The sequence below is a fragment of the Bos taurus genome, chromosome 18 (assembly GCF_002263795.3).
Source record: "Bos taurus isolate L1 Dominette 01449 registration number 42190680 breed Hereford chromosome 18, ARS-UCD2.0, whole genome shotgun sequence".
In the NCBI taxonomy this organism is placed as follows: Eukaryota; Metazoa; Chordata; class Mammalia; order Artiodactyla; family Bovidae; genus Bos; species Bos taurus.
Genome location: NC_037345.1, coordinates 45936112 through 45997059, shown reverse-complemented (window position 1 = coordinate 45997059; position 60948 = coordinate 45936112). Strand labels below are relative to the sequence as shown.

Sequence of the window (60948 nt, the reverse complement as noted above, 5' to 3'; positions counted from 1 at the left end):
GCTGCGCTGGTTCTTCGTTGCTACGAGTGAGCTTTCTCTACTTGCAGCCAGCGGGGGCTACTCTGTAGTTGTGATGTGCAGGCTTCTCATTGCCGTGGCTTCTCTTCTTGTGGAGCCTGGGCTTAGTTGCCCCACAGCATGTGGGATCCCAGTTCCTGTAGTAAGGATCGAGCCCGAGACTCCCAGATTGGTGGGCAGACTCTTAACCACTGTATCACCAGGGAAGTCCCAAAACTGGGACATTTTTAAAGCACAAGACACAGAGCACACCATCAGCTAGCTGTCAGAAGGATAAGATCAACACATGTCATGGAGCCTCTGGAGAGCTCCACAGTCTCTTCTCAAGAGAATGAGTGTGAGAAAGATAGGTAGCATCTTTAGTTGTCTCCACTTTGTGGGGCCCTGGAGGAGTCCCCAGATCTTGCTCTGAGAACCCTTGCTAGGGATCTGAATTTACCCGTTTTTAAGAAGATTCCAAAGAGGAAACTTGAACTTTCACTCCCTGCTGTTGCAAAGTAAATTCAAGGTCTTTTGAAGTAGGGGAAGAAGAGAAAACATATCCTTCACCAAGCTTCCTTGCGACCTCCCAGTACACACAGACCCTGCACACCCCACCGAGGAGGACTGGCCCTCCGAGACAGGGCCCAAGACAAGCCTCTGGCCTAGACCTGGGCAGGGAGCAAAGACAACAGAGACTCTGGTTTGGAAAACAGGAGCTGGAACCAGCCATTTTATTTCAAGACTATTCATCGAGTGTTGGAGGGCAGCAGGAATAAATAAGGGAGGAGGGCACGGAGGGCGGGGGTTTGGGGGGGTGGTCTATGTCCTGCAGCACATCCCACATGTGCCTTTACGACAGCAGCCACAGCAGAAGATGCAGATGGGAAAGTGGGTGTCTCGTCTCCGTCTCTGGAGCACGGGCTGTGGGAAGGAAGGGCAGTGAGCTGGGCGTAGGGGGCGCAGGCACGGGAAGGCGGGCGAGGCTCAGAGGGGAGTCCCAGGGGCTCTCACCGTCAAGCCAGCTGCCGCTCCAGCTGTGTCCTTGGTTTGGAGGTCTGTGAGCTGTCGTGTCTGTGAAAAGCAAAAGGGGGTACTGAGGATGGCAGGGCACTGGCAGAGCTCTCAGTCTAGCTCCCCGGAGCAGTGACTCCCCAGGGGTTGGCATCTCCTGGCCCAGCTGGAGTCCCAGGAGTGGCCTCTCGTTCGGACCTTTCCTCTCCTTCCCACAGGCGGTTCTCCTGTCTGCAAACATCCCAGATCTGTCTCCTCCCCTCTCTGCAGCTGCTCACTCTTCTATAGGACCCTCCATGGCCTGGAGGCCTGTCCCCACCCTGTATCTTGCCCCTCACAACCCATTCCCCACGTGTTATCAGTCAGATCTCAGCTTTCTCCTTTTCCCAAGCCTGCAGGGCTTCCTCTGCACTTGCCTGTAAGACTTGGCACGGCCACCCCTTGGTCTCATCCCCAATTACCATCTCCTTCACTCACCCAGCCCTCTGCTCCTCGGGTCCACCGTGCTTGCCCCCACCTCGGTCTCTGCTGGCTGCCCCCTTCTCTTATCCTCCCAAATAGGTCAAATAACACTTTCTCACAAAATAGCCAACCCCACCATTACTCTCCCACCATCTTTTACGTTATTCATGGAATAGCATTTCCTAAACACAAATATTTCCTTGTTTTAAGTTCATTGGCTGGTTTCCTGCCCTGGATGTATGAGAATATTCATGAGAATATTCAAGCTCCATGAGACTATTACAGCTTGGTCACCGCTGTCTAGAACAGGACTTACTGCTGAGCAGGCACTCAGTAAATCACTGTGGAATTAGATCAGGGCTCCCAGACCCTGCCGCTTAGTACCCCATCTCTGTGCTCTGAACAGCTGTCTGTCCCCCCTTCCCTTGCCCTGAGCTCTGCCCACATGCTGGGGGTCTCCCTCTGCCCTCTGCAGTCGTCTCCCAGGGGCCGTAGCGATTCCGGCTGCCCTCCGGGGCCCCAGGCCCTGTGGGCTCTCACCTGGGGAGGGAGAACGGAGCCGCTGGTCAGGCTGAGCAGGACAAGGAGCAGAAGGCAGGTGGCCCGGATCTGTGTGTTCAGTGCCATTGTGCCGTCTGTCTGGCCGTCCTGCCGTTAGGTCTAGGACCTGCTCTGGTGTCTGGGAGCCCAGTTACAGTTGCTTTTATGGGTCCTCCTGGGGGAGGCGGGGATGCGAAGCCCTCTCCCCTTTGGCCCAACTCATTTCCAAGAAGGTGGTGGCGCCGAAAAGGCGGGAGAGATAAGCGGGAACAGAGGTGACAGGGAACAGGGTTGTGTCACCCTCAGCCGACAGAGGTGTGTCCAGGAGGTGGGGCAGACACGACCACGGACACACGCCTCTAGTCAGCCACCTGGGAGACACTTTCCCTGACATGACATCACCTTGTTGATTTCAGGAAAAACATTCCCTTTTGCCCCTGCAGTAGAACGGATCGAAGAGCAGGAGTAAGGTTTCTTCCACCTCACACGGTTCCTGACCTCCTCATTCATAAGCAGTATGGCTGTCACTTCCCGGGCCCCTCATCACTCTCCCACCATCTTTTATGTTATTCATGAACAGCCTTTCCTAAACACAAGTGTTTCCTTGTTTTTAAGTTCACTAATTCCGACCAGGATGTCAGCTCCATGAGAATATTCTTCTGTCAACTACCTTGTTCACAGCTTGGTCACCACTCTCTAGGATAGGACTTAATGCAGAGCAGGCACTCAGTAAACCACAGTGGCACTGGATTGAGGTTGGCTCCTGGGAGGGAACACCGTGATGCCCATGTGCAGGAGCTCATGTCCACAGGAGCCCCCAGCACACGTGTGGGGTTTCTCAAGGGTCAGAACCTTAAGACGTGGCCCTGTGGATCTGGGAAATGTTCCTGTGAAGTTTTGGCCAAAAAGGACAGTGGTGACGGTAACAGCGAACACCCGATGACTGCACCTCACAAGCCAACAGATACACTGACTCATTTCTGTGTTAACTCAGCCCGTGCGACCTTGCCTCTGAGCAGCTCCTGCCTGCCCCATCCCGGGCTCTGTTCTGCTTTCAGGGCCCTAGCTGCCTTCTCAGCCACCGACCCCCCAGCTTCCCAAACCCTGCTCCTGGGAGAGGAGCCCACCATGCCCACCTAAGACTTTTTAACTAAAGATTTATTATTTATTTATTTATGGCTGCCCTGGGGTCTTTCATTGCTGCACACGGGCTACTCTTCCTTGCAGTGCCTGGGCTTCTCGTTGCGGTGGCTTCTCTTGTCACACAGCAGGGGCTCTGGAGTGTGTGCGCTTCCGTAGTTGCAGCGCACAGGCTCAGTAGTCATGGAGCATGGGCTAAGTCACCCCGTGGTTTGTGGATTCTTCCCAGACTGGGGATCAAACCCACGTCCCCTGCATTGGCAGTTGGATTCTTAACCACTGGACTCCCATCAGGGAGGTCCAGAGACTCATCTTTTTCACTGTTTAGGGAGAGGAGCTGAAGGCAAAGATTTAAGACACTGCCAAAGCTTGGTCATCCAGAGGCAGAGCTGGGCCTCCAGCCTGGGTCCTGTGTCCTCAGCACCAGGCTTTCCTGCTTCCAGAAAACACAGGAGGGCACGGTGGGTCTGCTAGACCACGCTTGTACTGGCTCAATGAGCACACTGTGTGCATCCCAACTCAAGTCGGGAACATCATGTTGGCACCTTGAAACCCCCACTGGTGGGTGTACTTACACCACAGACATTGGCAAACACTACAAATCAGGCTTTTCTTTGGAGGGCTGGCTTCCTGCATACGATGGAAGAGGAGCTGAACCAAGGATGCCTGGCTGTGGCAATCTCATTGCCACGTATGACCTGAACCATCTTAGGGTGCTCACGGCCCAGGGGAACAGCAGATCGTGACTTCAGAGATAGGTCCTTGGCTGTCTTCTCTCTGTCACTCCTGGGCCACCCAGTGACAACCCTACGAGCCTGGGGATGGTGCTGCCAAGGAATGAACTCTTCTTCCTGGCCCTGAACTGCTGCCAAGGCCCACTCGAAAAGCATGAAAACATGGGACCCTGGGAAGTAACAGTTTCCTGCCATCTGTTAGGCTCCCCCAGCTGTACACAGTCTCACTCTCCAAAAGAGAAATGGCCAGGACAGGAGACAGGGCTCTCAGAGGGAAGGAAGAAAGCAGCCGGGGATATCTGGGATGGGTGTGGGGTGGCAAGCTCAGCAAGGTGACCAGACCTAGATTCTGGGAGTGGCTGGAGTTGCATGGGGGCTGCATGCTCACCCACAGGGAGACACAGCAGCACCCCCCAGGCATCACTGCATCATCTCAGCTCAGGCCAGGTTTCATCATCAACCAGGGGCAGGGGTCACAGCACAGGCGCCAGAGTCGCGGTGCAAGGCGACAGGCTGACGGGCCAAGCCTGGCTTCCTGGCCATCTGCCCTCCCTGAGGGTGGGGGGCTCAAGGCCAGGCCCCACCATTGGCTAGTGCAGAGGGGAGGGCGTTAGCCCAGAAGGGCAGAGTCAGGAGATAGTCCTGTTTTTAGGAACTGGTGACATGAAAGACCCCAGCCTCTCCTCCAAAAACATGTGGCATATCCTTGACCCTGGCTCCCCCTGCCCCCCACACCACATATGCACCACCTGGGGCCTCAAAGACACTATTCATCCCTTAATTCCTCCATCTGTACAACCAACAGACTGGGTCCCGGGCGGCGCGGGATGGCCGGGACTGGTACTCAGCCACGAACAGAAGAGCGAGGTCCTGTCCCCGGGAGCCCTGCGTAGACCCCAGACCCCCTCCCCACATCTGAGATGGACAAATACACAGACAGACAAGGCGGGGCCACATGGGGCCAGTTTATTGCAGTTAAATACCTCTCTCTCTCTATTTTTTTGTCCATTTTTTCCATAAAGAAAATTAGAACACACTCACACACCCAGAGGGGAGCAGGGTTCCAGAAACAAGAGGTGGGGTGGGACGTGGCCTCCCTGCTTGGGTCCAGGCCCCCCGCAGGACCCCCTCCTCCCCATAAGCACCCTGGTCTCAGTACCTCGGGAGTCCGAGGAGGCAGCGGGGTGTGGCAGGGGCTCTGTCCTCCTCCCTCTGGCCTCCAGGTGAGACCACCAGAAGTGCCGGGTTGAGTGGGGGCCGGGAGAAGGGAGACAGACAAATGGGGGACGGGATATGGTTTCCAAGTTGAGGAGGGCGGTGGGCGCTTATCCACAGAAATGCATTATTTCTCCCCATTTTTTTGTTAAAAATCTACTATAAAAAACGCAGCTGGGGGAGGGGCGTCTGTCCCTCTCTGTGCTAAGGGCTGGGGAAGGGGACGGTGGGGGCCCGGAGGCGGCCCCCGCCGCATGGTAGGTGGTGTCACTGCCGGGCGCTCTCGCCCACCATCTCCAGGTTGTGCTGCTGCAGCTGGGCGCGGAGCACGGCGTTCTCGTTCTTCAGCTCCTCGATCTGCCAGACACGACGGGGGACAAGCAGCCAGAGCTGGCTCCCCGCGTCCTGGGGTTCCTGGGCGCCCCCCGTCCCTGCCCTCCCAGCCCTGTGGCTCACCTGTTGCCGCAGGAGCTCATTGTCCATCTGCAGCCGCTCGGCCTCCTTGAAGGTCTCCTGCATGCGCTGGTTGGTCTGGCGCAGCTCCCGGATGTAGTCGCAGGCCTTTGACAGGATCCCTCCTTTACTCTGGGGAGTGGTGGGCATGAGCATCAGTGAGCACTGCCTGGCAGCCAATGCCCACCAGTCGTCTCAGCCCGAGACAACTCCCACGCCCAGCACTCAAGACGGATTCTCTGCAAGGGGGCTGGGGGACCAGGGGGACACTCACCGCTCCCGTCTTGCTATTATCTGCATTACAATCTGGAATGATTTTTGAAAGCTGGACGATCCAGTTGTTGATCTTGTCCCTCCGCCTCCGCTCCACTGCGGCGAAAAGAGTAGGAACAAGGCTGTGTCCAGTGTGCTCCCTCTATGCCCGGGCAAGTTACCTCCCGAGGCAGATGCCACGAGAGCCGAGGCTGCCGAGGCACAGCTGGGCCCGCCCGAGGTCACATGGCCAGCAAGTGCAGGGGCCCGACCTGAACCCAGGCAGCTGGCTCTAGCCCGCTCCACATGGTTCCTCAATAGGAACCGAGAAATTCAAGTGCCACCCTCAAGTGCCACATATACCCTCAGCGCAGCATCGACAGCTGAGGGGCTGCAGGGTTTGTTCTGTTGGTTGGCCCAGCAGGTTTTGAAAAATTTGAGTCAACATTTAAAAATTAGAAAAGTTCACATAACAACTGGCCTCTTTTGAAAAAAGGAGTTGTGGCACAGTGGGCACGTGTCCCTGGGAGGCAAGAAGGGGCCAGAGCCCCTTTACACAGGACCCGGATGACCCTTTCTGGTCCCCACAGCCCCTGAACTTGATTCTCCATGGCGGTACTCATGTATCCCGAGTTCTGGACCCCACAGTCCTGTTTTTCTCTTCATCATTAAAATCCCAGTCTGACCACATCTCACTCCACTTACAATCCTTCTCCATGGCCCCGGCAGCAAGTCTCAGCTTCCCCAGCTGGCACTGCAGTTCTCAGGGGCCTGGCCCATCATCAGGGCACTGGGTCACCCAGAAACACCACGAACCCTATCTTGAAGGCCAGGTTTGACAAGCTACTGGCAGATTTTACTTGGAAAGTCCAGATGTGTGATTTATAACACTCTGTCTGCTCTGTCTCACTCTGTCTGCTGAGTTGAGTGGCAGCTGCCCCCTGCAGACAGGGCTCGTATGCATCTCTGCTGTGGCCTGTCACGACTTGCCTGGGGGCTGCCTGCACTGCAGCCTGAGACCCCTGGTTTGGGGCTCACTGAGAAAGCTGTCCCAGCCTTTCCTCACCTTCTAAGCACAGTACGAGGCACTGCTAGGGGCACACAAGAAAGCCCAGTTGGCCCCACAGTCTCACCCTCCTGCCAAGGCAGTCCATGGACAGATGCAGGTGGTCACTATAGGAAGGGGAGACTGTGGGTGGGATTTGGAAAGGAGGGTAAAGGAGAGTATTTTCTCAGGCTTGGGCGACTGGCGGAGAGGGTCGGGATGCGAGTGAGAAAAGTGGGGTGGGCCAGAAGGCTGCCCTTGACCCCCTCTCCTCCTGAGGCCAGCACTGCCCCTCAACCCAGCTGTTCCCTCAAAGGACGTGCCTGGCCACTAGAAGAAAACCCGACTGTCTTCCCCTGGCACTTGCTTTTGTCCTCTCACTGCTGACCGGTCCTTCCAAGTGCCCCTACTCTGGCCTGGGTGACAACACCCTCCCACATGGACTTGCTTCCTCCCTCATTCTCCTCTCTTGCTGCCCACAACCTCCCTTTACCACAGGGATAAGAATACTGCCCGGTATCGAGCTTCGCCTGACCCTGGCCCTGGGGTCAGTGAGTACACAGCCATGTGCCCCATCACTACCCTGGTGAGTGAACCTTCCCAGTCAGGGCGGTCATGTCTTACGGTCCTTGGGGACTCTGTGGCCCCGAACAGCAGCTGAGCTAAGAGTCCGGCCCAGCCTCCACATCCATTCTGAGGTGCCACCTGAGGAGCTCGCGAGCAGACAGCTGCCCTTCGCTACCCTCCTGCAGTCTGACATCCTTGAGCCTGGGTCCCATGCTGCAGCCGCATCCCATGCCCACTCCTCCCTTCCTCACTGGGGGCCGGGCAGGGGGTAAGGGACACCTCTGGCTCGTATTCACTTCTTCAAAACTTACTGCTTGCCCTACTGTGTGCAGGGCACTCTGCAGGGCCAGTCCATGGTGGACTCAACCGCTGTCGTGCCAGCACTCACAGCACCAACGTGAAATTCACGTGAATGGTAGACACTGACACCACAGACTGGGGGTTACAACTGAAGACAGTGCCCAGTGCCTGGGGAATGCCCGGGCGGAGTACTGCTTTCAGCGTGGAGTGGGGTGGACTGTCTCTTCAGAGAAAGGTTTAGAACGGAAAGATGGGGCTGGTTTCTGAGAGGAAGGACAGTGGGCAGACAGGCATCATGAACCCAGAAAAGGCGACATGGAAACATTCTGGTGGGCGAAGGAGTTGGGGCAGGGGGATCGGAAAGGGTGGCAGAAATAGGTTGTGAAGGCCCTGAATGCCCTGTCAGTGGGTCTGGACCTTGTGTTCTCTTCCCCGAGGGGTCTAGGCCCTCGAGTCTGGGGCCCTTCTTGGCATGTAGTCAGGCCTGTGGCTTGGGGAGACCACTTCAGCACAAGTGAAATGGAGGAAGACCAGTCAAAACCAAGGCCATGTCTGTTCTTCAGAAGGCTTAAGTCGTAGCCATACAACATTTAAAACACAATTTAGAGCAAAATCTGCCAGGACTGATGGGAGAAATGGGCAAATCCACAAATATAACTAGAGATATCAACACTCCTCAGTAACCGACAAAACAAGTAGACAAAAAAATGAAGACAGAAAATCTGAACACTGTCAGCCAACTTGACCTAGTTACCACTGATGGAACACTCCACACACATCAGCAGATATGCCTTTTCAAGCACACACAGAAGCTTTCACCAAGATAGACTGTATTTAGGGCCATAAAATAAAGTCTCAATAAATTCCAAAGGACTTAAGTTATATACAGAGTATGTTCTCCGATCACAACAAAACTCATTTACAAATCAGTAACAAGAAGATACCAGGGGACTTCCCTGGTGGCCCAGTGGTTAAGAATCCGCCTGGCAAATCCAGGCGAGGTGGGTTCAACCCCTGCTTGGGGAGCTAAGACCCCACATGCTGTGGAGCAACTAAGCCCTCACGCCACAACTAGAGAGTCTGGGCACCGCAACTAAAGATCCCACATGATGCAACAAAGGCCCAAAGCAGCCAAATAGATAAATGTTCAAAAAAAAAAAAAGATAATCCAGAAAACCCATAAACATTCATAAGTTAAACAACACATTTCTAAATAATCCCATGGGTCAGTGAAAAAATAATCAGGAAAACAAGAAACATTCCAAATTGAATAACAAGAGAACACAACCTGTCCAAATGGGATAACGCTAAAGCAGTATAAGACTGAAATCTGCAACTATAAAGGCCTGTATTGAGAAAAAAGAAAGGTTTAAAAATCGTCTTAAAAAGCTGGGGGAAGACACCCAGCAAACCAAACCCCAGTTAAGCAAAACACATAAATTGGTCACAGTATGAGTAGGAACCAAGAAATAGAAAAAGCAACTGAGCAATCAGTTTTCACGTAAAGATCTGGATTTCTGGCTTCTTCAGAGGTTGAGTAGTGAGCCCAAATTCTGACACAACAGCAACGGCGGGCACTGTGAGACCACCCTTCAGGCAGGACAGACACACTGGCCCCCAGTCACTGCTGGGGACCACCACTCCCCTTTCTGCTACACCAGGTATACTGACTTCCTTGGGGCCCTGAAGACATCTGCCTGCGGCCCAGAGATGGGCCCCTGTGGTATCAAGAAACATGGCAAAGAGGGAAAAGCAGAAAAGGTCGATTGGAGGTCCACTTTGGCACAGTGTCTCGGGTCCTGTGGCTGTGAGGGACAAAGAGGGCAGAGTTGAAGTGGCCTGGCTCTCAGGTCTGGCTTGAGTAATCATGACAGGGATCCCTCTTGCTGCTCTGGAAGAAGGAGGCTTTGGGAAGGAGGGACAACGGCAGGTTCTGGTTTGGACAAGTTGAGTGTGAGATGCTTCAAGGACAACCAGCAATAGAAATTTGGAACAAGCACCCCAAAATATGGGTCCGGAGGAGCATGAGAGAGATGGAGCAGAAAGACAGCTGTTGGCAGTGCACGGGGTTGGGGAGCCCTGGGAGGACATCAGGGAACAGTCTCATCTTTTTGGAGTCACATACTTTTCTGGACAAAGCCCGCAGACTCTCTCCTGGGAGAAATGACACACACCAACATCTGGAGACAGGGACTAGGGGAGACTGACCGTCCCCAGGCCTGATGTTTCACTCTCCTGACCACTGGAAGAAGGGGCTGGACCCCAAGAGATACTAACAGCCAAAGCAGCTTCCCAACTTTACCCATCATGAAGAGTCACCTGGGGAACTTGTTTTAGCGCAGACTCCCAGACACCCTCGGACCTACCCATTCAGCATCTCGTGAGGACGACCTAGAGATGGTGATTATTAACAAGCTTTCCAGGTGACCAGGAAGCCCTGCCCTCAGGAACAGGCTCGGAAGGAGAACCAGGGCAAGGAGAGCAGAAAGGAACGTTCCCGAGAAGAGGGGAATGGGCAGGGCCAGATGCTTGGAGTGCAGGCAGGAAAGGAAGCCAGTGAATTTGGCAATGAGGTCATCACGGGTGACCTTAAATGGCGCCGTTTTGGTAGAGAAATGAGCCAGATTGCCAAGGGTACAGGGAGGCTGCCGGGCAGAGGGTGGGTCAAACGTTCTGCAGGTTAGGACAGAGTGGGCTGGCTGCAGCTGGTCAGAAAGGGCAAGGTCATGAGCAGGACTGACTTTTATAGGATGAGGAAGAGTCAAGACTTTGGAGCTGGATTAACCCAGTGAGAGGCACAGTGACAGCAGGGTGGAGAGTGACTGGCTCATCTTCCAAGAGTTGTTTGCTGTGGTCTTAGCAGGTAGCACAATAGCCTGGGGGTAGCTGAGGGCTCACGTCTCAACGCGCTGCACCCTCACTATGAGCCTCTGGGGTAGTCATGTTAACACATTCGTACACAGGACTAAACAGGCACAGAGATGAAGAGCCAGTCCAAGGTCACACGACTGGTATGTAGCAGAGCTGGGACTGCCTGGGAGCCAATAGGAGACCCCTCAAACCCACCACACCCCAAAACCAAGCTCATGCTCACTGCTTCCCTTTAAATGAACCTGACCCCATCATAAAATCCTGATTCTTCAGCCTTGGCCTCTTCTCCCCTACAGCTTGTCCCCTCCCCTGACCCCCTTTCATGCCCTGTCCTGTCTGAGGCCCACAGGTGCAGTCACCTCCTATTTTCCTAGCTTCTGGCATCCCGTCACCCTTAGTATCCAGTCTCCATAAACAACCCCTCTGTTGACTTCCCCTCGAACCAGCACAAAGATCCAGGAGTGGGGGCCCTGGGAGGGCCTGTGACAAGACCCATGTGATCTGGCCCTGGCCAGTCCTCCCATGACTCTGCCAACTTCCTCTTTCCTTTCCTGAATTCTGCTCTTCTTCAATCACACCGAGTCTGTTCCAGCTCGGGCTGGGTGTTTGTACTTGCTTATCCCTCACTGTCTGGGACTCTTCCTCAGGCTTGTGGGCAGCCCATTCAGGCGCCTGCTCAAGCGTCACTTCTAGAGAGGCCCACAAAGCTCCCTGCCACCATAACCCTCCAAGTCCTTACCAGCCTTATCTTCCTTCACATGACACATGACTTACGTTCCCTGACGTCTTATTGCACCTTTGTGTAGTTTCTGTCTCTCCCACCAGAATGAACACCCTCTGAGAGCCAAGGTGCCTGTTCCATTATCTGGGTGTATCTGAGGCCTAGAACAGGGGCTGGCACCTAGCACATATGTGCTGAGTAAAGGTCTGAACTCACCGAGCCGCTCAGAGCATAGCTGCGTCAGCCACCCCCCATCAAACACAGTGAGGACTCTCAAGGCCTCACCCTGACATTCAAGGCCCTCCTTGGCCCTCCCAAGCACTCCACAAGGAACCTCTGCTACAACCAAACCAGCACCCCCGGAGCAACCCTTCTCCACCCTGACTTCCTGTGCTTCCCTCTGCTGGACAGGCACTCCCAAAGGCCACCTCCCTGGGGAAATATCACCTGCTCCTCCAGTCAGTGTTCAGTCACACACTACCTTGAGCCAACCCGAGTTTCCTAAACACTCCACGCTAGGTTCCATACCTAGCACAGGGCACATACTGCCCAGCCTAGAATCCTCCTTCAGGAAGTATCTGCCAAATGACAGCTATTTGGGTGGAAGTGTTCCCTGGACATGTTCATGCGCCGGCCTGAGCCAGAGACACAGACTGCCTGCAATTTCATTTCAGATGTACTTTCTCTCAGATCTGAGCTACTTCTGGAAGCCAGGCAAGCAGTGGGGTGGGGGGCTTGAGCAAACCAGCTGCCACATGGGAAGGCAGGTCCAGCTGCACCAGAGCAGCCCAACTTTCCCAGAGGAGCAGAAAATCCACACATGAATGTGAAACTCGCCATTTAAACTGCTGGTCATTACTTTAGAGTCACCAGCCAGGAAGACAAATATACCACAGCTCATGCCTCCTGCCTATATCTGCTGCTGACAAGTAGCCTCTCTGCTTCTGCCTTCCCAGCATTCAACCAACACCTCTCGAGTACTTGGATCAATAACCCGGCCACTGATCTGTGACTCCAAACACCCAGCTGGGGTTGAGCCCATGAGGCCTAGCAGCTCCTGCCTGACCTTACCTTCATTATGCTGAGCTCTCCTTCTCTCATCCCGTGGCGTTCTCGTCCCGTCGATTTTCCTAGAAGAGTATGAAAAAAAATGGGTACATGTTACCTCCAGCCTGTGTGTCCAAACATTTATTAAGGAGTCAGACTTAAAAATGATCTCTGCAAGACAAATCGATATGCAGAGACAAAGAGAGGGAGAAAATGTTATTTTCTTTACTTAAACTAGAAAAGCAAAAGCTGACCAAAAAATACACCAACTGCCTGCTGTGTATTCAACTGCCTGGTTCCCATCCCGGGAAAACCTCCTCTTTTTGGGTGCCCACGACAGGCCCTCCCAGCGTCCCCTATTCCTGGGACCAGGTCTCCTGCACATACGGGGAGTAGGGGTGTGTCCGAGGTGCAATTGTCCTCTGCGTTCCTGTCTGAAGCACGTCCTGGGGCGTCATCATGACATAGAACTGGCCTGCAGGGAAAGTGGGGGTTAGCACTAAAACTGGGGGCAGAGTCAGAACTGGCTAGGGGTTGGGGGGGAGCTTCCCTCCCTGCTAGGCCTGTTGCCTCCCCTGCCTTCCGCCCTGGCCCCTTCCTTCCTTTACCTCCAGCCTGCAAGCTCTGGTCTGTGGTCTGTACGGACACAGCCGTGGTATCTCCCACACTGGACGCTGGGAAATAGGCAAACCGGGCCTCCCCACTGACAGCCTCAGCAGCCGGGCTGCCACCATTGCTGAAGGGATTTTGGATAACAGCCTAGGGAGCAGGAGGACAGAGGCCACCCTTAGCCATCTTTGCTTCCCAATCCATCCCCTAGCCACCATATTTGATGTTTACTGCATTCTCTACAGAGAGTGGGGAACCCCTGTGTCCCACTCTGCCCTGTGTCTCACAGCCCTGGAACTTGACAGATACTAAGCAATCACTTGGGGAGCTGACCCACTTTTAACTCTAAGAGAGTGCCCTGTGACCATGATTCCCATTTCACAAAACAAACAAAAAAAGATGTTCCGAAGGTCTTGCCCCAGGTTTCACCGTGCAAAACAAGAGATCTGACCTGAGGGCCTGAAGGCAGCATCTTAGTCCCACGTGCCCCACCCCCTTGGCGCTCCCCAAGAACAAAGTCAGTGTCCAGTGCCCCTTCTCCATCCCCCCAGAGGATGCTGGGCACCTACCAGTGGGAAGGGCGCTGCGGGACCTGGGGGCACAGAGGCAGCAGCGGGGCCGGGGCGCTGGGTGGCCCCATCCACACCCACCTGGGTCACAGCCTGCTGCCCCCCTGCGAAGGCAGCCGTAGACACGACGCTGACGGCGCCTGCTGTGTCGCCCTGGCCGTCCAGCTGACCATCAGTCACCTGGACTACGCGGTACGTCACCTGCAGGGGGCGGCAGAGCAGAGAGACCCGCGCTGGGGCCCGGGCAGGGGCCAGGTCCGAGCCCCTCCCAGCCCGCCCGCCTGCCCGCCCGTCCGGGACTCAGCCCTCCACTTGCCCGCCGGGCTCTGGGCCCTTAGCCTCACCTGTCCTCCATTATTCTCTGTGCGGAACTGGTACTGGATGTTGTGGTCGCCGAACGCCGCCTGCTGGACGCTGGCGATGGCCACCGCCGTCTGCTCCTCCGCCCCAGGCCCGTCCCCGCCTGCGGTCGGAGGGTCGCGGGGATGGTCAGAGGTGGCGCGAACCAGGGCGCCCCCAGTGCCTTCCCGGGCGCAGGTCGCGGCCCTGGTGGGCCCCGCGAGCACTCACCTTCCTGCAGTTCGACACCCTCCTCTGCCTCGGGTCCCTTGTCGTGACTGCGAGAAGCACAGGAAGAAGAGGGGATCAGGGCTGCCCGCGCCCCCGCCCCTTCGCCCAGGTGCAGGGCCCCCATCCCGCCCAGCCCAGTCTGCGACGGCGGCCCCTTGGGGACCGGGGACCGGGGGTATACGTGCCGGTTCCCCCTCCCTAGCGGCCTCCATTTTGAGCTGGGCCGGGCGGTCGCTCGGGATCATGGCGGCCCGGTCGCCAGGCCGAAGGGCCGGGACCAGGGCGCGCGGGGGCACGGGCCGGCCGGGCTCCCTTACCTGGCGGCGGCAGCAGCGGTGGCCGAGGCAGCGGGATCCAGACCCGGGTCCAGCATGTCCATGGGGGGGGTGGGGGCGGGGGGGGCGCCGGGCCCGGGGGGGAGGGGAGGGGAGGGGAGGGGAGGGAGGGGAGGGGCGGGCGGCCGGGGGGGCCCCGAGCCCGGCGCTCACGCCGCGCGGCAGGAGGGGACGGAGGAGACACGGGAGCCGCTCGCGCTGATCACGGGGACAAACAGTGGGGTCATGTGAGGAGGAGATGCCGCCGCCGCCGCCGCCGCCGCTGCTCCAGCAGCCGCCTCCGCCTGCTCGCCCGCCGGCCGGCTCCCGGCGGCTCTAGGCTCCGGGACGCAGCGCAGCCGCCCCCCGCCCGCTGCACGCGGCCCTCGGGCCTCCTTCCCTGAGTAGCCGCCGCCGCGACTTTTTTTTTAAACCCGGCCCGCCCAGGATGGCCTCCGCCTCTCCCCCGGATCGCCGGCTTGCGTGTCCGCCGCCCGGCCTGGCCCAGTACGGCGGCGGATCGCTGCTGCAGCCGCCGCCGCTTTCTATTTTTTCCCCCTTTTTTTTTTCCTCCTTTACTTGAGCTGCGCGCGCGCGGCGGCAGCGGCGGCGCGAGCCCGGGGCCGACGCGCGCGAGGGGGGAGGGCAGCCCCTGGGGAGCGCGCGCGCTGTCTGTCTCCGACGGAGGGCGGGCGCGCGGGCCCAGGTCTCGGCTGGGAGCGAGGTCGCTGCCGCTGTCTCCCGGCACCCGCCGGCGGGCCGCCCGAGTGGAACGTGGGCCCGGATGGAACTCCGGGGGACCTGGAAGAAGGCCTCTGGTCGCCGGGGACGAGGCAGGCGGCTGGGTTTGGAGACAGTAAAGTAGGTCGGGGGGGTGGGGCGGGGGAGGGGGGCGTTGGGTGGATGGAGGGGAGCGCGCACGCGCGCCCTCGTCGACCGGACTGAAGTGCGCGAAAGCGGATACCCCGGGCGCATGCGCACGTCTGGGCGGGGCCGGAGCGCGCACGCAGGGCGGGGCGGAGCTAGCGTGGGGCACGTACTCCGGCCGGTGGAGGGTCGGAGAAGGCAGAGCCGGTCCTTTCCTCCTGGCTCGGGACACAGGTCCCATGAGAGAACTGGACATGCGGCCTTTTGCAGACACACACAGCAGCTGTCCGGGCTCCCCACCTCGCGCGACAAAACAAATGCTTTCCTCCGGACTCAAGACTTGTGATCAGAAGTTTTATTAGTTTTACAAAGAGAAGATCATCAATGATCCCTCCAATTAAAAAAAAAAAAAGTACAAAAACTACATACAAAATGTTGGGATCAAACGACTAAACTTTCCCGACTCAGGGCCAAGTTCTGCAAAGGAAAAAGAAAGATGGATGTGAGCCAGGGAGGACTGGAGAAGAGAGTCCAGGAAGGCTTTCAGGGCCTTATCACTCACCTTCTTAAGCCTCCGCTCCCGTGAAGCCTGGGAGTCAGTCTCAGAGTAAGGGGGAGGCGCTGGAGGGTAGTAAGCCTCTTCTTCCTCTTCCTCCCTGTAAGGCCTCCTCTCCGCTGGCCCCTTTTTCCTCAAGGCCTCTTCTAGTAGCCGCCCGTCATAGGGGGGGTCCCTGGATCTGGAGCCATCATCCCTAGGGTCCCGGGAGCGCTGGTAGCGGGCCCGAGGGTCACCATGAGGTTGGTCCCTAGACCTGAAGTCATCGTAGTGAGGATCCCGGGAGTGTGGAAAGTGCCTGGAGTCGTCTTGGTCTTGGTCATAGAGGTCATCGCGGCTGCGACTTCGCGGCGGTGCATAGGCCCGGCCTCTCCTCCCACTGCTTGGGGGAGATCTCCTCCCTGATTCAGCAGAGCCTGGCCGGGTAAAGTCATCCAGAGCATCCACAGAGCGGGCTCGGGGCCGCCCCGCACCCCGGCTGTTCCCTGGCCGCTCCATGGGGGCCTCTTGCTCCCACCGCCTGGAACTCCGGGGGGAGTGGTGACCCCATTCCTCATCCCTGATGGGGGTGAGGGCAGGGCCCCGTGAAGGCCGGGATCTCCAGTCGTCTTCGTGGAGAGAGGTGACTTCACTCATGGCTGTAGGGAAGGAAGGTGTCTCTTACTGGTGGGAGGTGGTCAGGACCTAATGTCAGGGGCCCAGCAGTGTCACTCATTTGGCTCATACATTCTTCTCAAGGGAGCCCCAGGCTTCTCACCTATTTAGTGACGATCTGCAGGGTTCTGTACACTTCACTGTGGCCATGGTAGGGAATGAGGGATTGTGTTCAGGATGTGCAGCAAGCGTCCCTGGGCAATTATCAGGGAGACCTGCTTCCCCCAGCCCCCTCAAGAATCCCTCAGATCCTAAGGCTCACCTCGTTCTACACGGCCATTGGGGGGCCCGGGTCGAGAAGGGTCGAAGTTGGCCAGCTCCTTCTCCATGTAGTATAGGACCCGCATGGAGTCGTCCTGCTGGTTGGCCTGAATCCTGTAGCCACTGCGGATCTCTAGGGATAGGAGTTGGAGGTGATCAGTTCCAGAGGTTGGATGCTGACCACCCCACCTCCCCTATAGGCATGTTCAACTTTGTAAGGATTGGTTCTCACCAGAGGTCACGCTGCTGTCTGTGTCACGAAGCAGGGGTACCCGGGAGCTGTGGCCGCCAACTGGGGGAGATTGGCTGTCAGGAGCAAAACCGTGCATTCCCAGCCCCCTGCCCTCTGCCCCCAATTCCCTCTTCCAACTCCAGACCCCTTAATAGCCATATGCCCAGCCTCCCTGCATCCCTCCACCTCCCACCAGCTACTCCTGGCTGTCCCCAGGGCCTCACCTGAGCTATTCCTGTCGAAGTCTCCAGAGTACCCATTGTAGAGAGGGCCCATGGGGATCATGGCTGGCGGGGGTGGGGTCTTGGCAGGGGAGAGGTGGGCGTAGGTGCTGGGGGCGTAAATGCTTGGAACGCCCGAAGTGGCAGCTTTGCCTGCAGCGTATACTGGGGAGAACACACACAGCATGAGAAGAGCCCCAGGGGCCACAGGCCTTCTCCCCAGTCCCCTGTTGAAGAGCTTCCCTGTGTGCTTGGTTGGTTGCTATAGGGTCCCTGAGGTCAGAGGACATGAGCTGCGTTGAGTCCACACCTCCTGAGCCGTTCCCCACAAGAGTTTTAGGATGGGAGGGTGTACACCGGCGGCCCCAATCAGGAATGCCAGTTTGTTTGACAGTACAGTGGTTTCCCAGCATCTGACAAGGTTTTACGTCAAACTCTGCTGCCAACTTATCATAGGACACGGCCACTCTGGACCTGCGTTCTTACAGAGCAACAGGGACAGAGGTGTCTTGTAGACAAACACCAATGTGTTGGACCCACAAGCCAGAAATAAGTGTTCCCTTTGACATCCGAGCCCTTGCATTAGAAAAATGGATCATCTGGGGGCGGGGATCCCATGCCTGCTCCCCTTTCCTGCCTGCTTGGTCCTCCCTGCAGACTCTTCCAGACCCCGAGGTGATGGGAAGCCGTCTTGGGAACCTCAGCATTCACTTCCTCAGCCAACCAGCAAAGCATCTCCTCTAGTGTTTCCACCTTGGGGGCCACACCCATCCCGCCCCCGCCCGGTTCTAGGCTTGACAACTCAAGGGCACATCCTCCCCAGCACCCTCCTCCCCGGGCAAGAGGCTGGGGTCTGGTGGCTGCTCTGAGGCAGTCATGGGCCTAGGCAAGTTGCTTTCGTCCTGGAACTCCAAAGATGATGGAACGCTCTGTGTAGGCCAAACCCCACTGGGAAGATGGAGTGGGGCATCAGGCTCAGAAAGCTCCCTTCACCCAATTCAGCTGGGCAGCAGAAGGCTCAGTGCTTACCGCACCCCCCCGCCACACACACACACCGAAGAAGCCCCTCAGCAGTTGGCGGACGTGCTGTTTTATAATTAGCTCTGGGAGTTGCTGCTCTAGGACGGCTCAGGAGGGCTGTGGCTGTGGCAGAAATAACAGGGCCTCTGGCGGGGAGTTAATGGGATCTCAGTTTGGGGGAGCAGGGTCTCAGGGTGGAGGAAATTGAGCCCTGGGACTGGCATTCACAGTCCTGGTCCCTGCCTTAATTAGCGGGGTTAACTGCAAACTTGTTTGCACCCCTGGGGGGAATCCTACCCCACCTGTGAAATGGACTAACACCCACCCCCGCAAGTAATAGGCAAGACACCCACAACTAAAAATGTTGAGAGGGAGGAGATGGCCAGTGTGGGCCTCCAGAGAGCAGTGGATTTGATTTCTCCAGGCGGTGGTGAAACAGGTTGCCCACTGCTGAGTTCAGTCAGTGACCAGAAAATTAGCCAGCATGGTCTGAGCCGTGGCCCTGTGCTGGGCCCTGACACACAGCATTTCCCTTAATGCTCATGACACCCCGTGATGGCAGGACCCTGCAGAGAAGGAAACCAGCTGCTCACCTGAGGTCACATGGTGTGAGTGGCAGGGGCTCTAATTTGCATCCTGGCCCTCGGTCATTACCAATGCTGACGGCAGCAATGTCTGGCAGCTGTGGGCGTGGAACGCTCTGTGTAGGCCAAGCCCCACTCTAAATGCGGGACACACCAGTTCACGGGATCCTGACTCATGCTGTACAGCAGGCTCTGCTGTGGCCCCATTTTACAGAGGAGGAAACTGAGGTTGAGAGGGGAAGTCCTTCAGTGGACTTCCCAACAGGTAAAGAGGTCTAGCCAGGCCTCAAACCTCCACCTGCCCAAGCTTGCGATGACTGCCTATGATTTTAACCTGGACTGTGTTAATTACACTGGAGTCACGGCGCGTGGAAACCTTAAATGTCAGGATGCTAACACACATCCATCTGAGCCACCGGGGTAATTCTTTCTACCACGTGTTCACTCTTGGCCTAGAAATGAGCAGGTGCCATGAGAGGGGGCAGGTCTGTCCCTCTGTTGGTCTCTCCTAGTCTAGGTGCTCCTAACATGTAAAGTTATTTCTTTCTAGCCGCCAGGGTCATCTGTCTGTCAACCAAAGATATGGTGAACTTGACAGTGACAAAGGAAAAGGTGAGGCGCCCTCACTGAGAACTAGTAGAGAAGTATGTTTTCACGGCCTACTTTTAGTACAAGGAACAAGAGAGCAGGTGTCTGGGTCTAGAACTTCCATGTCAGAGTTGATGGAAACTTCCCAATAACTGAGTACAGAGGTGCTCTCGGGAAGGTAACCAGGGAACTGGAAGCACTGATGTCCCCAAGGGGGGAAGTGGGGCGGCAGGAGGGAGGCACCTCTCTCTTCCTTTCCCACCTCTCCTGTTTGCTTCTTCCCCCTCCACCTCGGGTCCATGTCTAATCCCAGACCCTCTCTGATGTGCTCAGTTCAATTCAGTTCAGTCGCTCAGTTGTGTCCGACTCTTTGTGACCCCATGAACCGCAGCACGCCAAGCCTCCCTGTCCATCACCAACTCTGGGAGTCCACTCAAACCCATGTCCATCGAGTCGGTGATGCCATTCAACCATCTCATCCTCTGTCGTCCCCTTCTCCTCCTGCCCTCAATCTGATGCGCTGGATGGTCCTTAAACGGCATCCGTGGAAAAATCCAGCATCCTTATGTGGATGTGGGTTGTTAAAAGGTGCTTAAATTTGGGGGGCTGTAAACCTCGCTTGGTTTCTGACCTCTTTCACTTCAGATTTTGTTTTTAAAAGGACTTTTACTTCCCGGTGAACAATGTTTTGTACTATTTGAATTTTTTTTTTACCTTGTGCATAATTTTACCTTCAAAAGGAAAGACTTGAAATAAATGAAAAGTAAAAAAGTAAGTGAAGAGTTGATGTAAATGATAATGTAAAGTAGCAGGTCCTCCTTGGCCCACTTTTCCCCAAACTACTCCCCTCATGACCTCCAGAGTGACACTGTCCCAGGAGGCAGGCAGACGGGCGCCTCCTCCCCTTGGGCCCAGGACAGACGCTGAGTGGGAGTGGACGTGCGGCGGGTGAGGGGTACTCACGGGCCTCGGGGCAGCAGGACAAACGCTGAGTGGGAGTGGGCGTGCGGCGGGTGAGGGTACTCACGGGCCTCGGGGCAGCAGGACAGACGCTGAGTGGGAGTGGGCGTGCGGCGGGTGAGGGGTACTCACGGGCCTCGGGGCAGCAGCACTTTTCCGGGCAGCAGGGGCACCTGACGTAGCAGCAGCAGGTATGGGGGCAGCACTGACACCAGCAGATGCCCAACAGGAGGAAGACGAGGAAGGCCGCCAAGCAGACAACGACCACGAACAGCCAGTCTGCGGGGACACAAGAACTGGCCCTGAGCCAGGAGGCCTGGACGGGAATAGGGATGTGGGCACTGGGGGCGGAGTGGGGAGGGGGCGGTGGCGGGGACGGCACCTGTCTGCAAAGCCCATTGGGAAAGCTGCAGCCCCAGCCCTTGTTGGAGTCTCCAAGCCAGGGGCTGGGGTACAGTCGCAGAGGGATGCCCACTCCACTACAACCCAGGTCAGCCCCAAGGTTAGGGAACCCACCTGGGGCTCATCTGGACAAGGCAGTAAACGAGAGCAGACCTAGCCAGAAGAAGATGGGCTGTAGCCTTGAGAGGGGACAGAGCCAGCTGCCCAGACCCCGAGCGCTAGAAGAGCACCACAGGCACCAGTCACGGGAGCCCTCTGTCTACACCCCAGGCCCCTCGCCAGCCAGCCCAGCCCACGGCCCAGAGCCAGGCCGCTAGACGCCCGGAATCGGTGGGGTTATTAGTGGGGTCCGAGCAAACTGTGTTTAGAAAAGGGGGAGGATATTTAGAAGCGATAAGTGGTATGTGGGGGAACTCAACCCCCGTACCTTCCATGGGCCCCGCCTGAAAACCAGGTAAGAGCTCGGCCACCCCCGAGGTCCTGCCTGGAGGGACAAAAGAGAGACAGATTATGCTGACCAGGGCCAGCCCAGGCCATCCCTGCCCTGAAGCCCAGCTCCAGGCACATTAGGGTAGAGGCGTGCTCTGCAGAAGAGATGGGGTAGGTGCCTAGGAGGGTCCTAGCATGCGGTTCCTGCCCTCCACACCCCCATCCCCTGTGGGTGCTGTCTTCCAGAAGGCTTGTGTCACATGATTCACTCACACACTGTCCCCACAGAGGATTCTGTTGCCCAGAAGGGTGCCAGGACACATCCCATGGGCTCAGGAGGTGGGACCTCAGTTTGGGATTCCATCTCTTCCACACATACACGGTCCTACCATCCCAGGTAAGGACAGTCCTAGTCCATGAGGCTCAGGAAGACAGTACACTAGGGCCCAGGAAAATGTCTTAACTGTATTGTAAAGGCTGAAGAAGAAAATGTAACAATACTGAATACATAGTAATGAATGGTCTTTGTAACAATCTAACTGTAAAAGAATTTTTGTTTTTAATCTGGAGGAAGAGGCCCTTGAAAGCAAAAGTGCCTACAGTCCAGGGGGCCTCCTCTGGTGGTCCAGTGGCTGAAACTCCATGCTCCTGCTCCCAGGGCAGGGGCCCTGGGTTCAGTCCCGGGTCAGGGAACTAGATTCCACATGCTACAACTAAGAGTTTGCAACTAAGAAAGACCCATCGCAGCCAAATAAAAACAAACATAATTTTTAAAAGTGCCTTACAGCCCATAAAAGTCACAGTATGGCCCAGGTTCTCTGCCCACCAAGGTCCCCTGTGTAAGTTTCATGACCCAGCTGGTGCCTCCTTTAGGTGCCACCCACCACTCTGTGCCGCACAAGTGCTGTATCTCCAGGGGTGTCCACACACCTGGCTGTACATCAGCACCCCATGCCGCCTGCCCCCAGGAGGGGGCGTCCAGCAGGTAAAACAGTGGTTCTCAAAGTGTGGTCCCATCCCGGAGGCCAAGCCACGTTCCAGATAACTAAGCCACTGCCCTTTTTAACTCTCCTTCAGTAGAGATACAGCGGAGCTTTCCTGAGGCTCCATCACACGTGATGACGTCATTTGCTCTGATGGTAATGCTTGTGTGCCAGTTTCAATTTCTAATATGTTAAGCAACTGTAAATGTAACCCACAAAAACTTAAACAAACCTTCTTTGCAATCCTCAGTAACCTGAGTGTAACTGGCTCCTGAGACTAAATTTTGAGACATGCTGATGTAGACTGTGCATTTTACAGAAGAACACGCACGAGTTCTATGGGCCGTGGGTGCGTGCATTCTGTCACCCAGACATGAACTCTTGTCACGTGATCTGAGCACCCTGGGGCGTGGTCCCCCATCCTGTGTGCTCGTGCACACGTGGGTCACCTTGCATCATGCGTGTGATGATGGCAGCGTGTGGCCCAACAGCATGTCACATATAGCACATGCCACACGGGCCTATATGTGTCAACCGAGAACAGAGCATCTGGCTAACAGCAGCATCCCTTCCACACGTGGCAGGGGGGCCTCACAGGGGGGTGGGGGCTGCTGGCGGGTATCCCAGCCCACTCCTGGGTATGTGGGGGGAGGGCTTGCTTGAGGGGAGCACTAACTATGCAAACCACACAGCACCATCCCAGCAGGGCAGAGGGACTGTGGGGTAAGATGTGGCCTTGGGAGTGGCGGGGCGGGGAGGGTGCGCGTTGCGGGGTAAGGATGAAGCAGCTTCTCGGTTACACACGCCATCACCCCTCCTGGTTCAATGCCCATCCACTCTGACCATTTCTGTGCTTAAAGACTGAGGCCAGGAAGGGGTAGAGGCCCCATTCCTCTCCACTCCTGGTTTGGCTCTGGCTTATTTGAAATGTTGCGGGGTTGGGGAGGGGGTCCCTGTCTGGGGTGGAGGATACAGATAAGCCCAAGTGACTGGTGGTGCTGTGGGGGGAGAGCAAAGCAGGCAACAGAGCCCAGAGAGAAAGCAGGAGGGCAGAGGGCGGACACACAGGAGTAGCAGGAGAGGCCCATCCCCAACCCTGTCCCTCAGGGCCCAGACTCACCCAGGACGATGAGCTCTGCATAGGCCTCGTTGTTCCCCTGGAGGTCCTGGGCTGAGACCACGGAGCAGTAGTACACACCGCTGTCCCCCCAAGCCGTCTGGTCGAAGGTCAGGTCAGCATCTGTGGCAGGGGGTAGACGGGTGAGGGCCAAGCGGGTGCGGGGCGCCTGGGGGGAAGGGGGCGGGGGGGATTCAATCCCTCATCCTGAGGGCCTGACACCTCTCAGGCTCTGTTCTAAACCTTTCACATGGGGAACTTCAAGCAGTCTGTGAGGTGGGACTGTTATCTTTCCTGTCTTGGAGAAAAGAGCAGTCTGCTGAAATTACTGATGAGCTGTATAGCTGTGGGGAAAACGGGGGTGGTGGGCCGGGATGGTCTGACTCTAGTCAGCTTACGGCCTCTACACCCCCCACGATCCCCCCTCCCCTACCCTCCCCATCCCACCTCTCAGAACAAAAGTCAGGCCCCTGACACGACCCGCCATGGAGCTTAGGGCAGACCTAGGGACTGGGGCCTGGGTAAGGAGGCAAAGATAAACAGGTCAGATTCCAGGAAGCAGGAGACTCACACACCCAGCAGAAGGCGGGGGTGTGAGGGAGAGACTTAGACCAGTTCCCTCCTCCATCCAGCTATCAGGTCAAGGCCCAGGGCTAGGGACGCTCCTGTGACACAGCCCCAGGCAAGGAGCCTGTTAATTACAGCAATAATGAAAGTCTTTCTGCACATCCCCACATCCGGTTTCCTCTCTACTCCTCAGGCCCTAATTAGTTAAATCCCTCAGCCATTCTACGGGGTGGGCAACTCCACCTTGGGCCTGTGGCGCACAGGAGGTAGGAACCATAGGAACCAGCCAGAGACATCCTCACAGAGCATCCTCACAGCCTTTCTCCCCAGCTGCTCTGGCTCCCAGGGACCTACCCAGCACCTGCCCCAAGAACCTCCAACCCTTCCCCAGGACGGCTCAGAGGGCAGCCACTGTGTGTGCCGCACTCGGCAGTACCCGAGCATCAGTCAGTTGCCAAAGGAATGAAAGAACCAGAGCCTTCTTCCTTCTTTGGAAAGACCTCACATCCATAGTAAAACCTCCTTTCAGTGCCTACCTACACCATTCCAAGGGCTTCCCGGGTGGCTTAGCAATCAAGAATCCGCCTGCCAGTGCAGGAGATACAGGTTCGATCCCTGCGTCGGGTAGATCCCCTGGCAAAGGAAATGGCAACCCACTCCAGATTTCTTGCCTGGGACATCCCATGGACAGAGGAACCTGGTGGGTTACAGTCCATGGGGTGGCAAAAGGGTTAGACACAACTTAGTGGCTGAACAACAACGACAGCACACCATTCCAACGCCTTAGCCTGGCCCACAAGGCCTTTGGAGCCATCTGACCACTGGTTACCACACCAGCCTCATCTACACCGTCCTCCTCTACTCGTCAGACCCCAGACACGCCGGCCTGCTCATTGTCCCCCACCACGTGCTGGGCTCACCCTGCTTTGGTGTGCACTCCGGCTGGTCCTCTGGCCTGGCTCTGTGTTCTCAGACCCTCCCAGGGCTGGTTCCACCCCACTGACACAGCTCCCCTGCCCTACTGCCAAATTCTATCAGCCTGCTTAGGGGCTGATTGGCCATGAGCCCACCCCAGGGTAAGGTGGGCTCCAGGTGAGCAGAACCTGGAGTCCCCAGGCCCTGGTCAGTATCGGGAAATGAACCCCTTTCCTCCTCACACTGACTTTCCTCAGTGTTCTAGACACGTGGCTATCCTCAATTAGGCATGTGATACAGTCATTCAGTATCTGACGCATTGAATGCATCTGATGTTTCAGGCAGTATCTGAGGTACTGCCATACTAGAGAGCAACAGTTCTCAAAAGTGTGCTCCGTGAAGCCTAGGGTTGCCCAGACTTTTTCACAGGGGGTCCCTGAGGTCAAAGTTATTTTCACCATAATAGTAAGATATTTGCCTTTTTCATTAATCTCATGAGTATAGTGTGGAGTTTTCCACAAGTTACAGGCATGTGTTATCACAATATACTGAATGCAGAAGCTGCTTTGAGAACCCAGCTTCTATGCAGCCAGACTGTAAGATGTGCAAAAATATAAAAGCAACATCATACATTTTCATGAAAGTTTTTTTGTTTTGGGAAATATGGTTATTTTTTCATAAAAGTATGTTATTTAGACTAATCTATAGTTTATTAGGGCTTCCCAGGTGGCGCGAGTGGTAAAGAATCCACCTGCCAATGCAGGAGACAGAAAAGATATGAGTTCCATCCTTGAGTCAGGAATATCCCCTGCAGGAGGGCATGGCAACCCATTCCAGTGTTGCCTGGAGAATCTCATAGACAGAAGAGCCTGGCGGGCTACAGTCCACAGGGTTGCAAAGAGTCGGACACTTAGCATAGCACGTGAAGCGGCTTAGCACAGCATGCATACTTTATTATCATTAAAAAAATTTTTTTTAACTTTTCTCAATTTTCTAGCTGTAAAAACAAAGTTCTTTGAGGACCTCAGTAAGTGTGTAAAGTGACCCTAAGACCCACATGTTTGAGAACCACTGCTCTAGAGGACAGCTAGGAATCCCCACCCAGACAGGGCTCAAGCTCCTAACTGGAAAGAGAGACAAATAAAAAATTTAAACATATTGTGCTTCAGATGGTGATAAGCAGTACCGAACTCAGACAGGAAGTGCCTCTGTTGTGGAGGTGGCGACTGAGTTTAAAGTGAAGGGAAGGTAGGGTGACCTTGGGCACTGACATTCTCCTTTATGGTCAAGCATCCAGCCCCCAGTTATTGATTTTTTACTATGTGTTAGGTACCTTTGTATATATTCTTTCATGGAATCATCCTAAAACTCTAATCTACATTCTCCCAAATCCTCTGAATTCTCTATAACGCCCTCTCAGCCCATCGTTTTTTCCACTCGTATCTTTGAATCAGACTCTGAACGCACCTCTCTAAAACCAGAACCCTAGACCAGGGCCCTGCCCAAAGCTGGAGTGGGGCCTGAAGGCAGCCCCCGCCCACTCCAAGAGCTCCTAGGCCGGGAGCTGAAATCTGGTCCTGTGGGCCGGATCTGGGCCTCAATGCGTTTTGTTTGGCCTATATGATGTTTTCAAAACTCACGAAAAACATGGCTTTCCGGCTTCTTTTGATCCTTTCTAAGGCCTGAGTTCACCTCCTTCCTCCCGGCCGCACCCTGTTCCCAGTCTGGGTCTGGTCCTGACATCACCTGGGCTGGGCATTGCTCTAATTGTTTTAGATACAGGGAGAAAATGCCAGGTCTCCAGCTGGGCACAGGAGCTGGGCTTCCCTCCCCCTCCCTGGGCCTCTGGTTCCTCATCTGCACACCGCAGAGGCGGCCCTCGTGATCTCAGAGGGCTCTCAGGTCCAGCGCTACCAAGAGGGGGTGCACATGGTTCCCAAGCAGCCTGAAGAGGTAGAAATAGGGCCCCGATCCAGGCGCCCCATCACCCAAAGCGGGGAACAACGGAAGTGGAAGTGGAACCACCCAAGCTGAGGCACACCACTCTGGCTTGCCCAGGACGACTTTCACTTTTAAAACTTGGGTGGCTGGTGACCCTAGGAACAGCAGAGGCAGCTCTGCTTTTCTCCATCCTCAAAGCTGAAATGGAGGAAGCTCCCGTGGCTACTGGGTTTCCTGAAGGGACATACACACAATGGATGTTTATAAATCACGGCCTGTATCAAACCCAGGCCCAGGGTTGAAAACCCAGGGCCTGTGGGCCTCTGGAGCAGGAAGAATCTGCCCCAGATGGAGCCCGAAGGTCACTCCCATGATGGACTCAGCAAAGGGGACACGATTCCAGCCAGCCTTCAAGGGCACTCTCAGTACGGGAGTTGTCCTAACAGTGCTGGCCGGTCATACCTGATCCAGGCTGGAGAAGCCCCTGGATTATGGGGTAGGGACTTATAGAGGCTGAACCCCCGCTGAAAGTCTTTTATCCACAGGAACAGCTGCCCAAGGAAATTCAAGGCCAGCAGGGCTAGTCCCTCCCCGAAGCAAGACTGAGAGGCTGGGTCCCTGCCCATGGTCCAGACAGAGAGGGAAGGGGTGTGCTCTGAGGCCTGGTCTCCTGGGGTCTACAAAGGGATGACCCCTTCCCTCCTCTGCCCCCATGCCCATGATTAAAACACTCATCCTTTATCCCTTGCCCGCTGCTGCCCATCACCCTCCTCTCTGCCCACTGGATTCTTTAGGGCCCAGTCCCAGTTCCTCTTCAAATTATCTTCACAGCAGTCTTGAATCATGATCACCGATCACCCAGGTGGGGTTTCTTTGTAGCACTCGGCAGCACCCTCTGAAATCCTCTTACTCTTTTGCTGCTTATTTGTTGCCTATTTCATCCCACGGAAGTATCACCTCCTTGAGGGCAGGGATCATCTGTCCTGATCACCTCTCTAGCCCCAGCAACTACCATAGCTTCTGGCGCTTAGATGATGCCCAATAAATGCCAAGTGAATGGATCAATGAATGAACGACTTCCCCACCCCTAACCTGGTCCCAAGAGGCACCTCCTCTGAGTAGGTAGCATGACCCTGAAGGACAAGGGCTAGGTTCAAATCTCAGGGCCAGACCTTTACTATGTGTGCACCAAGATGAACTATTTGATCTCTCTGTGACTCAGTTGTCCTGAGTGTAAAATGGGCATAAAGCACCTGGCAAGATGTAGGCTTTCTCCATTAGTATCCCTCCTTCGGTTCACTCCTGTCACCTCCTCCAGGTGGGTTCTTTGCTGACCTTCCTGGGTAAGCAGAGGGGTTACTAGCTTGGAGACTAGGCTCCAAAGGGCTGACTTATAATCCCACTAGCTATGTAACCCTGTGCAAGTCACTTTAACTCTCTGGGTCTTTGTAAAGTGACAGTAACAGAAGCTACTTACTCCATTATTATCATCTAAGTGAGCTAATTCACATCAACCTGGATTAGAGCCTAGCACACAGGAGGCCTTTTATAGGTTATTAGTTATACGCATGCATGTATGCTAAGTCGAGTCCTGCTCTTTGTGACCTATGGACTGTAGCCCACCAGGCTCCTCTGTCCACGAGATTCTCCAGGCAATACTGGAATGGGTTGCCATGCCCTCCTCCAGGGGATCTTCCCAAGCCAGAGATCGAACCCATGTCTGCTGTAGCTCCTGCATTGCAGGTGGATTCTTTACCACTGAGCCACCAGGCAAGCCCCTGTTACTTGTATAAATTTTACTTATTGTTGCTGATATTACAAGTATTATTACAGAACCCCTGCCTCTCTCTCCATTACCCACTTTTCTTTACCTTTAAGCACTTGAAAGTATATGTTTATTATTGTTGTTTAGTTGCTAAGTCGTGTCTGACTCTTTTGTGACACCATGAACCATAGCCTGTCAGGCTTGTGTTTGCCTTATTTGTCTGTCTCACTGGAATTCAAGCTCCAGGAGGGAAGGCATTTGATAATTTTGTTTACTGCTGTATTTCCAGGGCCTCAAGTGGTGCCTGGTATACGTTAGGTGCTTGGTAAATCTTTGCTGTTAGATAAAGGGATGGATGGATGGGTAGAAGGAAGAATTCATCCCTTGGCCAGTGCTTTCAGACACCTATGCTGATGAACTTCTAAGAGGGAGCCAACACCAAAACTCAAGCCCACCCCATCCAATCCCCTGCCCACATACTTCCTGTGATGGTGATCCTTCGGCCCTGATAGTAGTCTCCCAGGGTCACGGCATTGCCCTGCTTGGTGGCCACAACCCTGACGGTGCGTGCGCTGTCCTGGCACTCCACATAGGGGTTGTAGCCTGGGTTACCAGCCGCCAGCTGGGCGTTGAGCTGGTTATCAACACTGGCAGGAGAGAAGGCATCAGCGATGCGGTCCCGGCAGAAAGACTTGTACTTCCAGATCACGATGGGCGCCGTGGGGGTCGTGGTCAACTGGTAGGTGCAGGGCAGGGTCACGGGTTGGAATAGGATCACCACGTGGTAGGGGTCTGACACAGTCACCTGGATGGCGCTGGTGGGGGCTGAGGACAAGAAGAGAGTCAGCAGAGGGACCGCTGTGAGCGCAAGGAAGTACTTCAGTGGGAAGAAGCCACATTACTTGTCACATCACTGACATTTACAAGTGTACGGTTTTAGAGAGTGCCAGGCACACATTGTTCCTTAATCCTCAAGGCAGCTCTGATAATCATGCCCATTTAAGAGACCCAGGGGGTTGAAGTGGCCACTGCAAGGTCACACAGCCAGATTCCTTGGAACATCCTGTCCATTCCTCTAACCAGAGTGCAGCCTCTGCAGAGTGCAGCTTCCAGTCCCCTCTTCCCTTGGCCACCCTCTCATGGAAAGGGTCTGTGGCCTGTACAGACAAGCCCAAATGGCCCCCCCAAAGCCCACAGTGCTCGAGGCCCCCCTTTCAAAAACAACCAAGTGTTCCAAGTTACTCCGGGTTTTGTGAATTTGGGGGGGGGGGCGGAGGGGAGGGTGATTCTGGAGTTGTTTGGATTGCTTCTCCATATAGTAGCTAAACTCCCAGTTATGTCACCACCAGCCTTTCACCTTGCCCTACCCAAAGCCATCTCAAATGAATATGCCAAAACTGCTTGCTGAAAGATAAAGTCCCCCTGAAACCCCCTGCCCACAAACATCAGATCCAGCAGAAGATGGTTTCCAAGTTAGTTCATAAGTCCGTTTCACCAGACTCTTACGCAGATATTCTTACGACATGACTGGGTTAGGGGGTGGGGAATTTTCAATACCGCACCCACCCGACGCCTGGGCGCTGCTTCTTGATCTCACCCCCTAGGAATCGTCCGATCCAGCCCTCAGGTGCCTTCTTCCTGTTACCCCAAGACTCAGAAATCTCGACCTGCTACCGAGTCCTCATCCCCGCCTTTGTCAGTGATCGGGTGGTCCTTCACCCCCACCCCACAAAGAGTCCCATTCTCCCTGCGGCTCCCGGGTTCGCTGTCCCGGGAGTTTCACTTCCTGTTATCTCTGAACAAGGGCGGAGGAGCGCTCTCAGGCACTAACAGAGAATTCTTCTCCCTCTGGCACACAGGGATCTCCGGAGACCTTGGGGATCAGGAGGCCTTAGTCTCTGCGCTCCCCCTCCCCCAGTTCTCCTGCCTCCCAGGCGCTGGAACTCCAGGCATCGCCCTTCTATAGTGCCCTCCCAGCGTCCTGCAGCACCAGGGACCCCGCGCTCCGTACCTGTGCACGAGGTGCTCAGAAAAAGCCACACGAAGACCACCGCGCCCCAGCTCAGGGTACCCGGGCAGGACTCCAGTCCCCCGGAGAACGGGCGGGCCAAAGGCGCCATCGCGGCTGTCTGGGCGCGTCGCGCCCGCACGTCCCCTCCCAGGTACCGGGAGGGTAGGGGGCGCGGCCCCCACCAAGACTGGGAGGGGTGCCTGCTCCTCCCCTTCCCGCTTCCGCTCCTTGTCTCTATTCCAAGCCCACCCTACCCTATTCTAGGATTTTTAACTAGAGGAAACATAGTTGATGAAGAGCACGCGTCCAGCTTTCAGGGAGAAACTTGCTTGTCCCACTGTGGCTCTGCGAGCCACTCCACCCCCCGTGGCTCCGGGGAATGGATCGGCCCAGGTACACAGGGTGAGAGCTGAGGGCAGGGCTAGGGGGTGGGCGGCGGGGAGGGGCTCCTCCACCTCCCTCCCCGGAAGTGGGCTGACCCAGGTGCGCTCCTGCCCAGAGGGTTGGAACCAAGTGACCAGCCCGCCGGGAGGGCGGTTGAAGACCAGGGATCGCGGTCCGGCCCTCTCCTGCTTCGGTCATGCCGGGCAGAGTGTGAATCACGAGAACAGAGACTCAACGGCGTTGATTCACCTGTTGAGAGAGGCGGGGCGCGCCGCGCACCTGTTCCCTCTCTTCCCACACCCCTCTCCTCGGCTGGCGATGGACCCGCCTAGGTACACACCACGGGGAGGGGCGAATCTGAGCGAGCTTTGGGCTAGAAGAGGCCTGTTAGTTGCCGCGCTTGACTTTGCCACTAGCCCTGGGGGTCCTCCCGTCACAGGGGACGGAGGCGCCGCAGCCCTCGCGCGCCTTCCACTTAGGTGATATGAACAACCGAGCCAAATTCTCGGAAAGGAAGTCTGCCGCCTTTAGGGAACTCCCAAGGGGAATCGAGCCCAGGAAAAGTTGGAATTCTACTTTGGAAGTTTTCTCCGCCTCTACACCCCCCCATTCCTAACTCTTGGTTTGGCCTCCGGGAGTCTACCGCCCCAGGGTCAGGCCTCCGGAAACTATGGCTCTTAAAGGGGCCGAGCGAAGGCATGGGACTAGGGACGGGTTTCCGCCTAAGGATTCCTAGAGACTGGGCCACCTGCGCCGAGGGCGGGGCGGGCGAGGCCAGGCTCCTGGAATGCGAGGCGCTCACGCGGCTCTGTTGCCCCCCGATGGCGGCTAGGGGAAATTCATCTGGGGAACGAAGAGCTTCTGAAGAGACTCCCCGAGAGGCAGGTTAGGTACCCAGGGATGCTTTGTTCGACGGATCTTCTTAAAATCCAAGTTGGATCCCGACCCTCTGCTCAAAACTTTCCCAAGACTCCCTTTCCCAGCAGAAGTGGCCTGATCCCTCTCTGAACCTCTGCACTCACCCCGTGGCTTACTCAACTCAGCGTTCGGGAATGACTCACCCTCCCAGTTCAGGCCCCTTGCCTTCACTGTTTTGGGAACACCTTCCCCTCAGTTATCCACCTGATCCTCCACATCCTTTAGGGCTTTACTTAAAGGTCACTTTTGCGGTGACACCTTCCCTGACCACTTGTATAAAATTTCAACCTCACATGCCTCGGTCCACCCACTTCTTTTTTTATTATTATTATGGTAAAATATACATACCATAAGATAGTTTAATCATTTGCGAGGATACAATTCAGTGGCAGTAATTACATTCACATGGTTGTGTACTCATAACCACTGCGTGCCTGCTAAGGTGCTTCAGCCCTGTCCGGCTCTTTGTGACCCTATGGACCGTAGCCCACCAAGTTCCTCTGTCCATGGGATTCTCCAGGCAAGCACACTGGAGTGGGTTGCCATGCCCTCCTCCAGGGAATCTTCCCAAATCTTCCCAATCTGTCTCTTATGTCTTCTGCATTGGTAGGTAAGTTCTTTACCACTAGCTCCGACTGGGAAGCCCACTCATAACCACTTAGGTATACCCTAATCTTTTCATCACCCCCAATATAAATTCTGTACCTATTAAACAATAACTCCCCATTCCCACCTGCCCCCAGCCCCTGGTAACCTCTGTCCTACTTTCTTTCTCTATCAAATTGCCTATTCTAGGTACCTCATTTAAGTGGAATCAATGACATTTGACCCCTGTGTCTGGCTCATTTCACTACATATGTTTCAAGATACATCTACACTGTAGCATATATAAAAATCAAGATTTCTCCCGTTTAAGTTACTGAAAATATGCAGTGTTCTTAATATTAGCAAATGTTAGTTGAGGTAATTTAGTTCAATTATGCAGCTTAAATTTGAGCTGTGGCTTATATTACACATGTTGTTTGTATACATTGTTTCTAATTATCTTATATGGTTTAAAAATCCTACCTCTAAAAGAAATTCAGAAAATTTGCCTCATGTAGGTACTTTGACCCCCCCTGAGAAATGTACACTTGTATCAGTATTGAATTTTGACCAATGCTCCAATATAAGGAAGTTGTTGTTTAGTCAGTAAGTCCCATCTGACTCTTTTGTGACCCCATGGACTGTAACCCTCCAGGTTCCTCTGTCCATGGAATTTCCCAGGCAGGTATACTGGAGTGGGTTGGCGTTTCCTTCTCCAGGGGATCTTCCCAACCCAGGGATTGAACTTGTGTCTCCTGCACTGGCAGGTGGATTCTTTACTGCTGAGTCACCGGGGAAGCCCATAAGGAAGTTCAGTTCAGTTCAGTCGCTCAGTTATGTCCAACTCTTTGCGACCCCATAAATCACAGCATGCCAGGCCTCCCTGTCCATCACCAGCTCCCAGAGTTCACTCAAACTCATGTCCATTGAGTCGGTGATGCCATCCAGCCATCTCATCCTCTGTCGTCCCCTTTTCCTCCTGCCCCCAATCCCTCCCAGCATCAGAGTCTTTTCCAATGAGTCAACTCTTCGCATGAGGTGGCCAAAGTACTGGAGTTTCAGTTTTAGCATCATTCCTTCCAAAGAACACCCAGGGCTGATCTCCTTCAGAATGGACTGGTTGGATCTCCTTGCAGTCCAAGGGACTCTCAAGAGTCTTCTCCAACACCACAGTTCAAAAGCATCAATTCTTCGGTGCTCAGCTTTCTTCACAGTCCAACTCTCACATCCATACATGACCGTTGGAAAAACCATTACTAATTTCAAATAAAATGAAGTTTTATTTTCAAAGAAAACAAAATTTCTTTTCTTTTTATGGCTGAATAGTATTTCATTGTATATATACACACACATGATACTATATGCATCTACTTCTGTTGTTAGATACTTGGGTGTTTTCCACCTTTTGCTTATTGTTAACAATGCTGCTGTGAGCACTGGTATACAGATATTTTCTTTCAATCCTTTTGGATTTATACCTAGGAGTGGGATTACCAGTTCATAGAAAACTTGAATTTTTAAACATGAAGAACCTCCAAATAGTTTTCCATATCCATGCACCTTTTACATTCCCACCAGCAATGCACAAGGGTTCACATCCTCACCTACACTTGTTTTTATCTTTCTCTTTTTAAATTTTTATTGGAATATAGTTGATTTTACAATGTTGTGTTAGTTTCAGGTATACAGGAAAATAAATCAGTTATACATAGATCCACTCTTTTTTTTTTATTATTTTCCCAAATAGATCATTACAGAGTATTGGGTAGAATTCTGTGTGCTGTACAACAGGTCCTTATTAGTAATCTGTTTTATATATAGTAGTATGTATATGCCCTGCTGATCGCCCAGTTTATCCCTCCTTTTAGAACCATAGATTTGTTTCCTACATCTGTGACTCTGTTTCTTTTGTAAATAAGTCCACTTATATCTTGTGTTTTTAGATTCCACATATAAGCCATAGGATATTTGTCTTTGTCTGACTTCACTCCGTTTATCTCTTTTCTTGATTAGAGCCTTCCTAGTTAGCATAAAGTGGCATCTCATCGGGCTTCTGATATGCATTTCCCTAATGACCTCAAGCATCTTTTCGTCTACTTCTTGGCCATTTGTATGTCTTCTGTGAAGAAGTATCTATTTCAGACATCTCCCCATTTTTGACTTGTGTTGTTTGGTTTCCTGTTGTTGAATTGTAGGAGTTTGTTTTGCCATGCAAAACACAGCTTGCAGGATCTCAGTTTCCCTGACCTTGGCCTGAAAGCCCAGAATCCTAACCACTAGCCACCAGGGAACTCCCTGTAGGAGTTCCAGGAGCTCTTTTTAATATTCTGAATATTAATCCTTCATCAGATATATAATTTGCAAATATTTGTTCCTATTCTGTCAATTTTCTTTTCACTTTCTTGTTAGTGTCCTTTGATTCACAAAAATTCTGAATTTAATGAAGTTTAGTTTATCTATTTTTTTTGGTTGCTTGTGCTTTTGGTGTCATGTCTGTGAAAATGTTGCTGTATCCAAGGTCATGAATATTTTCACCAGTGTTTTTCTGAGAGTTTAATAGTTTTAGCTCTTAAGTTAGGTCTTTGATCAATTTTAAATTATTTTTTTATATATGGTATAAGGTAAGTGTATAACTTAATTGTTTTGTATGTGATTATCCAGTTTTCCCATCACTATTAAAAAGATTGTCCTTTACCCACTAATTGATCTTGACACCCTTGCCAAAAAATCAATTGACCATATATATAAGGGTTTATTTCTGGGTTTTCTATTCTATTCCATTGGTCTATATGTCTACACTTATGCCAGAGCCATACTGTTTTAATTTCTGTAGCTTTGTAGTAAGTTTTGAAGTTGGGACATGTAAGTCCTTGAACTTTATTCTTTTTCAAGATTATTTGGGTTGTTAAGGGTCCAGTGCAATTCTATACAAAAGATTTGCTTCCATTTCTTTGAAAAAGTCTATTGGAATTTTGGTAGGCAGCATGTTGAACCCGCAGATTGCTTTGGGCACTGTTGACATCTTAACAGTTTTAAGTCTTTCTATTCACTCATGAACACAGAATCTCTTTCATTTATTTAAATATTCTTTAATTTCTATTAGCAATCTTTTGTAGTTTCAGCATACAAATCTTTCACCTACATGATTAGATTTGTTCCTAAACATTTACTTCTTTAATCACAGGTGCCATTGTAAAATAAAATTGTTAATTAACAATTTAATAAAATTTCCTCTTGGTATTGTTCAATACTGGTGTATAAAAACACAATGGATTTTTGAATGTTAATCTTGTACCTTGCAACTTTGCTGAGTTCAATTGTTAGTGGATTCTTTTTGATTTTCTATATGTAGAATCATGTCATCTGAGATTAGGGATAGTTTTACCCCTTCCTTTCCAATTTGGGTGCCTTTTACTTCTTTTTCTCGTTTGATTGCTGTGGTTGGGACTTCCAGCATCAAGTTGAATAGCAGTGGTGAAAGTTGGCATCCTTGTCTATTTCCTGGTCATAGGTGGAAAGCTTTCAGTCTTTAACCATTGTGAATGATGGTTTTTTTAATTTTCATAATACCCTTTATCATGTTGAGGAATTTTCCCTTTATTTTTAGTTTCCAGGAGTTTTTGTCATTAAAGAATGTTGGAGTTTGTCAATTGTCTTTTCCTTATCAACTGAGACAATCACATGATTTCCCCTCTTCATTCTATCAGCATGATGTATTACATTGGTTGATTTCCTTATGTTTAATCACCCTTACATTCCTGCATAAATCTCACTTGGTCATGACTTCTGCCATTTTGCTATTTGTTTTCTCTATGCCGTATTGCTTTTTAGTCCTTCATTGCCCCATTACTCCCTTGCTTTGTTCAGTTAATGTTTTTGTAGTGAAATATTTTGATTCCCTTCTCATTTCCTGTTGTGTATATTCTATGGCTATTTCCTTTGTGGTTACCATGGGATGACTTTACATACAATTTCCTAAATTTATAACACTTCAGTTTGAATTTATACCTGATTAACTTAATAGTGGGCTTCCTAGGTGGTTCAGTGGTAAAGAATCCACCTGCCAATCAGGAGACATGAGTTCAATCTCTGGATCAGGAATATCCCATGGAGAAGGAAATGGCAACCCACTCCAGTATTCTTGCCTGGGAAATCCCATGGACAGAGGAGCCTGGTAGGCTATAGTCCATGGGCTCGCAGAAGAGTTGGACACAACTGAGCAAATGAATGACAACAACTTTAATAGCATGTAAAAACGCTGCTCCTATACATCTCCATCATCTCCTTTCCATTATTAAGGTCACAAACTATACCTTTATACATTGTTTTCCCAATTACAAAGGTTAATAATTTTTTATGCTTTTTAAGTCATGTAGACAAACTAAAATTGGATTTTAGTATAATAATGTTAGCTTTTATAATTGTCCATGTATTTATAACTACTGGAGACTTTTATTTTTTCAAGTAATTTCAAGTTACTGTCCAGCATCCTTTCATTTCAAACTAAAGGAGTCTTTTTTGGATTTCTTGCAGGCAAGTCTAATGGTAACAAACTCTCTAAGCTTTTGCTTATTTGGATATGTTTTTACTTCTCCCTCATTGTTGAAGGACAGTTTTGCCAGTTATAGAATTCCTGGTTGAAGGTCATCTCTGATCTTTTCTGAGCTTGCATCTTCCCCTGGGTTTGTACAATGACTTTCTAAATCCCCATGTATTGTGTATGTATCAGTTGTTTTTGAATGTCCTAATCCTTAAATGTCTGGCTCCCAATAGCAGGGAAAGGGGAGAAAACCCAGCTCTCCCTTTACATTTCTGGGAAGTCACATTAGCCAGTGGAGCTTGAAACAATGATGTCCTGCCTTTATGCCTGCGTATCTGTGATCAGAAGCAGTAATCAGCAATCAGAACACGAAACCCTGACATTTGGAGCTCCTTATTGCCCGTCCCTCAATGATGACAGCTTTTTCACTCTCCTCTTTATCCTCATCATGAAGCCTTTTAGCTCCTCTTTGCGAGAGTGAAAAAGTTGGCTTAATAAAACTAAAAGTTTTATTTTTGGACTCTGTGGGAGAGGGAGAGGGTGGGATGATTTGGGAGAATGGCATTGAAACATGTATAATATCACATAAGAAATGAATCGCCAGTCCAGGTTCGATGCAGGATACAGGATGCTTGGGGTTGGTGCACTGGGATGACCCAGAGGGATGGTATGGGGAGGGAGGTGGGAGGGGGGTTCAGGATTGGGAACACATGTACACCCGTGGCGGATTCATGTTGATGTATGGCAAAACCAATACAATATTGTAAAGTAATTAGCCTCCAATTAAAATAAATAAATTCAAATTTAAAAAAAAGAACTAAGTGAAAAAAAATTAAACTAAAAACAAAACTTTTAATAAAACTAAAAGTTGGCTTAATAAAACAGCATTCATAAAACTAAGATCATGGATTCTGGTCCCATCATTTCATGGTAAATAGAAGGGGAAAAAGTGGAAATGGTGACAGATTTAATTTTCTTGGGCTCCAATATCACTGTGGATGGTGATTGTAGCCACGAAATTAAAAGATGCTTGCTCCTTGGAAGAAAAGCTATAACAAACCTGCTGCTGCTGCTGCTAAGTCGCATCAGTTGTGTCTGACTCTGTGCAACCCCATAGATGGAAGCCCACCAGGCTCCCCCGTCCCTGGGATTCTCCAGGCAGGAATACTGGAGTGGGGTGCCATTGCCTTCTCCATAACAAACCTAGACAGCATATTAAAAAGCAGAGACATCACTTTGCCGACAAAGGTCCATACACTCAAAGCTAGAATTTTTCCAGTAGCTGTTGTACAGATGTGAGAGTTGGACTATAAAGAAGGCTGAGCACCAAAGAACTGATGTTTTAGAATTGTGGTACTGGAGAAGACTGTTGAGAGTCCCCTGGACTGCAAGGAGATCAAACCAGTCAATCCTAAAGGAAATCAACCCTGAATATTTACTGGAAGGACTGATGCTAAAGCTCGAATAGTTTAGCCACCTGATGTGAAGAGCCAACTCATTTGAAAAGACCCTGATGCTGGAAAAGATTGAGGGCAGGAGGAGAATGGGGTAATGAGATGAGATGGTTGGATGGCATCACCGACTCAATGGACATGAGTTTGAGCAAACGCTGGGAGATGGTGAAGGACAGGGAAGCCTGGCATGCTGCAGTCCATGGGGGTCGCAAAGAGTCGGACATGACTTAGTGACTAAACAATGAACAGCAAACAATAATCACACATAATCATATATAAAATGAGCACTTTATATATACAATATCTCATCAAACCCTCGTAAGAGCCCTGTGTAGCCATTAAAATCCCTATTTTGAAAATGAGGAAACTGAGGTTCACAGCGAGAGAGCCTTTTGACCAGGCCTTCATTTCAGGAAGAGACTTTGTTGCAGCTCCACAAATATGTGAGAAAGAAAAACGGCCCTTGGTAGCTGGCAGCTGACCTGACACTAATAATGGGATGTGGTATTTCTAGAAATTGTCCCAGAACTCACAGGTAGGTCATCGAACATAAACAATTTCATAGAACATCAACATCACACAAAATCTCTCTGTGACTGTGATGAATCAAGATAAAAACAAGATCACTCCATAATCATGTCTGAACACAGACAATTAGGAACAATGCCCATGCCACAGAAGACCAAACATCTCCCTTTCCTGTTCTTACCTTCTAGATAAGGTAGAAGTACTTCCATTTCCTGACAACACCCAATTCAAAGAAAATCTCCACTTCCTTGAAAGTGAAAGTGAAAGTGAAGTCGCTGAGTCGTGTCCGACTCTTAGCCACCCCATGGACTACAGCTCACCAGGCCCTCCGTCCATGGGATTTTCCAGGCAAGAGTACTGGAGTGGGGTGCCATTGCCTTCTCCGTTAACAGCAGCAAGGCATATTATATTTACTTGAAGCTGGTATACTTGGTGACAGCCTTAGTGCCCTCAGACACTGCGTGCTTGAACTCCTGCCCAAATCACATAAAACAAGCCCAAATTCTACAAGTCTTTTCTCACACTTTCTTACTGAAATGTTGTACCATTCCTATGGTGTGCACCTTCCCTTACTGAAGTTAGTCAACAAATCCAACTTTCTTCAGCCACAAGTGTGTTCCTGGTCTTTGGCTAAACTGCATTCACACATGCCAAACATGTTTCCACCTCAAGACCTTTGTGTGTGCTATGTGCTTAGTCCAGACTTTGCTTCCTCTGGCTCATCTTACCTGGGTCTGCTCAAATGTCACTTCTTCAAAGAGCCCTTCCATCCCATTTAAAATTGTCACTGTAGGGACTTCCCTGGCGGTCCAGTGGCTAAGACTCTGCACTCCCAATGTAGGGGGCCCAGGTTCGATCCCCAGTCAGGGAACTAGATCCCACATTGCTGCAGTCAAGAGTTTGCATGCCTCAACTAAAGATCCAGCATGTCACAATGAAGACTGAAGATCCTGCATACTGCGACTAAAAATTCAGTGCAGCCAAATAAGTAGAAAAAAATGTTTTTTAAAGTCACTGTATTCGTTTAGTAGAGCTGCTGTAACAAATGCCACAGACCGGATTACCTAAACAGCAGAAATTTGATTCTTTTCAGTTCTGGGGGCTAGAAGTCGAAGATCAAGGTGTTGGCAGAGTTGGTTTCACTCTGAGACTTCTCTCTTTGGCTTCCAGAGTTCAGTTCACTTCAGTCGCTCAGTTATGTTCGACTCTTTGTGACCCCATGGACTGCAGCATACCAGGCCTCCCTGACTATCACCAACTCCCAGAGTTTACCCAGACTCATGTCCATTGAGTCCGTGATGCCATCCAACCATCTCATCCTGTTATTCCCTTCTCCTTCCGCCTTCAATCCTTCCCAGCATCAGGGTCTTTTCCAATGAGTCAACTCTTCACATCAGGTGGCCAAAATATTGGAGTTTCAGCTTCAACATCAGTCCTTCCATTGAACACTCAGGACTGATCTCCTTTAGGATGGACTGGTTGAATCTCCTTGCAGTCCAAGGAACTCTCAAGAATCTTCTCCAACACCACAGTTCAAAAGCATCAATTCTACAGCGCTCAGCTTTCTTTATAGTCCAACTCTCACATCCATACATGACTACTGGAAAAACCATAGCCTTGACTAGACGAACATTTGTTGGCAAAGTAATGTCTCTGCTTTTCAATATGCTATCTAGGTTAGTCATAACTTTCCTGCCAAAGAGTAAGCATCTTTTAATTTCATGGCTGCAATCACCATCTGGAGTGATTTTGGAGCCCAAAAAAATGAAGTCTGCCATTGTTTCCGCATCTATTTGCCATGAAGTGATGGGACCGGATGCCATGATCTTCGTTTTCTGAATGTTGAGCTTTAAGCCAACTTTTTCACTCTCCTCTTTCACTTTCATCAAGAGGCTCTTTAGTTCTTCTTCACTTTCTGCCATAAGGGTGGTATCATCTGCATATCTGAGGTTATTGATATTTCTCCTGGAAATCTTGATTCCAGTTTGTGCTTCATCCAGCCCAGCATTTCTCATGATGTACTCTGCATATAAGTTAAATAAACAGGGTGACAATATATAGCCTTGATGTACTCCTTTTCCTATTTGGAACCAGTCTATTATTCCATGTCCAGTTCTAACTGTTGCTTCCAGACCTGCATACACATTTCTCAAGAGGCAAGTCAGGTGGTCTTGTATTCTCATCTCTTTCAGAATTTTCCACAGTTTGTTGTGATCCACACAGTCAAAGGCTTTGGCATAGTCAATAAAGCAGAAATAGATGTTTTTCTGGAACTCTCTTGCTTTTTCCATGATCCAGTGGATGTTGGCAATTTGTTCTCTGGTTCCTCTGTCTTTTCTAAATGCACCTTGAACATCTGGAAGTTCACGGTTCACATATTGCTGAAGCCTGGCTTGGAGAATTTTGAGCATTACTTTGCTAGCATGTGAGATGAGTGCAATTGTACGATAGTTTGAACATTCTTTGGCATTGCCTTTCTTTGGGATTGGAATGAAAACTGGCCTTTTCCAGTCCTGTGACCACTGCTGAGTTTTCCAAATTTGCTGGCATATTGTGTGCAGCACTTTCACAGCATCATCTTTCAGGATTTGAAATAGCTCAACTGGAATTCCATCACCTCCACTAGCTTTGTTCATAGGGATGTTTTCTAAGGCCCACTTGACTTCACATTCCAGGATGTCTGGCTGTAGGTGAGGGATCACACCATCGTGATCATCTGGGTCACGAAGATTTTTTTTGGTACAGTTCTTCTGTGTATTCTTGCCACCTCTTCTTAATATCTTCTGCTTCTGTTAGGTCCATACCATTTCTGTCCTTTATTGAGCCCATCTTTGCATGAAATGTTACCTTTGTATCTCCAATTTTCTTGAAGAGATCTCTAGTCTTTCCATTCTATTTCTTTGCACTGTTTTCCTCTATTTCTTTGCACTGATTACTGAGGAAGGCTTTCTTATCTCTCCTTGCTATTCTTTGGAATGCTGCTTTCAAATGGGTATATCTTTCCGTTTCTCCTTTGTTTTTCACTTTTCTTCTTTTCATTATTTGTAAGGCCTCCTCAGAGAGCCATTATGCTTTTTTGCATTTCTTTTTCTTGGGGATGGTCTTGATCCCTGTCTCCTGTACACTGTCATGAACCTCCATCCATAGTTCATCAGTCACTCTATCTATCAGATCTAGTCCCTTAAATCTACTTCCCACTTCCACTGTATAATTGTAAGGGATTTGATTTAGGTCATACCTGAATGGTCTAGTGGTTTTCCCTACTTTCTTCAGTTTAAGTCTGAATTTGGCAATAAGGAGTTCATGATCTGAGCAAGATACACACAAGAACTATACAAAAAAGATCTTCACAAAAGATCTACAAAAAAGATGATCCAACATCCGCTGGATCATCAAAAAAGCAAGAGAGTTCCAGAAAAACATCTATTTCTGCTTTATTGACTATGCCAAAGCCTTTGACTGTGTGGATCACAATAAACTGTGGAAAATCACCAGACCACCTGACCTGCCTCTTGAGAAACCTGTATGCAGGTTAGGAAGCAACAGTTAGAACTGGACATGGAACAACAGACTGGTTCCAAATAGGGAAAGGAGTACGTCAAGGTTGTATATTGTTACCCTGCTTATTTAACTTGTATGCAGAGTACATCATGAGAAGCGCTGGGCTGAAAGAAGCACAAGCTGGAATCAAGATTTCCAGGAGAAATATCAATAACCTCAGATATGCAGATGATACCACCCTTATGGCAGAAAGTGAAGAACTAAAGAGCCTCTTGATGAAAGTGAAAGAGGAGAGCGAAGAAGTTGGCTTAAAGCTCAACATTCAGAAAACAAAGATCATGGCATTCGGTCCCATCACTTCATGGGAAATAGATGGGGAAACAATGGAATCAGTGGCTGACTTTATTTTGGGGGGCTCCAAAATCATTCCAGATGGTGATTGCAGCCATGAAATTAAAAGATGCTTACTCTTTGGCAGGAAAGTTATGACCAACCTAGACAGCATATTAAAAAGCAGAGACATTACTTTGTCAACAAAAGTCCGTCTAGTCAAGGCTATGGTTTATCCAGTAGTCATGTGAGAGTTGGACTGTAAAGAAAGCTGAGTGCTGAAGAACTAATGCTTTTGAACTGTGGTGTTGGAGAAGACTCTTGAGAGTCCGTTGGACTGCAAGGAGATCCAACCAGTCCATCCTAAGGGAAATCAGTCCTGGGTATTCATGGAAAGACTGATGTTGAAGCTGATACTCTAATATTTTGGCCACCTGATGTGAAGAGCTGACCCATTTGAAAAGACCCTGATGTTGGGAAAGATTGAAGGTGGGAGGAGAAAGGGACAACAGAGGATGAGATGGTTGGATGGCATCACCGACTCAATGGACATGAGTTTGGGTAGACTGTGGGAGTTGGTGACGGACAGGGAGTCCTGGTGTGCTGTGGTTCATGGCATCGCAAGGAGTCGGACACGACTGAGCCAGTGAACTGAACTGATCTGAGCCGTAGTCAGCTCCCGGTCTTGGTTTTGCTGACTGTATAGAGCTTCTCCATCTTTGACTGCAAAGAATATGATCAATCTGATTTTGGCATTGACCATCTGGTGATGTCCACATGTAGAGTTTTCTCTTGTGTTGTTGGACGAGGGTGTTTGCTATGATTAGTGCATTCTCTTGGCAAAATTCTATGAGCCTTTGCCTTGCTGTACTCCAAGGCCAAATTTGCCTGTTACTCCAGGTGTTTCTTGACTTCCTACTTTTGCATTCCAGTCCCCTATAATGAAAAGGATATCTTTTTTGGGTGTTAGTTCTAAAAGGTCTTGTAGGTCTTCATAGAATCATTCAACTTCAGCTTCTTCAGCATTACTGGTTAGGTCATAGACTTGGATTACCATGATACTGAATGGTTTGCCTTGGAAATGAACAGAGATCATTCTGTTGTTTTTGAGATTGCACCCAAGTACTGCATTTCAGACTCTTGTTGACTATGATGGCTACTCCATTTCTTCTAAGGGACTCTTGCCCACATTAGTAGATATGATGGTCATCTGAGTTAAATATAACCATTCCAGTCCAGTTTAGTTCGCTGATTCCTTAAGTGTCGACGTTCACTCTTGCCGTCTCCTGTTTGATCACTTTCAGTTTGCCTTGATTCATGGACATAACATTCCAGGTTCCTATGCAATATTGCTCTTTATAGCATCAGACCTTGCTTCCATCACCAGTCACATCCACAACTGGGTGTTATTTTTGCTTTGGCTCTGTCTCTTCATTCTTTCTGGAGTTATTTCTCCACTGATCTCCATCCAGTAGCATGTTGGGCACCTACCGACCTGGGGAGTTTATCTTTCAGTGTCATATCTTTTTCCCTTTTCATACTGTTCATGGGGTTCTCAAGGCAAGAATACTGAAGTGGTTTACCATTTTCTTCTCCAGTGGGCCACATTTTGTCAGAACTCTCCATCATGACCCATCCGTCTTGGGTGGCCCCACATGCACGGCTCATAGTTTCATTGAGTTAGACAAGGCTGTGGTCCATGTGATTAGATTGGTTAGTCTTCTGTGATTGTGGTTTCTGTCTGTCTGCCTCTGATGCCCTTACTCAGCACCTACTGTCTTACTAGGGTTTCTCTGATCTTTGACGTGCTGCTCCAGTGCCGCACAGCCACCACTCGCTGCTCCAGCACCCTCTTTCTTACTCTGTCCTCACATGATCTTCCTTCCATCTGTGTTGTTTGTGTCTTAATCTTCTCTTCTTATAAGATGTGCGTGTGTGCATGCATACTAAGCTGCTTCAGTCCTGTCCAACTCTTTGCAACCGTGTGGACTGTTGCCCGCTAGGCTCCTCTGTCTTTGGGATTCTCCAGGCAAGAATACTGGAGTGAATTGCCATGCCCTCCTCCAGGGGATCTTCCAGACCCAGGGATTGAACCTGCATCTCTTTCCTCTCCTACCTTGGCAGGAAAGTTCTTTCCCACTAGCGCCACTGGGGAACCACCTTCTTAAAATGACACTACGCATACTGGATTAAGGCCCACCCTAACAACTGCATTTAAACCTAATTACCTTGGAATTCCCTGGTGAAATCAAATCCCTGGGGACTTCCCTGGTGGTCCAGTGGTTAAGAATCCACCTACCAGTGCAGGGAACACGGGTTTGATTTCTGGTCTGGGAAGATTCCTTCCACATGTCCCAGGACACCTAAGCCAGCCTGTGTACCACCACTACTGAGGCTGTACTCTGGAGCCCTTGAACCACAGCTACTAAGCCCATGCTCTTCAGCTACTGAAACCAGGGCACCCTAGTTTCTGTGCTCTGAACAAGAGAAGCCACCATAATGGGAAGCCCACACACCGCAACTGGAGAGGAGAACCCGCTTACCGCAACTAGAGAAAGCCTGGGTGCAGCAACCAAGACCCAGCACAGCCAATCAATAAATAAATTGTTGCTAAATAAATAAACCTAATTACCTCTTTAAAGGTTCTATCTCCAAATGAGACACATTCTAAGGTATTGGGGTTAGGGATTCCAAATATGAATTGGGGAGGACACGATTCCACTCATGAAACTCTCTCTCTGTCCTTCTCCCTACTTTGTTTTCCTTCAAAGCACTTACCATGACCTGATGTTGTATTAGTCATTTACTTGTTACCATCTATTTTTCCCCAAGGTAAAGATAATATAGCTCAGCAAATATTCCACATGGTCCCCTACATTTCTCAGCCCCTCTACAGTTAGGTGGAGCTCTATGATTCATTCTTAATGGCCTGCAGACAGAAGTAATGTAGATCCCTCCTGCTGCTGCTAAGTCACTTCAGTCGTGTCCGACTCTGTGCGACCCCATAGATGGCAGCCCACCAGGCTCCCCTGTCCCTGGGATTCTCCAGGCAAGAACACTGGAGTGGGTTGCCATTTCCTTCTCCAATGCATGAAAGTAAAACGTGAAAGTGAAGTCGCTCAGTCGAGTCCGACTCTTTGCGACCCCATGGACTGCAGCCTACCAGGCTCCTCTGTCCATGGGATTTTCCAGGCAAGAGTACTGGAGTGGGGTGCCATTGCCTTCTCCAGATCCCTCCTAGGTCAGTGTTTAAGTGCCAGTGTGTAACTCACTTTCCTCACTTCTCATTCCATAGCAGCTAATGATGCTGCAGATGGTGCAGCCTCCATTGGCCATGGTATTTGAAACAACTGTGTGGAGTAGAATTCTCCACCAACCCACACTGGACATATAGGATGAGTGAAAAAAAAAAAAAAATGTGTTAAGCTACTGAGATTCCAGAATTCTTCTGTTACACAGCATATCTGAACTTATCCCAGTTAATACCTTCTTCATTAGAATGTAAGCTCCAAGAGGCCAAGGACTTAGCCTGAATCCTTAGTGCCTGGTGCAAGATGAATAAGCAATACTTATTTATGGAATAAATGGATATGCCAGGCACAAGAAAGTGAAGTTGCTGAGCATGGATTGTTCTAATGAAAGATGAATCAAGAAATGAAAAGCTGATCCCAGAGCCTGGGACTGAAACCACTTGGCCACACTCCCATTAATTAACCACCATGTAAGTAATCCAAACCCAGCTGTTCCAAGAATTTGACATCAATAATCTCTTGAAAGCTTTATAACAAGCACAATTTGTGATGGAAAATTCTAAAGATTATACTTTGCCAGTCCTGGAGAATAAATTCTCATAGTCTTAAGCCGATCATAGGAATTTTCTTTCCTTTCAGAGACAGATTTGGATCTGCACATGGGACCTGATTCTAGCCATCAGAACTTGAGGAGAGATCTGACGGGAGGATTTGGGGAATGGTATTAACTTTATGAAATGAAAAGACTGTTGCTCCCTGGAAGGAAATCTATGACAAACCTAGACAGCATATTAGAAAGTGGATACATCACTTTGCCAACAAAGGTCCATCTAGTCAAAGCTAGGGTTTTTCCAGTAGTCATGTATGGATGTGAGAGTTGGAGTATAAAGAAAGCTGAGTGCCAAATAATTGATGCTGTTGAACTGTGGTGTTGGAGAAGACTCTTGAGTGTCCCTTGGACTGCAAGGAGATCAAACCAGTTAATCATAAAGAAATCAACCCTGAATATTCATTGGAAGGACTGATGCTGAAGCTCCAATAGTTTGGCCACCTGATGCAAAGAGCCGACTCATTGGAAAAGACCTTGATGCTGGGAAAGATTGAGGGCAGGAGGAGATGGGGATGACAGAAGATGAGATGGTTGGATAGCATCACCAACTCAATGGACATGAGTTTGAACAAACTCCAGGAGATAGTGAAGAACAGGGATGCCTGGTATGCTGCAATTTATGGGGTCACAAAGAGCTGGACACGACTTCATGACTGAACAACAACAACATTAACTTTATGATTGGCGATCCACTCCAGTATTCTTGCCTGGAGAATCCCATGGACAGAAGAGCCTGGCAGGCTACAGTCCCTAGGGTCACAAAGAGTCAGACACGACTGAAGCAGCTTAGCACAGCATAGCACATAAAAGTACACTCCTTGTAGTAGATATTGCTGATGACCATTTACTAAATGTTTCCTGGACATAGCAGAATTTCGTTTCCTGTGTTGGGAAATGCTAGTGCCAGGTAATCATTTCTGGCCAATGGTCTGTGAGCGAATGACATGTGTCACTGAAGGCTAGAGCATTTAATTATGAATATGAAATAGTACAGAGCTATCTTTCTTCCTCCTCTGGCATAAAACTAGAAATGTTTGCAATGGCTGTTGCTCAATAATCTTGTGTGCCTGAGTGATTATAATGTCAACTCACAAGGGACATAGAGCACGAATGAGAAGTAAACTTGTGTGATTGTAAGTCATTGAGATTTCGGTGAAGTTTATTATAATAGCAAATAGCCGATCTGGAATGATAACAGAAATTAGAATCAAGAGTGGGGTGCTGATGTAATAAAAAATAAAAACACATGTCATTGGCTTAGATACTAAGCAAAGGGAACAATAAAGCTTATTTGAAACCAGAAGGATGGAGAGATACTTTGGGAAGCAGATAACATACTTATTGATACATGCAGCTTTAGAGGAAGCAGTTGAAATGCAGGACACTAGGAGTGAATGTTGACCAAAGTTCGCCCCATATTGGGAAGATCTTTGAGAGGCAAAGTCCAATTAGAACCTGGCTTTTGGCAAAAATCAAGGATTAGTACCAATTAAATCATTATTAACCATTGTTGTGTTGGGCTTCCCTCATAGCTCAGTTGGTAAAGAATCTGCCTGCAATGCAGGAGACCCTGGTTCAATTCCTGGCTCAGGAAGATCCCCTGGAAAAGGGAAAGACTACCCACTCCAGTATTCTGGCCTGGAGAATTCCATGGACTGTATAGTCCATGGGGTCGCAAAGAGTCGGACACAACTGAGTAACTTTCGCTTTCACTTTTCACTTTCAACCATTGTTAATATCTGTAAATAAATTAAGGTACTCCCAGGAAACATGTAAGATAGTCTGAGATGGGCAAAATGGGTTAGAATCTGGCTTCCGCTGGATGCCTGATAGAGTCTAAGGTATATGTAGTGAGAGAGAGATGAGGAACATCTTGAACAGAACACATGGAGTTGACTGGAGGCTTATAAGAATTCTTAGGTCCCACACTTTGGGACACAGGAAATAGGCTGAGAAACTCATGTGCCAAGGAGGGTAAGTCTCCCAGCGCCACTTGAGATGTACCCGAGGAGGATAATGGAAAAGGGGATGACTCCTGGACAGTGAAGACATAAGCCACAGTGAACAAAGATTTGGGAAGTTCCCCACCCTCAAGGAGCTGTGGGTGCATGCTCAGTCACTTCAGTCATGTCCAGCTCTTTGCAACCCCTTAGACTGTAGCCCACCAGGCTCCTCTGTCCATGGGATTCTTCAGGCAACAATACTGGAATGGGTTGCCATGGCCTCCTTCAGGGGATCTTCCCCACCCAGGGATCAAACCCACGTCTCCTGCATTTCAGGCAGATTCTTTACTGCTGAGCCGTCAGGGAAGCCCCTCAAGGAACTGATTTGGTGCTAATTAAGGAACCCTCCCAATTTACAAAATAGGAAAGCAGTGACTTCTCAATTATGCATTTTGACCCATTCCATCATTGTATATTGAGTGAGTAGGTGAAGGATAAATAATTTGACTTTTTAGTTCACTTGTTCTGACATAGGTTCACTCATGTTCCCTGCCCAGCTCTTGCGGCCATTTGAGTTTTTGACTCTAAGGTATTATTTGATGACATGAACTAAATTGTAGTCCTGGAAGTGCAGTGGCTCAGGGTCCATTCCACTACCCAGGGATGACGCCTGTGTTCTGTGGGTGACTTCACAATGCCCCCGCGGTTCCCAGCTTCCTTCTGTAGTCTGTATGTAGGTAGCCATGCTGACTATCTTGTGGATGCTTAGCCTTTTCCTCCCTGCTTCGTGTGCCCAGATATTAGTCACCTGTGCCTATAAGAGTCTCTGCCAGCAGGCCCTGCTCTCGGGCAATGATGTTGTCCTGCGATGTGACCATCTCCAGGCATACTGGTACTTTTCTTCCTTTCAGGGGGAAGCTCCCTTTTTGGTCTCCTCACTGCCTAACATAAAGAAACTGCCTGGGGGCAGCCTCCAACTGAACAAACCTCAGCCCTCCCAGACAGGCCTCTATCGCTGTGAGGACAACAACACAGCCCTTGTGGTAGAATATGAGATAGACTTCCAAGATGTCACCATGCTGCATATTACCCACAAAGGACTAGGCCAAAACCCTCTGCAGAATCAGAGCCTGAGTCTGGGTAGAGAGGAGATCATCTTCACCCACTGGGAGCCCTGGCAGGACTGTAACCGCTGTGGGGTGCCAGGTGAACGCAAACGCCTGGGGTACTGCTACATCCAAGAGTCCCTGGAAAACTCAGTGCCCTGCTGGCTCTATCTGGGAGATGAGAAGCTGTGGTCCAGCCGCTTGCAGCCTGAGATGCAGGTGGAAGCCTGCCTTGTACCTTGCAACCATAGCAAGGAGATCATCCAGCCATTCTTCACCTTTGACATTTCCAAGCTGGGCCAGTCAACCAACAACATGCAGCTCACCTGCCCCTTGGCCTCCATCTACAGGTGACTGGACCCGGGCATTAGCCCTGCCTTTGAGCCTCACCCAGGCCTTGTTTCCTGTGTTCACCTGGGCCAGGGGTTACATTCCAATAGAAAAGCAGGGTCTGTCTTCCAGCCCATAAGCCTTCAAGGTCAATCTGTGCGGGAAAGAATCTCTTCACTGGCTGTTCAGATGTTCATTCAGCAAGAATCCCGAACTGTGGCTTCTGAGCCACATCCTAGGCAGGTGATGTTGGGGACACAGTGGTGACCAACAAAGACCTAATCCCTGCCCTCATAGGCACCTGTTATTCATAGGTAGACCAATACAAAGCCTAGAAACCAAGACATTCCGGCCCATGCTCATGCCAACATAGACTTTACTGTGATTTCTATCTCCTCACTAGACTCTGACTGATACAATTTATCTATCCATCCTCACACCAATGCTACAGTAACTTAATTATTATACCTTTATAATAAGCCAAGATATTGGTAGTATAGATTTTTCAGCTTTGTTCTTCAAGATTGTCTTGGTTATTCTTTACTTTTTATAAAAAAAAATTGAAATCAGCTTGTAGTTTCCATCTGAAAGAAGTCTTGTTTTTTTTTTTTTAATTGGCACATAATTGAATCTAAAGATAGAATCAATATATTATAATATTTAATCTTCCAATCCATGAACATTGTAAACACTTTCATTTCTTGGCTTTCTTTTATTTCTCCCAATAATGAGTAGTTATTAATGTAGGGGTTTTACATATATTTTATTATATCTGTTCCTTGTATTTGATTTGTTCATGCAAGTTGCATCTTTTAAATTTCATTTTCTAATTGCTTGTTGTATATAAAAATATATTTGGTATTTATATACAGCATTGTTCAGTTAGTTTTCTGTGATTGTGGTTTTCATTCTGTCTGCCCTCTGATGGATGAGGATAAGAGGCTTGTGAAAGCTTCCTCAGTCCTGTCTAACTCTTCGACCCCATGGGATGGGAGGGACTGGCTGTAGGTAAAACTGGGTGTTGCTCTGGTGGGCAGGGCCATGCTCAGTAAATATTTAATCCAATTTTCTGCTGATGGGTGGGACTGTGTTCCTTTCTCTGGCCAGACTATGGTAGAGGTGATGGCAGTAATAGCTACCTTCTTCAAAAGGATTTATGCCAGCATGCCAGAGCTCCCATGTCTGCTGCAGCCAGAGCCCCTGTCCCCGCAGCAGGTCACTGCTGACCCGTGCCTCAGCAAGAAACACTCACTCAATGGCAGGTCTGGCTCAGTCTCTCGTGCGGGTCACTGCTCCTTTCCCTTGGTCCTGCTATGCATGAGGTTTTGTTTGTCTAACTCAATGAAACTATGAGCCATGCCATATAGGGCCACCCAAGGTGGATGGGTCATGGTGGAGAGTTCTGACAAAATGTGGTCCATTGGAGAAGGGAATGGCAAACCACTTCAGCATCTTGCCTTGAGGACCCCACGAACACTATGATAAGGCAAAAAGATATGACACTAAAAGATGAACTCTCCAGGTCAGTAGGTGCCCAATATACTAATGGAAAAGAGTGGAGAAATAGCTCCAGAAGGAATGAAGGGGCTGAGCCAAAGCAGGAACAATGCCTAGTTGTGGATGTGTCTAGTGGTGAAAAGTAAAATCTGATGCTGTAAAAACAATATTGCATAGGAACCTGGAATGTTAAGTCCATGAACCAAGGTAAATTAGAAGTGGTCAAACAGGAGATGGCAAGAGCGAACACTGATATTTTAGAAATCAGTGAACTAAAATGGACTGGAATGGGTGAATTTAATTCAGATGACCATTATATCTACTACTGTGAGCAAGAATTCCTTAGAAGAAATGGAGTAACCCTCATAGCCAATGAAAGAGTCCAAAATGCAGTACTTGGATGCAATCTCAAAAATGACAGAATTATCTCTGTTTCCAAGGCAAACCATTCAATATTACAGTAATCCAAGTCTATGCCCCAACCACTAATGCCAAAGAAGCTGAAGTTGAATGGTTCTATAAAGACCTACAAGACCTCCTAGAACTAATACCCAAAAAAGATGTCCTTTTCATCATAAGGACTGGAATGCAAAAGTCAAGAGATACCTGGAGTGACAGGCAAGTTTGGCCTTGGAGTACAAAATGAAGCAGGGCAAAGGCTAACAGAGTTTTGCCAAGAGAACGCTTTGGTCATAGCAAACACCCTCTTCCGACAACACAAGAGACGACTCTACACATGGACATCACCAGATGGTCAATACTGAAATCAGATTGATTATATTCTTTTCAATCAAAGATAGAGAACCTGTATACAGTCAGAAAAACCAAGACTGGGAACTGACTGTGGCTCAGATCATGAACTCCTTATTGCAAAATTCAGACTTAAATTGAAGAAAGTAGGGAAAATCACTAGGCCATTCAGATATGACCTAAATCAAGTCCCTTATGATTATACAGTGGAAGTAACAAATAGATTCAAGGGATTAGATCTGATAGACAGAGTGCCTAAAGAACTGTGGACGGAAGTTTGTCACATTGTACAGGAGACAGTGATCCAAACCATCCCCAAGAAAAAGAAACTCAAAAAGGCAAAATGGTTGTCTGAGGAGGCCTTACAAATAGATGAGAAAAGAAGCAAAAGACAAAGGAGAAAAGGAAAGACATATCCATCTGGATGCAGACTTCCAAAGAACAGCAAGGAGAGATAAGAAAGGCTTCCTAAAGGAACAATGCAAAGAAATAGAGGAAAACAGTAGGATGGGAAAGACTAGAGATCTCTTCAAGAAAATTAGAGACACCAAGGGAACATTTCATGCAAAGATGGGTCCAATAAAGGACAGAAATGGTATGGACCTAACAGAAGCAGAAGATATTAAGAAGAGGTGGCAAGAATACACAGAAGAACTATACTAAAGAGAACTTAATGGCCCGGATAACCATGATGGTGTGATCACTCACCTAGAGCCAGACATCCTGGAATGCAAAGTCAAGTGGGCCTTAGGAAGCATCATTATGAACAAAACTAGTGGAGGTGATGGAATTCTAGTTAAGCTATTTCAAATCCTAAAAGATGATGCTGTGAAAGTGCTGCACTCAGTATGCCAGCAAATATGGAAAACTTGGCAGTGGTCACAGGGCTGGAAAAGGCCAGTTTTCATTCCAATCCCAAAGAAGGGCAATGCCAAAGAATGTTCAAACTACCACACAATTGCATTCATCTCACACGCTAGCAAAGTAATGTTCAAAATTCTCCAAACCAGGTTTCAACAGTATGTGAACTGAGAACTGCCAGATGTACAAGCTGGATTTAGAAAAGGCAGAGGAACCAGAGATCAAATTGCCAAAATCCATTGGCTCAAATAAAAAGCAAGAGAATTCCAGCAAAACATCTACTTCTGCTTCATTGACTACACTAAAGCCTTTGCTGTGTGGACCACAACAAACTGTGGAAAATTCTTAAAGAAATGAGATACCAGACCACTTTAGCTGCCTCCTGAGAAACCTATACGCAGATCAAGAAGCAACAGATAGAACCAGACATGGAACAATGGACTGGTTCCAAACTGGGAAAGGAGTACATCAAGGCTGTATATTGTCACCCTGTTTATTTAACTTATATGCAGAGTGCATCATGCGAAATGCTAGGCTGGATAAAGCACAAGCTGGAATCAAGATTGCCGGGAGAAATATCAATAACCTCAGATGTGCAGATGATACCACCCTTATGGCAGAAAGCAAAGAGGAACTAAAAGCCACTTGATGAAAGTGAAAGAGTAGAGTGAAAAAGCTGGCTTAAAACTCAACATTCAAAAAACTAAGATCATGGCATCCAGTTCAATCATTTCATGGCAAATAGATGGGAAAACAATGGAAACAGTGAAAGGCTTTATTTTCACGGGCTCTAAACTCACTGCAGATGGTGACTGCAGCCATGAAATTAAAAGATGCTTGCTCCTTGAAAGAAAAGCTATGACCAACCTAGACAGCATATTAAAAAGCAGAGGCATTACTTTGCCAACAAAGATTCTTCTAGTCAAAGATATGGTTTTTCCAGTAGTCAGGTATGGATGTGGCAGTTGGACCGTAAGGAAGGCTTAGCGCCAAAGAATTGATGCTTTTGAGCTGTGGTGTTGGAGAATAGTCTCAAGAATCCTTTGGACTGCAAGGAAATCAATCCTGAATATTCATTGGAAGGACTGATGCTGACGCTGAAGCTCCAATACTTCAGCCACCTGATGCGAAGAGCTGACTCATTAGAAAAGACCCTGATGCTGGGAAAGATTGAAGTCAGGAGAAGGGGACAACCAGAGGACAAGATATTTGGAGGGTATCACTGACTCGATGGACATGAGTTTGAGCAAGCTCCAGGAGTTGGTGATGGACAGGTAAGCCTGGCATGCTGTTGTCCATGGGGTTGCACAGAGTCGGACATGACTGAGCAACTGAACTGGACTGATCATCATCATTCAAGGATTCTACACTGGTGAATTCACCTACTCACTAGAATTTATTTGTAACCCCCAAGTTGGTACCCACAGTCATATTCATTTGCAGACATGCACAGAGTGGCAAGAAAATTGAGTCACCCAACAATGCACATTCCCAGCCAAGGCCACACAAGGTGACACTCTGCCTTCTGGTTTCAGCTCCCATACTGTGTTAGCAAGCACGGTCCTCTTCATGGTCTATTTAGTGCCATGCTTTTGGCATTTTTGTGTTTCTATTGGTGATTTTGATTTTCAATATTTATTTATTTTTGGCTGAGGAGTTTAGGAAAGAATCTGGGAAAGGGGCTACCAAGAAAAAAATATATTTGTTTAAAATGAGTTGAGTCTCGCAGACCTCCCACAGGTCCTCTGTGGGAGGACCAGCACGTGCAAAGATTCTAAGGCATGAGCTCTTTGCTTGCCTGATATATTCAGGGCACAGTCAGGAGGCCGGCATGGCCGGAGCAGTTGGGTGGGGAAGGGTAGGAGGTCAGAAGGGAACCAGAGAGGATTTAGTCAGCTCTCCGACTCTTTGCAACCCTATGGACTGTAGCCTGCCAGGCTCCTCTGTCCATGAGATTTTCCAGGCTAGAATACTGGAGTGGGTTGCCATTCCCTTCTCCAGGGGATCTTCCCAACCCAGAGATTGAACCCAGGTCTCTTGCATTACAGGCGAATTCTTTACCACCTGAGCCACCAGGGAGGTCCCTGAAAAATGTGTTGAACGCTCACATGTGTCACTTTAACACCAAAATAGAGAGGTGATAGAGAAAATCCTGAATAGACAAGTTGTGTCCTTCTACCCCAGCAGAGTGGAAGGCTTGGGAGAGAAATGAAATAAGATTGCTAACTTGTCACAGGACAGATGTGGGAATTGTGACCTCACATCCCATGGAGGTGGACTACAGTTCTTCCTGCTATCAGGGCTGAGGCTTGAGGTTCATGGATGACCTCACAAAGTCCAGGGTGGGGCCCAGCCCACTTTCACAGTCGCAGTCCACCATGCTGACCACCCTGTGGCTGTTGCTCTGCTTTGCTCTCCCGGTTCACGAGTCGCCCTTTCCTATCAGCTGTCCTAATCACAAGCATTGTCAACTGGCCCTGCTCTCAAACAATGATATCATCCTGCACTGCAATGCCCCTGGGGCACAGTGGCAATTCTTGACGCCACTCAAGACCACCTGGGCCAACAATTCCACTACTAATCTCAACATGGTAACAATGCTCAATGGCAACCTTCTCATTAAAAATCCACTACCCTCCCATACAGGCATTTATAACTGCAATGACAAGGATGGCAAGAAAGTGATGCGGTATGAAATTGACTTCCAAGATGTCGTCACCCTACATATTACACACAAAGATCTGGACCAAAAGCCCTTGCAGAATGAGAGCCTGAGTCTGAGTAGCAAGCAGTTCGTCTTCACCCACTGGGAGCCCTGGCAAGACTGTAACCGCTGCGGGGAGCCAGGTGAACGCAAACGCCTGGGGTACTGCTACATCCAAGAGTCCCTGGAAAACCCAATGCCCTGCTGGCTCTATCTGGGAGATGAGAAGTTGTGGTCCAGCCGCTTGAGGCCTGAGATGCAGGTGGAGACCTGCCACATCCCGTGTACACTCATAGATGCGAAATATGTCATTTTTGACAACTTCCAGCTTAGAAACAAAGTGGGATCTGCGTGGCTCACCTGCCCCTTAGGATCTATCTACAGGTGATGGAATCGAGTACCAGCCCTGCCCTTGACCCCTTGCCAGGCTCTCCCCATCTGGGAGCCTTTGTGGTTAACCTGTGCAGAGAGGGAGGGATTCTGCGTTGCTAATCAGTACCGCAGTCTCTCTCCTTGGGCTTCTTTGGATATCCCTCTTGGTGTCCACTGAGCCACACACAGATAGAACAAGGACAGCTAGTACCCAGGAGCACTCGGCTGGCCCTAGGCCCAGCCCTGCGCTGGGTGGTGCTGTGGACGTGGTGGTCATCAGGTAGCTGCACATCTGGTCCTTAGGAAGCCCCTAGTCCAGGAGGGGAGACGGACCAGGGTGGTCAGGATTGGAATGGGAGAAGCTCAGGCAAGTGATGGAACTGTGAGGTAGGTAGCTCAGGAAGCTGTGAGACTCTTGAGTCCTCAAACTCATGTGGAATGATCATCAAGCCTGGGATGAAAGGATGGATGCCTATCATGACCTGTGTCCCTGGGAGCTCCCATTCTTGTTCTGTCTTCCTGTCTGGTGGTAGTGGTTGAGTCACTAAGTCGTGTTTGACTCTTTGCAACTTCGTGGACTGTAGCCCACCAGGCTCCTCTGTTCATGGGATTTCCCAGGCAAGGATACTGGAGTGGGTTGCCATTCCTTCTTAAGGGTTCCTGCCTGGAGCCCCTGGAAAACCTTTCCCTCTTCATGTTTTTCCCCCGCCCACCTGCTTCCCTGGTGGCTCAGATGGTAAAATATCAGCATGCAATGCAGGAGACCTGGGTTTGGTCCCTGGGTGGGGAAGATACCCTGGAGAGGGGAATGGCTGTCACTACCCCAACAATAAGAGCTGCAACCACTCACAGGACAGCACTTACCCTTTAGGCTGGTCCCTAGGCAAACACTCTTCTTAAACCACATCCTCTGCCATCCTTCTTCCCTCACCCAAGGAGCTGTGAACTCCAAGAAGGCTCATTCATAGATGAGGAATGCCTGAGGGAATCCTCAGCTCAGAGGAATGCCTGGGGGGATCCATGGTGAGAGGTGGCAGCACAGACCTTATGACACATACTTGGCCATGGGGACCCCCTTTGCCCTTCTCCCCCACTGGCCAGTGGCAACCCTTTCCTTGTAAGTTGGGAGCCTGAGCAACCTCTTGAGGGCTCTGCAGCTACCGGCTCTGGCTTCATTGCCTCCATCTGGTTTTCTTTCCCTTGGTCATCCCAGCTGTGACTTCTGTTGTTGTTATTGTTCAGTCACTAAGTTATGTCCCACTCTTTGTGACCCCATGGACTGCAGCACCCCAGGCGTCCTGTCCTTCACCATCTGTCTTTCTCAAGCTCATGTTCATTGAGTCGGTGGTGCCATTCAACCACCTCATCCTCTGTCATCCCCTTCTCCTCCTGCCTTCAATCTTTCCCAGCATCAGAGTCTTTTCCAGTGAGTTGGCTCTTTGAATCAGGTGGTCAAAGATCGGAGCTTCAGCTTCGGCATCAGTCTTTCCAATGAAGAATTATTCAGAGTTGATTTCCTTTAGGGTTGACTGGTTTGATCTCCTTGCTGTCCAAATGACTCTCAAGAGTCTTCTCCAGAACCACAGTTCAAAAGCATCAATTCTTCAGTGCTCAGCCTTATTTGCGGAGGAGACAATGGCACCCCCATCCAGTACTCTTGCCTGGAAAATCCCATGGATGGAGGAGCCTGGTGTGCTGCAGTCCATGGGGTTGCTAAGAGTCAGACACAACTGAGCGACTTCACTTTCATACATTGGAGAAGGAAATGGCAACCCACTCCAGTGTTCTTGCCTGGAGAATCCCAGGGATGGGGGAGCCTGGTGGGCTGCCCTCTATGGGGTCTCAGAGAGTCGGACACGACTGAAGCGACTTAGCAGCAGCGGCAGCAGCCTTACTTGTGGTCCAACTCTCACATCCCATACATGACTATTGGAAAAACCCTAGCTTTGACTATACAGACTTTTGTTGGCAAAGTCATGTCTCCTTTTTAATATTCTGTCTAGGTTTGTCATAGCTTTTCTTCCAAGGAGCAAGTGTCTTTCAATTTCATGGCTGCAGTCACCACCCTCAGTGATTTGGAGCTCAAGAAAATAAAATCTGTCACTGCTTCCACTTTTTCCCCTTCTATTTGCCATGAAGTAATGGGACCAGATGCCATGATCTTAGTTTTTTTAATGCTGAGTTTTATGCCAGCTTTTTCTTTCTCTTTTTCTTCCTCTCATATCTTTTTGTCTCCCTTTCTCCTTTCTTCCTCCTCCTCAAAGTATAAAAGTAACACCTGCTTCCTTAAAAAAAAAAAAGCCCACAATTCAGAAATGTGAATGTGCATGTGACTCCTCCTTCCATCTAGAATCGCACACCTATTCCATGTCATTTGCCAAGTAAGGGGCACCTGAGTGCCCACCACAGGGAACTTGAAAAGAGAGGTCACTGAGGCTTCAAGAATTGCTATGTCTCCAGGGAGCTGAGGGGAAGGGCATTTCACGTGAGGTTACTATCTCGGCCTCTGCCACTTTACTGCTGTGTGACTTTAGCCTGTGGCCTCTCTGGGCCTCAGTTTCCCCATCTGTATAATATGGGTTGTATTCGTTTGCTACGACCACTGTAACAAAACACCACCAACCAGGTGGCTTCAACCAACAGGGCATTCTCTTCCAGTTCTGCAGACAGATCAAGGTGTCAACAGGGCCACGTACCCTCTGAGAGGCTGGATAGGCTCCTTCCTCGCCTCTTTCTGGCTTCTGGTGGTGGCCACAATTCTTGGCCTGCCTTGACTTGTAACTGCATCCCTCCAGCCTCTGCCTCTGTCATCACCTGGCATTCTCCCCCTGTGTCTCATGTCTCTGCCTCTTCTCTTTTCTATGGATATAGGTTATATTGGTGGATTTAAGGCCCATCTGACTCCCACCCTGGTGGCTCACATGGCAGAGAATCTGCTTGCAATGCAGGAGATCTGGGTGGGGAAGATCCCCTGGAGAAGGAAATGGCTACCCACTCCAGTGGGGCCTGGAGAATTCCATGGACAGAGGCACCTGGCAGGCTACTGTCCAGGGAGTCGCAGAGTTGGACACGACTGAGCGACTTTCCCTTTCACAACTCCCATCTGACCTCATCTGAACTAATTACAATGGCAACAACTCTATTTTCATATAAGGTCACATTCTGAGTTTCCTGTTAGGACATGAATTTGGGAAGTACAGAGGTCTTGCAGGACCTGGCCTCAGGGTCATTGTGATTCCTAAGGGAGCAAATGCCAGTAAAGACATTTACGACAGGGTCCCACACACTAACAGGTGTTACTATTGCTTTTATAATCTTTCACCTTGTCATTATTGTCTGTTGCTTGTCCCTTTTGTTTCCCAGCCATGATGGGTGTGTTATATCCCTGATTTATGTGTTCACTGATCACGTTTTTCACTGAGCATTTATAAACCAAGCATCTAAACTCTAGGCACCAGAGAGGCAATGAAGAACATAACCAAAAAAGATACCTGCTCTCATGCAGCAATAAACCAATGATATGAATGAAACACACAGTCTTTTTTTTTTATTATTGGAGTATAATCGCTTTTACAATGTTGAGAACCCAGCATTTTAGTTGGCAATAAAGGGAGGTGAAAGTTTTAAATAAGGAGAGCAGAGAAAGCTTTCCTGAGAAGGTGCCATTCAGCCAAGGCTGAGAGGAGGTGAGAGAGTTCTGTGCATTGAGGGAGAGCATTCCAAGCTGAGTGCAAAGATCCGGGGAAGGACTGTGCCCAGCCGTCAGAGGAACCTCTAGGAGGTGTGGCTGGGGCAGAGTGAGTGAGGGAGAGCAGAGGAAATAGGGTCAGGCAGGTAAAGAGGTGCACACACAGTTAGTGTCTTGCTAATTCTTCCAAATAACCCTCTGAGGTCACTGCAATCATGACACTCTCAGGTTTCAGATGAAGAAACAGAGGCAGAGGCGTTTGGTTAAGTGGTCCCGGGGAAGTAAGGGGCTGGGCTCTGAGAGCTCCCAGCCATCCTGCCCCCACCTTCCCTTTGTTCTTTGCTGCACAGCTCTCCTTGGAGGGGGATGCTCTGTTTGCTGTTCCCAGGGAGAAGGGCGCTGCCATCTCTACCTCCTTTCGGACATCGGTCTGCCCTCCCCCTCTCTGGGGTTTTGCAACTTTGTCCTCCTTCGCAGGCCCGTATTGTGGGAAGCCAACAACCTCTCCTTGACGTGGAAGGACCAGCTCTCCGGCAAGAGCATCAGCACCATCATGGACTCCTCCAATGGCGGCAGCTGGCTGCAGGTCTTCCAGTCGGCCATTTACAGGTGCTTTGTGCAGCAAGAGCTCATGGCTCAATTCAACTCCAAGGTCAGTGTGGATCCACTGAAGTTTCTGGTCCCAGAAAAGTCCAAACAACAACCAGAGGCAGAGAAGACCCGGAAAGAAAACGCCAACTCTGTCCTTAAGGGGCTGAACGTGATGATGCTCGTGGGCACGGTCTTAACTGTGCTGGGGTGCCTGTTCAAACAATTCCGCTTTTCCCAGAGCCGGAAGAGAAACAAGATGTTCCTGGTGAAATAAAGTCAGCCCTTTGGGTCCAGGAGACCTGGTCTCCTGTGCTTTCATTGCCCCACGCGTCCTGCTGCTCTGGGCTCACCCACACCTCACTCTGCACGTGTGTGGACCAAAACAGACACAGGGCCGCAGCTAAGGGTGACTGACCTCTCCCCAGTCCAAGTCCTGCTCTGTCGACTCATTCACAATCCTCATGCCACAGGTGAGGGAACTGAGGCTAGACTTCCTGTCTGGTCACCGTGGG

The 60948-nt window shown here is 50.1% G+C and overlaps 4 protein-coding genes across 7 annotated transcripts; 1 reads left to right on the top strand and 3 right to left on the bottom strand.

Annotated features, from left to right (window-relative positions):
* Nucleotides 1-701: 701 nt before the first annotated feature.
* Nucleotides 702-2149, bottom strand: HAMP (hepcidin antimicrobial peptide). The gene is made up of 3 exons (NM_001114508.2): nucleotides 2014-2149; nucleotides 1012-1071; nucleotides 702-921 (listed from the first exon to the last, which is right to left on the bottom strand). Exons 1-3 carry the CDS (start codon nucleotides 2098-2100, stop codon nucleotides 820-822), a joined length of 249 nt encoding a protein of 82 aa, NP_001107980.1. The 5' UTR covers nucleotides 2101-2149; the 3' UTR covers nucleotides 702-819.
* A 2677-nt stretch (nucleotides 2150-4826) lies between these two features.
* Nucleotides 4827-14625, bottom strand: USF2 (upstream transcription factor 2, c-fos interacting). Of its 2 annotated transcripts, NM_001001162.1 has the most exon segments (11): nucleotides 5102-5368; nucleotides 5370-5459; nucleotides 5559-5687; nucleotides 5830-5924; nucleotides 12383-12441; nucleotides 12746-12833; nucleotides 12967-13117; nucleotides 13537-13737; nucleotides 13881-13999; nucleotides 14107-14153; nucleotides 14424-14485. In NM_001001162.1, coding segments are annotated over 10 exon segments (1041 nt in total). In that variant the 3' UTR covers nucleotides 5102-5368.
* Nucleotides 14626-15627: 1002 nt separating this feature from the next.
* On the bottom strand, nucleotides 15628-30624 carry LSR (lipolysis stimulated lipoprotein receptor). Of its 2 annotated transcripts, NM_001083394.1 has the most exon segments (9): nucleotides 15628-15764; nucleotides 15850-16481; nucleotides 16760-16891; nucleotides 16991-17050; nucleotides 17215-17376; nucleotides 20496-20642; nucleotides 23298-23417; nucleotides 28963-29307; nucleotides 30494-30608. In NM_001083394.1, coding segments are annotated over 9 exon segments (1743 nt in total). In that variant the 5' UTR covers nucleotides 30603-30608; the 3' UTR covers nucleotides 15628-15728.
* Nucleotides 30625-49217: 18593 nt separating this feature from the next.
* Nucleotides 49218-60734, top strand: FAM187B (family with sequence similarity 187 member B). 2 transcript variants are annotated; one of them, XM_024978728.2, is made up of 2 exons: nucleotides 49218-49993; nucleotides 60323-60734. In XM_024978728.2, exons 1-2 carry the CDS (start codon nucleotides 49281-49283, stop codon nucleotides 60708-60710), a joined length of 1101 nt encoding a protein of 366 aa, XP_024834496.1. In that variant the 5' UTR covers nucleotides 49218-49280; the 3' UTR covers nucleotides 60711-60734. The 2 variants fall into 2 exon arrangements, with proteins under 2 accessions (XP_024834496.1, XP_015313576.2); XM_015458090.3 differs by lacking the exon at nucleotides 49218-49993 and adding an exon at nucleotides 54461-56169.
* The last annotated feature ends 214 nt before the right edge of the window (nucleotides 60735-60948 follow it).

What these genes read in the sequence shown, in the direction of transcription:
- HAMP (NM_001114508.2), bottom strand. Translation starts at nt 2,100, where the DNA reads ATGGCACTGAACACACAGATCCGGGCCACCTGCCTTCTGCTCCTTGTC. An exon ending in GCTCCGTTCTCCCTCCCCAG is followed by an intron (nt 1,072 to 2,013) that starts GTGAGAGCCCAC and finishes TGCTTTTCACAG; the next exon opens with ACACGACAGCTCACAGACCT. An exon ending in GAGCGGCAGCTGGCTTGACG is followed by an intron (nt 922 to 1,011) that starts GTGAGAGCCCCT and finishes TCCTTCCCACAG; the next exon opens with CCCGTGCTCCAGAGACGGAG.
- USF2 (XM_024977974.2), bottom strand. Translation starts at nt 14,485, where the DNA reads ATGGACATGCTGGACCCGGGTCTGGATCCCGCTGCCTCGGCCACCGCT. An exon ending in ACCGCTGCTGCCGCCGCCAG is followed by an intron (nt 14,154 to 14,423) that starts GTAAGGGAGCCC and finishes TGCTTCTCGCAG; the next exon opens with TCACGACAAGGGACCCGAGG. An exon ending in CCAGAGCTTGCAGGCTGGAG is followed by an intron (nt 12,834 to 12,966) that starts GTAAAGGAAGGA and finishes CTTTCCCTGCAG; the next exon opens with GCCAGTTCTATGTCATGATG.
- LSR (XM_059876582.1), bottom strand. Translation starts at nt 30,602, where the DNA reads ATGGCGCCTTTGGCCCGCCCGTTCTCCGGGGGACTGGAGTCCTGCCCG. An exon ending in TCTGAGCACCTCGTGCACAG is followed by an intron (nt 29,308 to 30,493) that starts GTACGGAGCGCG and finishes TCTTGTCCTCAG; the next exon opens with CCCCCACCAGCGCCATCCAG. An exon ending in CTTCGACAGGAATAGCTCAG is followed by an intron (nt 17,051 to 17,214) that starts GTGAGGCCCTGG and finishes AATCTCCCCCAG; the next exon opens with TTGGCGGCCACAGCTCCCGG.
- FAM187B (XM_015458090.3), top strand. Translation starts at nt 55,400, where the DNA reads ATGGATGACCTCACAAAGTCCAGGGTGGGGCCCAGCCCACTTTCACAG. An exon ending in CCCTTAGGATCTATCTACAG is followed by an intron (nt 56,170 to 60,322) that starts GTGATGGAATCG and finishes CCTCCTTCGCAG; the next exon opens with GCCCGTATTGTGGGAAGCCA.